Below are 72,089 nucleotides of genomic sequence, written 5' to 3'. Positions count from 1 at the left end.
GGATTTCTACCCCTAGCAATAGAGGCATATGTTATTGGAACTCAACATGCTGATTTATTTCTCTGGTATATATTTTTTAAAGATTTATTTATTTATGCATACAAGAACTGGAGTACAGACCAAAGGTGTGGGGTGGTGGTGAGAGGATCCACTAAAGACAGAGTGGGGAGCAGAACAGGCAGATATACTGAAATACACGGCTAAGGGAAGCAGCGGGTGAGACAGGGGAGGTCTGCCACGCCATGGGGTCACCTCCCTGGCTGGGGATCAAATTCTTGCTGCAGTGGCTGCGGAGAGCTTCATAGTGCTGCGTTTTAACCGCTTGCGCCACCAGAGAGGGTCCTTATTTCTCTGGTCTAAAGTCCTTTTGATCTCACTATAGGTCATCAAAAAAAAAACACAACCAAACAAAAAAAAAAGCCCAATATATTTATCAGAGAAGACTAGGGTAATTGTGTTGAATTGGGAAACCGAAAAAGAGATTTTAAGCACTGACCTTTCTTTCACCTAATGCGTTCACTTAATGTATGTTTTTAAATACCCTGTGTCACCAAGCACTGTCTACCTCATAACTACCCTGTCAGTGGGGGGTAGAAGAGACTTTTAAGGCCAGGCATAGAGAGAACTGGGTAGAGAGTGTTCTAGGCAAAAGGGACAGATTGTGCCCAAAAATATGACTATTGCTCTTTAGTTGATAGCTATGTGTAATTACGCTGACACAATCTTACTCTAACAGGAATATCAAAGTGCATTTCCATTCCTAAGAACCCATTCCCTGAGTGTTGATAAACAGATCATCTCTAGTCTTCCATGTTGAGAGAATACAGCTTTGCTACATTTCTGCTGGATCTGAACAATCATAATGGGTAAGATTGTCATGCCTATTTTGAAATGGTGTATATGGTGTCTCTGTTGGATCTGTACATTTAACTTGTTTCCTCGTAATATAGATTTAAATTATTCTTTCTTGCTGGAGTTCTAAATTGTGACTTACCTGTTCTCAGTAGAAATAGTAAATAAATCTAAGAAAACTCTAAAACCCATTTTTATTGTAATTTTTCCTACTGAATCCTAGATGTAGTTTTAAGATGATTTAGTAAGAGATGAAAGGTGAGCTGGCTGTTAAACTCAGATTGAAACAATTTAGTATTTTACAGGCAATTATATTTGATATAGAACTTTTCAGTTTATTCTAAATGGAAAAAAGTTTGAATCTTCAGAAGGAAAGAAATAGATGTCATAGCTGTTTGCACCTCATTTTTTCCTGGGGACTCCTTTTTTGTAGCAGTTCAACAGTGTTCCTCCTGGAGTGTCTTAGCTATCTTCACTGTTGAGGTCTTTGACCTTGCTGCATCCTGAAGACAAGCCTCCTATTACAATAGGACCATCCCTGAAAGTAGGGCAGTGTTTTCACAGTAAAGAGGCTCATTTTCTTATAAATCACATAATTTCTTGGTATTCATCTCTGAGCCAACTAAACTCAGCTGCAGTTCTCTTGAAGATTTATAATCCTTAAACTTAGCTTTAGAATTACCTCTCTCCTTAATAAAGGCAGTCATCACTGACTATTTTATCAGAAAATAATTTCCTTATCTTCATTAGCTGTTTCATTAGCATTGTAAATTATGTAGTCTTGTCATAGGATCTGCTAGATTTGTGCTTCTCAAATTTTACCCTGCATACAAATCATTACCTGAGAATCTTGTTAAAATGCAGATTTTTTGATTCAGTAGGTCTGGAGTGGGGCTGAGATTCTGTATTCTTAACAACCTCATAGGGAATTAATTCCAATCTGCTGGCCCTTAGTCCTTTGACTAGCAGGGGCTAAGATTATTTTCAGATTTGTGGATATGCAGCCTACGATAGAAATATCTCATATTTCACAATAGGTATTTCTAAAGACAAATGTTATTGTGGTTGTAAAATTGAAACACTTTTTAAAGATCACTATGAATTCTCTTATAAAGGAAGGTATTATCTAATTAATTTGGGGGGTATAAATTTGGAATTATATCCAAAGTATGGCCACATAATAATGTCAATAATTTAAATAAACATTAAATATCAACAGATCCATGAATTTATCATGGCAATTTTCAATTTTGTATTTGATAGGAAGATAAAATCTTTCATGTTTCTGTGGTTGGATTCTGGAGAGTAGTTTTCTTCTTATGATGACATATTCCCTTGAGTTCTCAAGGCACCATGTGTTTTATTTTTTTATCTGCCAATTTTGCTACTTTATAGTTCCCTATTTTTTTAAGTATATTTGAAGCAGTAACTTAGAGATTTGCACTTTAAAGTTTTTCAGCTAGTAGCACTGTGGTTTTACGTGATTTTAGACATGGCTTTTCCAACTTCCTACGTGCAGAGACCTGATCATGAAGCTGCTGAGTCAAGGATAGTGGAAAGGGCTGGAGGGATCCAGCCACTTCTGTGAATTTGCCGGGGGATGGAGAGACTGGCTTGTGTTTGTGGCACTGCCAATATCTCTTCTCTCTAGGGTTCCAGGTCTGTGTCTCTGCAGTCTGCATGCTGTCAGGGCACTTCATGAGGTCAGTACCAGTCCTCTGGGTATAAGGAAGAGAGAGCTCAGCCTAGCACACTCTCCTTGTTCTTTTTATTGGTCGTCTGGCCTGATGGAAGTATCCTAGTCCCTCTGCACATTTTCCCTCTACACCACTCAAGCGTCCTCCCTCCCCAGGGCCACAACCAAGCCACAGTGTCAGTTTATAAGGCGGCCTTCCTGCCCCAGACCACAGCCTCCAGGAGTTTCTCTCTACTCACCTCTTGATTGATGAAGCATGAATCTCTTCAGTGTCGCTTCCTACGCAGTTTGTGCCTCATTAGAGTTGTCCAAGAGGTATTCCAGTTTTGTCCCAAGTCTCTGGACCCTCTGGATGTAGTGCTGGTCTGGTTAACTTTCAGGTTCACTCTGACTTTGTTTTATATTTCCCTCTTCCTCTTTAAAGGATGCTTAAAATTACATTGGGTGCACCCACGGTTATCCATGATAATCTCCTTGTTTAAAGTCCCCTTTGCTATATAACCTAACACATTCACAGATTCTGTGGGTTATGGTGTAGACATTGTGGGAGTTCTATTATTCTCCCTTCCACACATGTAATTGGAATACCATAAGCAGAGGAGAAAGGAGGGTAGAAAACATATTTGAAGAAAGAGTGATTGAAAAAAATTCCAAATATGATTTAAAAAAGTGATAAAAACATTTAAAAGCATCCAGAGAGGGGAGGAGGAGAAGGAAGTGGGGACAGTAGAGAAAGGGAGTGGGGGATGGGAGGAGAGCCTGATGGCATGTGGTGAAGGACTGTGGGCGCTTGATGATGGAAATACTATGGTGACTACATGTGAGGAGAGAAATACTATATTATGAAAAAATAAGCAAGGATATTTTAAAAAGTAAAAAATTAAACTTGGGTCCCCTAGTGGCTCAGGGGTTAAAGTCTCAGCGCTATCAAGCTATCACCAGCCACTGCAGCATGAGTTCTATCCCTGGCCAGGGAGCTAACCCACTGGGCACAGCAGACCTCTCCTGACTTCCCCCACTGCTCCCCTCAGCAGTGTATTTCAGTCAGTCCACCTGTTCTGCTTCACATTCTGTCTTTGGTGAATCCTCTCACCTCCTCCCCATACCTCTAGCCTACACTCCAGTTCTATTATGCATAAATAAATTTTAAAAATCTTAAAAAAATAAAAAATTTAAAAATGTAAATCACATAAAAAGCAGACAGAAAAATAGGTCATATGGTGCACAAGTACTTAGACATATGGAAAACTTCACATTGGGAAACTATGCAAGCTGGAAGTAAGTGGAATAGAATCTTTAAAATAATGAGAAAGAAAAATTCTCAATCTACAATCCGATACTCAGTGAAAATATCTCACAAAAAATTTTTTTAGACACAAATCTGAAAGAATTCATTATCAGCTTGCCTCTAATAAGAAATACTAAAGCAAATCTTCAGGCAAAAGGAAAATGAAACCAGATGGAAGTCTGAATTTACATAAGTAATGTAAAACACTGAAATTTATGATTAAATGTAAAAATATTTTTCATTCTTCAAATTACTTTAATATGGGGCCTCCCTGGTGGTGCAAGGGGTTAAGCACCACACTATGAAGCAATCTGCAGCCTCTGCAGCATGCGTTCCATCCCTGGCCAGCCAGAGAGTAATCCACATGGGGAAGCAGACCTCTCCTGCCTCGCCCGCTGCTCCCCTCCGCAGTGTTATTTCAGTCAGTCTGCCTGTTCTGTTCCCCACTCTGTCTCTGGTGAATCCTCTCACCCCCTGCATCTCTGGCCTGTACCCCAGCTCTTGTATGCATAAATAAATCTTAAAAAAGTTACTTTGATATTCAAAGAAAAAATAATATGTAATATTATGGGGTCTATATCAAATGTAGGAATAAAATGGATAAAAACAAAAGCACTAGCAGGGAAGAAATAGTACACTGTAATGGGGTTCTTACGCCGGTGGTGGTATGAAATTTCTCAAAGGCAGATTAAGATAAATTAAGGACATATTCTAACCTTTAAAGCAACTACTAAAAAAAGAAAACAGGGAGGTATAGTTAATAAATCTACAAAAGACATTAAATGTAATCATAAAAGATGTGTAATCCAAAATAGGGCAGACAGAATGGGAAAAAATGAAACAAAGAGGGTACAAGCAAATGTAAAACTTATAGCAATATAGTAGATACAGATTGAATTATATCAATAATCATATTAAGGGCAAAATTATCTAGACTCTTCAAAGGCAGAGACAGATTAGATAAAAAAGCAATATCCTATAAGATACCTATAGGAAAAGAAATTCACTGTAAATATAAAGACACATATAGGTTAAGTTACAGGATAGAATAAAGTATACCATACCAATACCAAAAGAAACTTGGAATAGATATTAATAATACCAGGCAAAGCAGATTTCTAAATGAAAAGTATTACCAGGATTAAATATGATTATTTCATAATAATGAACTAATTTTTCAAGAAGTCAATATAATCCTAAGTATTTATCTAAACACAGAATTTTAAAATACAAAAACCAAAACCTGACAGAACAGAAAGTTGAAATACAATAGATATATCCACACAGAACCCTCCCAAAATGATAAGAAGCCATCCCCAAAAATCAATAAATTTATAGGAGATGCGAACATTACTATCAACTAATTTGATCTAATTAACATTTATAGTATATTTCACCTGAAAACAGAAATACACATACTTTTGGAGAGCATTGGGAATATTTACCAATAAAGGCCATGTGCTTGGCCATAAAACATGTCTCAGTAAAGCTAAAAGGATTTAAATCATACAAAGTATGTTCTTTGACCACAATGGAATTAAGTTAAAAACCCATAAAATGTAGAATTAAAATATATGACAACAGTAGGACCAAGGACAAGAAAAGGAAAACGGAAATGCATTGTAAGATTTTTATTCTATTAATAAAGTGGTATGATTTTATTTAAAGATATAAATCATAGAGCAACCAGAAAAAAACACACATATGCATACATACTAAGCCAACAGTAGAGATACAATGGAATCATGATAAATACTCAGTCCAAAACAAAGCAGTAAACAAAGAACAAAAAAGTTTTTTTTAAAGATTTATTTATTTATGCATACAAGAACTGGGGTACAGGTCAGAGGTGGGGGGGTAAGAGGATTCACCAGAGATAAGAGTGGGGAACAGAACATGCAGATTGACTGAAATACACTGCTGAGGGGAGCAGCAGGCGAGACAGGAGAGTTCCGCTGTACCATGTGGGTAGCTCCCTGGCCAGCCAGGGGATTGAACTTGTGCTGCTGAGGCTGTGGATAGCTTCACAGTGCTATGCTTAACCCCTTACACCACCAGGGAGGCCTGAGATAATTTTTTTAAAATGAGAAATTAGCTTTAATTCTTATTAACTCAAAGAGGTAAATATTTTACAGCTATAAGGCATTCTCTCATTGACTACAATTAAGACAATCCAAGTCATCTCTCACAAAGCTCTTCACATCTATAAAAGCTCTTTGGTGTGCCCAGCATTTCTGTACATACACATAGATGGGTACAATGCACTAACAAGTCAAAAAATACTTAACAAGAGCTCTATATACCAGTGCCGTGCTAGACAAAATACAGAAAAAGGAGAAAAAATTATGTCCTCTGACATCATGGAGCTAAAAGTCTGAAGCACACAACTTTTATTCAAAGAAATCACAGAAAAATATTGTCCTAAGTGCTATGAAAGTAACAATACAATGAGAAATAACAGAATGAATTATTAGGAATAGTTTGAGGAGAAATAGGAATTACTTGTTTCCCTAGGAGAGCTATTGACATAGTGATATTGCTTGTTTTCCTTTCAAATTTCCAGAATATTCCTGTGACTATTCATTGTTACCCACAGGTACAAGGGGATTGCCATTTTCTTCCTTTTCTAAGCATTTTAGAGACTTTTGAAACTATCATGAAGACACCAAACCACAAATTGACAATAAGTAATATGGTTTCCTAGTAAAACTAGCATGTTTGGATCCAGGTGATTTCCTTTTCATAGATATTTCTACTGTCACCTACAATGATTTTCAAAGTTATTCATCCTTCCCACTCTACTGAAAGAATGAGGATTTTTAAGAATAAAGATTTAACTAGGAATTTTTCATTACAACATAGACTTTTAATCAGAGGACTTCAGAATAAAGCTGCATGTTAGGTGTTCCATTTAAAAATGGGTGTGGGCCATTAAAAAATAGTGTAACCAATGTTGCCTACAGCAGGCAACGATAGACCCAGGTCCTCCTGCACTCATCATGAGCTGTGTTCTGGGAGAAACTGAGCCTGACCTGAACCCGAAGGAGCCTAGATCTCTGTCTCTCCTAGACCAAATCTTCAGGAGCCATTTTTGATTTTCTCTAACCAGAGTCCATAGATGGGGAATCAATAATAGGTTGCAGTTGTGTGACAACTGAGACCCAAGGGCAGGGTCCAGGACTTAACCACTTGCAAAGCAGCACATACTAAACACTTACATGTTTAAAAAAAAGAAAGTTAAAAAAAAAAGGCAGGTATTTGGCTTCAGATTGCTCACATGGGAGATGAAACTAAAGTTAGTTTTTGTTAGTTGTTGGGTTACAAACTGGAGTAGAAAAAAGACAAGAAACAATGATTTTAAAGATACTTTACAAAAGCATTGGATCATTGGTTCACAATACTATTTGTTTTAGGGGTATTGGTTCATAATTCTAGAAATGCCATCACCAAATCCCCAATAATTTTCCACCATAGTCCACTGGGCCTTCAACCTCCAACTTCCCCTTCTGCTAGCCTTAGTTCTGCAGTCAGATTTCAAAGGTTTGTTTTGCTTTGTTTTTATCTGTTCCTTTGCTTTGTTTATTTATATTCCACATTACCTCAATAAACGTAATTATATTTAAAAAAACCTTAAAAATGGTTCAAAAATAAATAAAGCAAACCAAAAGAAAGCATTGGATCATTATGGTTACATGATTGTAAAACTAACTTTAGTTTAGTCACATGTTTAAGTGGCTAGATTTTAAATATTCCCTTCATGTATTTTCATGGTACTTAGTACCTAAGCAATAGAAACATCTGATATCATTGCATAGAGCAAAGGCACTCAAACAATTCCATTTGCCTTCCTGATTTGAGTAAAGGGGAGGGCAGGAACATGCAGGGAATGATGTGGATGGCTGAGTCTGCAGCGTGTGCCTGCCTGCAATATAAATGGGCAGGCTTGTCTGGTTAACAAAATGGGAAGGATTGTTTCTGGCACAGAATAATTGTGCTTAAAAATGTTTCCTCATAAATACTTTTATTAGCATACCATAAAGTTTTTAATATTATAGGACCCACTAGATTTAGGTCTGGCATAATTCCTGAGACCATATGTGCATTAGAGTTTAGGGTATCTGGGGTAGCACAGTTGCTTCATTTCAATAATAATTGTAGCACAATACTTTTTTTTTAATATTTATTTATTTATGCATACAAGAGCTGGGGTACAGGCCAGAGGAAGAGGGGGTGAGAGGATTTACCAGAGACAAAGAGTGAGGAACAGAACAGGCAGACTGACTGAAACACCCTGCTGAGGGGAGCAGTGGGTGAGACAGGAGAGGTCTGCTGCTCCATGTGAGTAGCTCCCTGGCCAGCAGGGGATCAAACTTGTGCTGCAGAGGTGTGGATTGCTTCATAGTGCTGTGCTTAACCCCTTGGCCAGCAGGGAGGCCTCCTGCACAATACTTTTTTTTTTCTGTACAACTTTTTAATAGTGGAATTTTCATTTTTCTGGAAAGCTCATCTATTGTCATTTTGATACCCAAAGACAAATAATTTTGGCATTTCACTTTAACATTTTTGAACTGTGTTTTTACTCCAGTGATTTTCTATGTAGCCAACATATGCTATAAGAAGTAAGAAAAAGCTATATGTTAGTTTGTCAGGGAAAAAGAGGAAAAGGTTCTAGATTAGTTCTTAACTTGGAGATGGTGGCATTAGGGGATTCAAGAACCCATGGGAATTTCCTGAAAATCCGGTGAGTGTTTGCTCATCTCAGAAGAGTCTGTCGTTTTTACAAAATTTCCACAGTGGTCTTGACACAAAAGAGAATCACTCTTGTAATATGAGTGAAATAGACTAGTTACGGTGCAGGAACAAATTAACTCTAAGACCTCAGTAGCTTAAAATCACAGTTGCTTTTCACTCCTTACTTCCCCTTCCAAGTCCTGTGGGACAACAGCTATTTGCTCAGATAATGTTCTCAAAGTTTTCTAACTAGGTCCCAAGGAAGGGACTAGGTGTCCTGGACATAGCATGCCTTTTTCTCTGGGCAAGTTCCTCACATGAGACTCTTATCTTCATTGCAGACAAAAAAGAAACAGAACCCTGGTGGGGAGTAACAGCAAGATTGTGAAGATAGATTCTAGATGGGTAAGTTGGAACAAATAGTTCGAAATATTGTTGTGTGTTGGGGTGGGGGCTGGAGGTGGGCGTGGGAGGAGGTGGCAGGGAAGGGTGAAGGAGATGTCCTTTTCCTGTTAGCTTTAAAACACTATAATTTATGTTCCATGAAACATTCTAAAATACATGTTATCTTTACTTATGTCCCGGTAGAAATAGACAACTTACAGTACTAAAGCATTGTTATAGTAACTTTTTTTTTTTTTGTTAAAGATTTATTTATTTATGGGTACAAGACCTGGGGTACAGGTCAGAGATGTGGGGGAGGTGAGAGAATCCACCGGAGACAGAGTGGGGAACAGAACAGACTGAAATACACTGCTGAGGGGAGCAGCGGGCCAGTCAGGAGAGGTCTACTGCGCCATGTGGGTTGCTCCCTGGCTGGCCGGGGTTGAACTCCTGCTGCAGAGGCTGAGGATTGCTTCATAGTGTGGTGCTAAACCCCTTGTGTCACCAGGGAGGCCCTGTTACAGTAACTTTCAAAAATAAATTCAAAGAGAAAACAGAAAAGATGGTTGATTGTTGTAGGGAATAAGGATGCCAGAACAACTGAGTTAAACGAAGTTATTGAGATTTAACTTAACATTGTGCTTTCTGGTATCCAAACTAATAAGATAAACACCAATAAGAACTTTGAACAAGTGGTTGCAAAAACCATTTGGTCTAGGAAAGTGTATTAGTTTGATAGGTACTGCTAGTAAGTAGCTGAACAAGTCCAAGAATTTTCTGTCTTCTTTTCCCATATGTGATGGTAACTGCTGAATTAGACGATCTCTAAATTCCCTGTCCATAACCTCTCAGTCAATTACTAATAAGACTTCAAAGAAAAGATTTACTTTTCATCAGAATTACACACATCTTAAACAAATGTTTATCCTTTCCTGAGTATTTTTTTTAAAGATTTATTTATTTATTCGAGCACTGGGTACAGTCAGAAGCGCAGGAGGGTGAGAGAATTCACCAGAGCCAGAGCGGAGAGCAGAACAGGCAGACTGATGAAGTACACTGCTGAGGGGAGCAGCGGGCTGTAGGAGAGGTCTGCGCGCCATGTGGGACCCTTGCCCAGCAGCCAGGAATCAAACCAGCGCTGCAGAGGCTGTGTGCAGCTTCGCAACCGAACGCTCAACCACTGCACCACCAGGGAGGCCCATTCTTTCATGAGTATTCATGAGGATTTTCTTAAGTTTCCTTAAAGATATAGGTGACAAGATTACCAAATCTTGACAATTTTAAAGCTATTGCATATTTCATGTCATGTGGCTTTGACATCTTCTGCAGTCACATAGAAAGGCTATCCAAAAATACACCAGAAACAGAAAAGGTAGTTATTTAGCACAAGATGTTAACAGAAAACACAACACAGCCACAATCAAACACAATTATTGCCTTTTCAATGGAATTGAAAACAGCCTAGCCGATAATTTCATTCTCCTCCCTGTTACTCATATCTTGACAGGGACTGAATTTCTCTCTAAAAAATGGTGTGGAGTTAAAGAGGTTCTGTTTTAAATCCCAGTTATTGCTGGGAAATGTACTCTAGGTTTTATTTTTTATTTTTATTTTTTAAATGGTTTATTTATTTATGCATACAAGAACTGGGGTGTAAGCCAGTGGCACAGGAGGTGAGAGGATTCACCAAGAGACAGAGTGGGGAACGGAACAGGTGGATTGACTGAGACATAATGCTGAGGGGAGCAGCTGGTGAGACAGGAGAGGTCTGCTGTGCCATGTGGGTCAGCTCCCTGGCGGGCCAGGGATGGAACTTGTACAGTGCTGCTGTGGCTGTGGCTAGCCTCATACTGCTGCGACTTAACCCCTTGCACCACCAGGGGGGCCCCAAAATGAGAAAGCTTTTAAAACTGTATTTCAAAGCTATTGTTTAGTCCAATTTATTGAAATTTGACAGTTGATAAAAACAAGGACTAAGATACTCTGTTTCAGATGTAATTTTATTCCACCACTGATTGTGTAGGAAATTGTTTCTTAAATACCAGCATCAATGAGAACTGTTGCTGACAGAGGCATCGAGCTAGAACTGAATCAAAACCATTGCTCACCTAGGACCGACCAATATTCATATGTGCATTTTTTCGGACTTTGCGTGGGTACCTTCTCAGGCCAAACTGAGAGATGACTTACACAGTAGTTTGACGAATCAGAGCTAGGTAGACTTAAAAGGTAGTTACTATCAGTCTACTTATAGCAATTTCCCCCCTCAGTCTCAAAAGTCTTACAGATATTACTTTTGAAGATCAGTTTTATTGGTGTGGGTTAAACATGGGTTTCTCACCTGGAGTTGGAATGTCTGGTTTAGTATCTTGAATTTATCACTTTACTACTACTGTCACCTTAGGCACATCTCTCAAAGCACCAGTTTACTCATCTGTAGAGTGGGGATAGTATTAGTGTACCTCATAGACTTGTTAAGATTCAATGTGATAATGGTAAAGCACCTAAAATATTAACTTAATAAATGCTAACTATCAAATTACTCAGAATGAAAAAGTTATTTATGTAAAGAGGTTGATTCTCAGGATTTCAATAAGATAGAAATAGAAATTTTTTAACTATCAGACTCATCCCTATTATCAGTTATGCTAAGTTTCTTTTCTTTATCCCTACCTTGCTCTGTATCCCAGGAGGCTGACCTGTATTGAACACCAGTAGATTCTCCTGCTCTCTAGTCACGAGTTGCTTTCAACTAGAGGGGAGCATCAGGAGTTGGGGGGGTATTAATTTTTTCTGGCTCTCCCCCTGCAGGCTCTGGGAAGGCTAATGGGGTTTCTCACACAGAGATCATTTCCTATCAGGAAGCCCTGTCCACAGTCTGAATTCCAGTGCCACCAAACTCTCACAGCCCTCACTCCTTCAGGCTGAAGACAATGTCCAGGTCTGGATACGACACTCTTCCTTATAGTTTCAGTCCACCCTGCCCACACCTTTGTACAAATCAACGGTGCCACCTGTTTCCATCTGGCTGGAATACCATATGGAACTAAGACTTTGACTATACAGGCTGAACAAAGCTTTATAAGGGGGGCAGGGGAGGAAGGCAGAAAGAAAAAGAACAACTCAGCAAAATTTGAATAGTCAAATCATGTACGAAGTTCTTTCCTTGATCTAGCAACTGCGATGGCCAACAGTTTGGTAAAAGAGAAACAGACTCATTGGTATTTACTTTCTTTCATTTTGTGTCCGACTCAGCTTTATTTGGGGGAAACAAGTTGCTTAGGGGAACTTGGAAATTTCTCGTAATTTATGTCTTTGTCATTTTTTGACTTTAGGTTTGGATTTCCTCATGGCAAAATATGGCTCCACAAACCACAAACCACTTGACACCTTTGTTTACTGAAGCCCTGTTGGACTTAACAAAGATGCCACTGAATATCTAGTAAAGAATAAGCTGCAACACCTTTGAGACCTTTGGGCTGGCTCACCTCATTGATATCTCTGATCCTGATGACAAATACCAGCAATTTGGGTTCCCACAGGTATGCAGAAATTACCACCTTTTCTTACCATCTTAGTCATTTGAATCTCAGTTCTGTTCATCTGCTTATATTCCTTGTGATAATGCTTAGCTATGTCACAGATAAGTTTACTCCTTGACTTTCAAATCACCTTCTTTCTCAAGCCCTTGATCTTCAGCTTGATGAAATTCTTCAGCTTTTTCTTAAAAAAGTTTCTGGTAGGGAAATCTCCTTTTTCTTCTCTTCTGCACAATCCATGGTTCCATTCTAAAGCATCATGTACTTTGAAGCACAAAGGTTCTCAGGTAAACTGATGAACTTCAGTTTACCTATTGTTTCTTTTGTTGTTGCTTGTACTTTTGGGAGTCACAGTAATCGAACCCCTGCTATTGAAAATTTACTTGTTTTCTCCTAAGAGTTTTCAAATTTTACTTGTATTTAGATCTATGTTCTATTTTGTGTTATTTCTTTGTACATGGTGTTAGGTAGGAACCCAATTTTAATTTTTGGATGTGGTTATCAAGTTGATCCATTTGTTAAAAAGACGTCTTGCTCCATTGAATTTTTGACACCTTTGTTAAAAATCAATGTCCAGGGCCTCCCTGGTGGCGCAGCGGTTGAGCGCTGGGTTGCGAAGCTGCCCGCGGCCTCTGCGGCGCCAGTTCGATCCCCAGCTGCTCCCCGGCCACCGGAGGAGGGTCCCACATGGCGCGCAGACCTCTCCTGCCGCCCGCTGCTCCCCTCAGCAGTGTACTTCGGTCCTTCTGCCTGCTCTGCTCCCCGCTCTGGCTCTGGTGAATTCTCTCACCCTCCCGCGCTTCTGACTGTACCCAGTGCATGTATAAACAAAACAAACAACCCAGCAAACAAATAAATAAAGCATGCCTCTATAAAAAAAATTAAAAAAAAAAATCAATGTCCATAAATGTAGGGATTTATTTATTTATTTTTTAAAGATTTATTTATTTATGCATGCAAGAGCTGGGGCACAAGCCAGAGGTGTGGGAGGTGAGAGGACTCACCAGAGACAGAGAGGGGAACAAAACAGGTAGATACACTGAAATACACTGCTGACGAGCAGCGGGCGAGATAGGAGAGGTCTGCTGCGCCATGTGGGTTGCTCCCTGGCTGGCTGGGGATTGAACTTGTGCTGCAGAAGCTGCGGTTTGCTTCATAATGCTGCGACTTAACCCCTTGTGCCACCTGGGAGGCCCCGGGATTTATTTTTATTGGCCATTTGGGTTCCTTATAATTCTACATAGTCATGGAATGTAGGGTCAACTTATCAACTTCTACAGAGAAGTTAGCTGAGATTGGGATAGGAATTAAAAATGAAGCTATAATTCCTATAATTTAGGGAATATCCGTTTAACAAAAACATGTCTTCCACTCCATTATCATAGGGTGATTTTCCATTTTTTAGATCTTTTAGAATTTCTGCTAATGATGAGTTAGTTTTTCAGTGTACAAGTCTGGCACTTATATTTATTCCTAAGTAAGTTATGTTTTTGATATTGAGTGAAATAATTTTCATTTTCAGGTTATCTAGTATTTGGACATAGAGGTGACCTGCAACCTTGCTAAATTTGTTCCTAGTACTTTTTTATCTGTAGCTTTGTGTCCATGTACAAAATAAAAAACTCAAGTTATGTAGTAATCCTCTTAATGCTTAGAATAAAACAATTTTAATTTCATTTTATAATTGATACCCCATTTGAACCCCAGTTATTTGGGTTAAATTACTTTTTCATCCAAAATTCCTGTTTAAAACACTGCAACTTTTAATGTAAATTTAAAAACTTTTATATTTTTCCTAAAATAGTATTTTGTCTTTCTTGAAATGACACTCGATTTTGCTGTTCAGTATGGTTGGTATGTCAGATTTATATTTTATAATTACAAACGGAAGCTACAATCATGTCCATTATTTAGCCATGGCTACTTCGCTTTATACTCAGATCACTGTTAAAGAATTATAAACAATCAACATTTGTTCATTTTGAAAGGTCAAGAGTAAGAGTTGCAGAATCCCTACCTCCTGGTACTGTGAGTGGGAAACAAGTGTTTAAAGTGAATGTAGAGGATCTCCCTGGTGGCGCAGAGGGTTGGGCGCCGTGCTGTGAAGCTGTCCATGGCCTCTGCAGTGCAGGTTCGATCCTGGCCGGCCAGCGGGGATCCAACACAGTGTGGCAGACCCCTCCTGTTGTGCCCGCTGCTCCCCTCAGCAATGTATTTTTGCCATCTGCCTGTTCTGCTCCCTGCTCTGCCTCTGGTGGGTCCTCTTACCTCCTGCGCCTCTGGCCAGTACCCCAGCTCGTGTATAAAAATAAATAAATCTTAAAAAAAAAGAATATTATAAAGTGAATGTACAAAATACTGGGTTGGTTGGAAATCCTGGATTGCATGTCACTACCAGATCATCATTGGTGGCAACCCTGTCATTCACTAGTTCAAACAACTGTTTTGATGGTTTTTGGTTAGTTTCCTGATATAAAGGACTACCTTTTCATTTGGGTACTAAGGGTAAAAATTTTCTTGGCATTCAAAGATAGGCAGAAAAGACTCAGTGTTGGGGAGAAAAAGTTCTTTTCCCCAAAAGAAAACTGTCACTGAACTGGAGAATGATGCAAAAAACAAGTTAAGATACTTAACAGAGACTCAACATTTATTGTGCAATTTTATCTCCAACAGAACATGTGGCATTCTAGAGGTATATGAGGTAATAAAATCAATACTCCAATTAGAACACCTGAAATAACCAGCTCTAGTAACAAATGTTTCTTATAATTAAAAATATCGAATGTTTAAAAAACTCTTATAACATTTTAACTTCCTAAAAGAAATGTGCTAACACTTAAAAAACAATGTACTCTTCTATATAAATTGTTCACAAAAAAAATCTTGCTAGTCTATATTACACTATGCATTTATAGTTTTATTAACATATCCCTAGTGGGTATTAACTCTACACAGTACAATCAAATAGAAATTATCATAGAGAATCAACAAGACTCCAACAATAAAAATATTGGGATCAATGGATTTGTCACAGTTTCTCCACAAGTGTTCATCATAGAAAATAGAGTAAAGGCAAGTTGGCCCTAGTGTTAGGCTGCTACATGAAGTTCCAGAGAGGAGACAGAAAGGCAATGCTTTAATTGGACAGGGTCAGGCTAGACCAGTAACCTTGAAAGAGTCGGGACTCATCTCATGGTCGGGCTTGCCCAGTTCCCAAGAAACACAAGTCAGACCCTCACAGCCTTGCATGCCCTTGAACTTAAACACAGCCAAAAAGATGTTCAAGTCAAAACTACAGTAAAGAATCAACAAACTACTATACTTCCCTACCAAATCTTCAGAACATTTCTCACATTGACATCATAAATTAAAATTCTCTTTCAAACCACACTCATCAAATCTAAGGCTACAAATACAAATGCAAAAAACAAATGGAACATTGGCTAACTGATGCCCAGTGCCATGTCTAACACCTAAGAGTTCCCGAAGATACCACTTCACTGAGTTCAAACTTTTGCTTTTATCCCTGCATTTTTTTTTTACTGGGAACCTATGAAATAAAGGTGAACAAATTAGTAGTTAGTTTACTAATGACTTTAAAATTTTTTCTAGTCTTCATCATAGGATCTCACATAAGCCTTATGCATAAACCTTGGCAGTTCCCAGAGAAATAGGGTTTAAATGCTCGTACTTAAGCATCAACTTACTTTAAAGGTAGTTTTTAGTAACACAAATATCAACTTTCCCTCAATGGCATAACGATGAACAATGAACAACAGGCTTTGAGAACTTTGACTACTGGGGAAAACTGAACTAGTTATTCTGTTTACTATGCCCAAGGTGACCTGTTTATTAGCTAAGTACCTTGGGCAGCGTCCTTATCAACAAAATGGGGTAACAGTTAAGTCTCATAGGGCGGTTGTGAGGATTAAAACCAGTCTATATTAAAGTGCTTAGCAAATACCTGGCACACAAGAACTCAACGAATATTAGCTATGCAATTACTATTGTTATCCTTAGTGGTTTTGGATGGGCTGTTTTCTCCAATGTGACCAAGACCCATCTGGCCACTGGTAGTTATTCTGACAACAAGTGGGTTTTGGAATGAGTCCTTAACGATGTATTCTCATTGTAATTTGGGGAACTGGGATTCAATGCAACCTAGTTCCTTACTTTAGCTGGTTGTAGATGGTCATGTGAAAAACTAACCTGGTCACTTACTGCAAAGATTTGGGAATTTAGTGCATTCAACAGCCAAACTGACCAACCTGATTATTAGAGAGGGAAGTTCAATTTTCTCAATGTTCTCTCAGTTGAGTATAGCATGAAAGGCAAAAAGTGTTCTAAGGTCTAGCTCTATTAGTCACGGTTTTAAGTTTTACATATTAGAAGGCAAGTATTGATGGGTTATTTTTGCATTCCATATTGTCTGTAATCAATTCTTCACTCTTCTCTAAAAAAAAAAAAATCACAAATAGAAGAACCAATGCCAGGTACTGACAATGCAAATTTTGCAGAGGGGCCATCAGCTGGGTATTATGTTCCTGCATTATTCCACGCTAAGTGGTTATTTTTATCCAGTACTTGCATGACTGAAAGAAGCCATCACTGTTTACAAAAATATACCATAATGATACATACTGCTGTTTAGACACATTTACATTAGCTTTCTGACTCAAGCGTTCTACTTGATATGTTTTGCTGAGCAGTTTTGGCAAGCGTTGCCACACTAAACATACACCAGCGAGACATGCACCATATGTGCAAAATCATTTTCTATTGCATTTCTAAAAATTTTTATAGAAGAGCTGTCAAAATTTACACAGATCTGTACTGTGAAATGACACAGCACTGAATGAGAAAAGTTACATTTAAATCTTTTCTAAAAAATGAAGTTATCCAAGAATGAAACTTTTAAAAAACAACTAAAATTCAAGAAACCGAGGAGGTAGTCAATGAGTGTTAGGTTTAGGCTCCAGAGCATATACAGAATTATAGAATCTGCATGAAGAGCAATGTGTATGCTTTTCTGAAAATAGTGCATGTTTGATCTGATACTATGCTCCCACCCACTTTCTGATAGCTAGCGAAGAGAGGACAAGCCATTAAAGGTGGTAGGAAAATGCAGCAATTGTGAACCTGTAGCTCCAAAGTTTGGATTATTATGTAGATTTGGGGAGAACCTGTATTACAAAAATAGTCACTGGACTTAAAACATCCTATCAAACTCTGACATTACACAAGGATTAAATAACATAGTGTAAAAATTTCTAGCTCTTCTATTCTACTCTTGGTGAAGGAATGAATCTTTTAGATCAAAGTGATGAAGGGCTAAGAAAGATCCAGAATATAAAACCACACATTTTCTCTACAGTGATGAAGTAGCTCTGTGCATTTCTCAATTCCCCTACAAAGGAGAGAAAACAGCAATATTCGGCTCTAATATTTTCTACAAGAAAACACGAATGGTGAAAGTAACCTAAACACCTTGATGGAAATGAGGAACCTTAAGAGAGTCATGTCTGGGTTCAAGGACTAAAGTATTTTCAAGTAAAAAGGAAGGTATAATTTTAAATGTTCTTCTCCAAGGAATTTAACACCAGGGTTATTAAACCACAACATTCTGAACAGTGCATTTTCATAATTAAAGACATGTGACTTTAGTAACTTGCTGAGTACTGCTCCTATGTACAGGTTCCCCTCCTATGTCGCCCATACAGATTACTGAAAGGTTCTTCTGAACTAAGAGGAACTGTGCTTGAAGTGTCAGTTCACCGTGAAAGCGGATATGCTCTTTGTGACATGACTTTAATTTGGGAAACTGTCACTGTTGAGAGGCATGGATGCTTCTGATAGAGACCTTACCTAGTCACTGAAAAAAATGCCAAAGTGTAGTCTTTGGTGTCAGTCCAGCTCTACAACCCCCTTCTCTCACCCAGGAAGTAGAGCACAGCTGCTTTAATCTGACATGTTTTATATCAAATGGTAAGATGACTCAAGAGTTTAAAACTAACAGAAGACTAAATTTCTTGTCATGAGAGCAATTTGCCCCATGGGCAAAGAAGTAGAAAATCAAGACAATAACAGCTTCAGGTCTCCAAAGTGAGACCAACTGAAAGCAGTAAAGGTACTACAGTCCAATGCAAAAAAAAAAGAAAGGTAAGATGGAAAAACAGATGAGGTTACAATGGCATTTTTCTTCTGGCCAAAGTTTCATGTCACCAAAGAATCTTATAAGACACTGTCTTCTCGGATCTCTAAAAAGTCTTCATGTAATAGCTTTCTTAGACAGTCAAAGATATTTGTCTTATGGTTTCCACAAGCAACATCACAATTGCCCTTATCATTTCTTTTACTGTCAGATATTACTGATTTGGCTCCAAATAGGACTGATATAATAGCTCTCCTTACACCATTTAACAGATCTGACAGATTACATCTGTCAAGGGATGAAAGTTAGTACAACAGTGAATCAAGTACCTATTTCTATGGCTATACATATAGTTGGTATAACTAATTTATTGAATATAAAGGATAAATTTGACCAAAAAAATGTTAGTAACTGTCAAAAATGGCCCCCAAAAACCTTTTTATAAATGGATGCTTATAAACTTCAAACCAATTTCTAACAATAATGCTAGATGACATTAATAGCCGTCAATAACCTTCAGTGTATCCCTTTGCTCTACAAGAATCTAGAGTAGTATAATAAAGGAAGCTTCTCCTGATCTCCAAACCTAATGCTCTCAGAAATAGATTCTAGCATCTCTATAGCATGTATTGATAAGGAATGGTTCCCAAGACACTAATACTTTCACATATGGAGCCCAACAAATCAAAAAGGGGAAAATGGGTAGGAGTAGTTCAGGGTTAACATAACCAGAACTTGTATTTCTGGGGACTGTTAGGGGAAGGAAGCACACAACAGTCGAGATAAAACATTTTCAACAATAGCAATCAGAAACCTAAGTTTTATGCAAATTCTAAAGATCAGCTCGGCAAAGAAAGACCCTCAAATTTCAGAGAAATTACAGACAAGCCCATTGCATAGTTGTCAGAATGGCCTTGAAGCTGTGTGTATACAATTCCAGAACATCTGGTCAATTCAGTGAATACCGTCAGTCAACCCACTTGTTTGGTCTTTGATGTACCAAACAACTAATTGGTTGAAATTCTCATTGTTCAACCCATCACTTTGGTATTGTGTCTTACAAAGCCTGATTTAAGGCTATGGAACTGTGGATCTATGAATCTACAAAATCAAGCTTTTGAAAAACAGTTTTGGATCTTTGGATGTTTCTAGACTGGCATAATGAAAACTACTAGTGTTTGTAAACTCCAGAGTTCACTTAGTGCCTTCTTGATCACACAGAATTTTTTTTGTAAAAATAACTGAGAAAAATAACTGACTTTCAATTATTTTGAAATAATTGAAATTGTCTGTAGAGGTGGCCTGTTCTCTGGTTTCCCACTAATAACAGGCTTTGTCAATGCAGAGACAGTATATAATGTCACCTTTATGTTTTTTGCTGAGAAGTATGAATTCAAGTCTTTGGAAGACAAAATGACAACTTACTTGAGTTAGAGTAAGAGAATGCTTGTTCCTTGTCCCCTAAAATAATCCTATGTCTCTACCTTTTCCCCAGGGCAGGAACACTAAGTCAAATTCTGTGGGGCCTAGCTCTGCTCAGGAAGCAGTGCTTACTTGAAAATTTCAGACAGGTGACCAGAAGCAATAAGTTTTTTCCATCCTCACCATCAGTGTAATAATCAATTTGTGTTTTTTTCTTTTATACAATTATGAAAAGTCTTTTGTAGTCTCCATAGACTTCCCCCAAAACCCTAAAATGGATTTCTATTTGGGAACTATGGCAGTAGGTTTAAGATGTGTAAAGTGTGAAAGAATGACATGCTTTGGACTCTGGGGTGATGGTAACAAACATTCACAAATGGAACTCTTGAGAGACCTGCTGCTACAATGGAAAGATTTTGTCCACTAATCCCCAGACCCGTCCTGGGAATTTTTATTGAAGACTTCATCCTGGGAAGCCTGGTGATCGATGCCTTCATAAAACGAACCTCCGTTGTGCAGGAAAGTCCCCACTGCCCGCCCTTGCCGGGCATGACCCACAGCATCGCTGAATACTTTGTTTATTTGTTCCTCCGAAGGCATCCACCAGTCAGGGTTGGAGGTACAGTGCATCCTAATGAATTCTGTGGGAAAATATACAAAATAAAAAACAAAAGGAGAGGAAAAACAGCTGGATTTTGCAGAAGATGAAAGTCAGGCTGCTTAAACTTTAACAAGTTCTGTAAAGAGAACTTTATGGGAAATCCAATGTAATGCCATGATGATGTCACTTGTTAAACCCAATGGATCCCATACTAATTTTCTACTCTTGTGCAAAAGTAAAGATCATGTTAAGTGAGACAATGTTCTGTTTAAGGAACACGTGCTGCTGAAATGAAAGGCATATTTAAGTTGTAATATGTGGGACATACCAAGCTTGAAAAAAGTAACTGAGTACATTTCAAAACCCATATGATTACCTGCTCACATTTTCAGAATGCTATCTCCAGAAGCACAGCAATCATTGCCATGGTATTCCTTAACCAGCTACTATTTTGTAGATTAAGTGCTATAAAACACAAAACCTCAGTGAATTGAGAAACTGCTTAAGTTTTAGTATAGAACTTTCCATATTCTTAAAATATTGTATTATAGGCTCTACGTATTTTCCCAATTGTGATATCTCTACATATACTGAAATATACTTTTGAACAAGATTTCCCCTAAATATTTAATTTTACCAGAACATAATTAGCATAACTGGAAGACTGAATATATATTAATAAAACTGGTTAAGACTCCAATGGAACAAATGTGACCTTCCTTGGGTTGAGTTCAAATTAACCCTTCTTTTTTTTTTCAAGAGGTCAGGTGGGGCCCATACAGAATTGCTAAGTTGCTATTTTAATAATTTGAGCATTTATAAACCGAAGAGAGTATTTTGAAAAAAATTCTAAGTCAAACTTTTTTCTTGCACAGCTGATTAAAAAATTCAAGGTGCCTATTATTTACACACTTTTTCTTCTCTAATATGCTCCTTCTGTAAGACAATAGTTCTGATTGTCAGACTGGATTTGTCTGAAATTTCTTAGTGCAATCCCAGCCCTATTTGTCAGTAGGAGAAGCTGATGCCTTCAAGTTACTGGCACCAGAAAAATCTAATGAACTGACCTATGCCCATCTCAGCAGAGTCCAGCTCAGCAGAGAAATTACTTTTTTTGGCATCATCCTCAATTTTGTGCCAGAGCTTCCAGTCTCACTCACCTCACCTAAGTCCCAGCCCTGGCTGCCTTCCCTGCCGAAAGAACCATGTTTATTCAGCTCCACACCCTAACGAATTCCCAGGAATCCTGGGTGCAGGCCTGGGAAACACTAAGGATGATTCTAAGTCCTAGGTCATAATCATTATGATGCAGGGCAGAGAGAAAGGAAAGTATTCCGGGAGCTCTAGGAATCAAATATTTAACCTTTTCCCTAGTATTTTCCTAGTGTTCGAAGCTTTTCACAACTGTCCTCAAATCATCTACAGCTAGACTACAGCTCCAGAAGTCAAGGGTTCTGTTTTCTATTTCTTCATCTTACTCAAGTCCTCACTGTATTAAGTATCTGACAACTGTTTAAGTAGTTTTCTTATCTCTACCCAGATTCTGCACTCGCATATGAACGCTAGAAGTAATAGGTAAGGTATGAGAGCACTGCAACCCTGCAACTCTGTGACAATGGCTGTTCTGTTATCACTCCCACAACTTCTACCTCCTCTTTCAGGATCCACTGTTGATGAATATTGTATTAAAAGACAAGGTTAGAGTTCATTCTATTATACAGACAGGAAGCACCTTCACAGACCCTCTTCCTTCTCACATCAAACCACCTTTTGGAATGGGATGGTGTGGAATTTGATTTCATTCCTTTCCTTGGCCATTCTAATCTTGCACACCACAAGGACGTCCACCCAGGGAGTCACCAGTCTCTTTATGAAGGGAATCCCATTTAAGTCACAGGAAGGATTTTAGCCTATGGGACAGGCTTAAAAATGTTCTCATCAGTTGCACTCAACACAAATAATCACCATTTCTTGCCCACTATTTTCTTCTCCTAAAGGTTGGGCGGAAGCTTGTCTCATCCCCAAGTGAGGCATGAGATGGAGAATGCAGATTCTGGATAGGCAGCCTGGACTGTGTTCGTCATAGTGGGTATGCAGCATTCTGAGGGCAACAGTAAGGTGCTTTGGGATGTATTTTTAACCCCTCAGTTCCACTGAATTGCTGTTTAAAATGTAAAATATTTACTAAGAATTCCTGGAAAGGGATGTAGCTGTGAAGCCCCTAATTTTGACTCCCTTATAAATCTTATGACAACCCAATCAAGTGCACATAAAGTATTTTTAGAAGGCTCCCAAGCTCACTACTACTTCTTGGTACCGATATAGTTATTCTAAGCAATTATATCAGCTCTGATGAGTTGGGGAATAAAGGAAAACCTTTATGGCTAGCTTGCTAAGACTTGGACATTTCCAACAGGGGACGCCCTGCAGCACCTGTGCCTACTTAATACTGGGTTTTCATTCCAGGTGGTTTTCTCAAGTATGGGCTGCCTGCACAGAATCACCTAGGAGTTGTGAGGAACAATACCTAGCTCCCTCAAACCTCCTGAATCAGCAGCACAGGGTGGACTAGCTGCACTAATCTGGCAGAATCACTGTGGGCATGCCAAAGGGAGTATGAGAGTGAGGGTCTTTTTGATAACTAGGTTCTTATCAGTGATTATGTTTTCACTGTGACATCCTCTCCAGGAAATAATTTAATCACTGTCCAGTGTAATCCAGTTTTGTCTTTCCAACAAATAAAACTGTTATTGAGCCGCACAGGTAAATATGGAGCTTTCTAATATAGACTTTTCAGGTGTGAATAGTGTTTTTGATGGCACTGTAGTATTTCTACCAGTCTAAGTCTGCTGCACTTACTGAATCAACTGGTACCTCTTGATTCTTCCTCCCCACTCTGACTGGCTAACCAATAGTACAGATCATCAGTTATACTGATGAATTAGTATTACCTAAGCAGTATTTTAACATCAGAAACTTTTTTTTAACTAATAGGATAAGGTATACTTTAGACACTAAAGAAAGTTAATTCTAAATACACTTAAGGAGTTGGGAGCAAGGCCCCTGGGGAAGGCAGCTATATGAGGAGGGGGGCTGGTCTACAGGCTACAAATGGAAATGGGATATACATCATTTTGATTTTTTTTTTAAAGTTCCACATCTTCCCTTCCTCTGTGCATTTTGCATTGCTCCAGTTCTGCTGATGGTGGCCTTCTCTGGTGACAAAGAAAAATCTGAATTTAAAGCGTGAAACATGAGGTGTTACACAATGCTTATGTGCCATTAAGTGAGAACACCAAGGCTAAAGCAAACGAATAATTTTTAAGGAATTCTTGATTCCAAGTAGATGGGCCACATGAAGCCTATAAGGTCTTAGCGGGTGTGGGGAAAAAACCAAATACAGTAAAGGCTGAACACTTGCACGGGGGAGCCACAGCCAATGCGGTGAAATGAGATCACAGATGGCGACACTGAGCGGAAGGATGCAGTACCTCGGAGGCATGTTACTTTAACTGGATCCAGAGGGCGTCTTTCAGGACCTGTCTCTCCTGACTGCACTGACCTTTTCCTTTTCCCAAGGCCGCATGAGTACTTAAGCTCATCGGTTGTGAAAACAAATCTGATGAGGTATCGAAGGAGTCGTCTCCCATCTTTCTTTGAAGAATTTACAGCCTCGTCCCACTGTTTGCTTGTTATGTAGACAGGATAGTTGTTCAACAGCTGCTTGCTTCCCTGGAAAAGCGAAATATTTTTCTCATTACCTGCTTAGCCAGCCAGGCAGAAGTCGAGGCCATCTCCATTTCAAAGGCAAACATGCCTTTTAACCAAGCGGCTATGCTGACAATGAACCAGGTATTGAAGAGCACAAGTAATTGCTCACACTCAGAACGGGCACTTTTCAAATTACATTTGCATTTTCTATAACAAGAGCCAATGAGGTATAATGAACACCTTTGAAAGAGGAGCTATTTATAACTTGCATTTTAACAGGTAGGTTAAAATGTGTCAAGATCCAATGACAGGGAACACTATTTAAATATAACCTGTAACTTTCCTTTTCAATCTATTAAAATATGCAAAAATGACTTTGAAGAGCGTGATCAAATAGGTCTCTTCATCCTTTGGTTGGCGGTTAAGTACTTTCAAAATGATGCCAGTGGACTATTTTCAGAAGGTGGTACTAGTGTCTAATGTACTAACACCTGATAGCCAACGCATTACCGTGGAATCAACATTAAAAACAAATTAAAAAAGAGGGAAGCTTGGCAACTGAAAAAAATAATTGTTAGTGATAATGCAAAACAGGTTTCCTCAAATTATAGCTTCCGCAAATGTCACTATGTCAACTCAAAATTTTTCTTACTTTTCACCTTCATAATTTATGTCTGCTATAAAATTCCCAAGCTAAATAGCTGCAGAGGGACTAATTATGGGAATTTCTGTAACATTTATAAGGCATGTTTAGTCAATTGCACCTACACAACCATTACTTTAGTTCCGGTTGTCCATAAAATTCTACAGTCCAGGACAAATTAATTAACCCATGATCTCAGTTTTTAATGTACTCCTTTCCTAGTAATTAAGGTGTACAAAATAAAGACGGGAAAACTCATTCAGTTTTACAACTCTGCAAATTTACTACAGGTTATAAATTTGGCACTGTTTGGGTCTGATAGGGTTTTATTTTAAAAAATGGTCTGTTCAGTGAAGCACTGAAAAAGGAAAATGGTAGAGGTGCCAACAGGAAAGAGGCAGCTGGCCTGCCTATCCACAACAGCCACTGAGTCACATACCTGCACCATTACCTTGGATCTCCTATCTCCTGGAGCTGGCAGTATGTGACTCAGTTATGTGCTTTGAATTCAAGCTCAGTTCTAGGTCTTATCTGAAGCATTCCTTGAGCAAACTGCTTCAAATTGTTGGACTAAAGCTTTCCCTTCTGTAAAATGGGAAGAACTTTTCTCCTAAGTTTGAGATGCAAGTGCTTGGGAACATAAACCAACCCTGAGTTTTGTCTACAGATGGCAGTGGCGGAGAGGCTCCAGGGAGTCATGCACCCTCTTCAGTGAGCCTGACTGTGGGAGATGGAGAAGTCAAAATGGCTGAAGAAGTGGTGGTTTCTTCCATAAAGAAGAGGAGCGGAGAGTAAGGGCTGAGAAGAGGCACATAGGAAGAGGAGTCCATTGCCTCCAGGCACAGGGAGGGAAGGGGTCACCAGGGATCTGATGAGCTCTCCCCGAGTCCTCACAGCAATGGATGGGGTCTTGGATCGTGGGAACCCAGGGCTGGCTTCCTCAGACCATGCATGAATTGTCCCAAGTATTTTTGTAGAAGAACCTTGCTAAAAAACTGTCATATTTAATGAGTGACTGAAGAGCAGCCTGAGGCCCACCCCACTATACCCCTGGCATTACAGTCCCTCACAGCTGGTGGTACTGACGCAATGACAAGGCTGGGCTCTGGGGCAGGACCCAGGCAAGTCACTTAACTTCCCTAAACTTTAGTAAGACAAAACAGGGAAAGTCCCAGCTTACAAATTTGCAGTGAAGAGTCCTCTAATCTCTCCACCTGAAGATAAGCCAAAAAGGACTTGATTCTAATCTGCTTTGTTTAGTGCCTGACACAGAGCAGCTGCAATAAACACGTGTCACGGGATCAATCCAGTGAACACCTCTGTGGATGGTAAACTCTTACTTTTTTCTTCATCTTTTTTTTGGTCGGTTTTTTATCATCATTGTGGCATTCATTTGAAGAGCCTCCAATGACTATAAATTGACAAAGTTAAAAAACTATGGAGAGCAGACAAGGGGTATAGGGAACAGGATACTGAAAGGTTCGGCGCGGTAAAGAAAAGGAGAGCCAGGCTACATTTCTCAAAGGGAGGGAAAGTTTATTGCGCCCCGGACGGACCTCACACACCCAAGGTGGGGGTCAGTGAAGCCGCGCACGTTGTTAGGGGGAAGCAGGGTTTTATAGGGTGAGGAGAGGTCAGGTGGGTAGTTGGGCTCATAGGGCGGGAAAAGTTTGTAGGGCAGGTAGAGGTTCTTTGTCTGAGAAGACAAAGAACCTCTTTGTCTTAGAGGGAGGGGGGAGGCTCATTGTCTGAGTCCTCCAGGCAGGTATCCGCATTCCTGCCCCCCAGGTGGGCTTCCGGGTAGGCATTGCGGCCTGCTGCATGGACCTTTCAGATACCTCCAGTCCTTAAGCTGCAACTATCCTCTCAGTTAGCACACGGGTAAATCTTAGAAAAGGAGACTGCAGTTACTAGTAAAACCTTCTATTTATTAAACCTTATTCAAGTTTTAAAAGCAGCTTTCCCTCAGGGGCCTCCCCGGTGGCGCAGCGGGTTAAGCACAGCGCTGTGAAGCTGTCTGCAGCCTCTGCAGCGCGGGTTCGATTTCCACACGGCACAGCAGACCTCTCCTGCCTCGCCCACTGCTCCCCTCAGCAGTGTCTTCGGTCCGTCTGCCTGTTCTGCTCCCAGCTCTGTCTCTCATGAATTCTCTCACCCTCCCATACCTCTGGCCTGTACCATGTGTAGGGTAAAGAAAATGTCAGGCTTTTCTGCCCTTCCGCCATCAGGATAGATGATGGATCCTTGTCCTGAATGCATGCCTGATGGCGGGCACCTGGAATAGGGTGTGGGCATAGGTAGATGGGATTCAGCTGAGGTAAGACTGTGCTTTTAAGGGCGGCGTCACGGGGTGATGCCAGCAGCCCCAGCCAGCAGCAGCAGCAGCAGCAGCAGCAGCAGCAGCAGCAGCAGCAGCAGCAGCAGCAGCAGCAGCCGCCGCCGAAAGAGAAGCCGAGAAGCAGCAGAACAAACGCTAGAGAGCCCAAATAGAGTGAAGACTTGCTGGGGGCTGGGAGGCCTGCCATCCTCCCAGCCCCCCAGCCAGCACCCCTGCCTGCCATATGCCTGGTGAACCCCAAATAAAAAACCTGCAAAACTACTGAGGACTCTGACTCCTCCTTTACCCGGTCTGCATGGGATCAGAGAACCTGCACTGTGCCCGGTCCGGCCCTTACACCATGATACTTGTAAAAATAAATAAATCTTTAAAAAAAAAAAAAACAAAACAAAAACAGCTTTCCCTCAGGTGTGTGAGTTCAGCTGGCAAGGCAGGATTCCCATAGCTGTTTGGCTAAGGAGAATAAATCCTTCCCAAAGGTCAACTAAGTCAAAAGGCAGAGCTGGGAACCCTCTATCTCAATTAAGAGCGCATCCCTAAAATCAGAGTTGAGGCTATTTCACGATGGGAGGTACTTGAGGTAAGGGAGTAGACAATCCAAGGAAAGAGCTTTTTGCAAGCCCTTAAAAATTCCACTCATACAGAACAACTCATCAGCTCTTCTAAAATGTAGCAGTTCTATACAAGATGTGGAAATGCCGTTTAGAGGTAATTTTCTTCAAGAAAAAGGAACAGAAAGAAAATAATTTACAGCCCCAAACACAACTTGGAATGTTCTCTGTATTGTGGATGAGACGGGTCTTTGTTTTAGCACAGTTAATAGAAATGTGATTAATAGTGGGGCCTCCCAGGTGGAGCAAGGGGTTTAAGCACAGCACTGTGAAGCTGTCCGCAGCCTCTGCAGCATGAGTTCAATCCCAGGCCGGCCACAGAGCTACCTGCATGGCGGGGCAGACCTCTCCTGTCTCTCCCACTGCTCCCCTCAGCAGTGTGTTTCAGTCAGTCTGCCTATTCTGTTCCCTGCTCTGTCTCTGGTGAATTCTCTTACCCTCTGTACCCCACCCCGTTTCTTGTATGCATAAATAAATAAATCTTTAAAAAAAAAAGAAATGTGATAAATAGTACTAAAGTGAAAAGTTTATATGCCTGAAATGACAGAAACAGTAATGATGATGATGAAGGCTAATGAAAGTTTAAGTAGTCTTATCCAGAGGAATTTTTTTCTTTTATTCTACTTTTATATGTTTTTATAGAATTCTGACTATATATTCTCTTCAATTAGTCACTAACAGGTTAGTCAACTCTGACCTGTCATTGAGTTATTTTGAAAAAAACCAAGATGAACATTGTTTAAGGTTTTCATAAACTCACAACTGAATGGAAGGCACAGGTATAGATTAACTAATAAACAAATTCTGAATTAGCCATATAAAACCATGTGCTATGTGAGCACACAGGGGTATTGCAACCAGGGAGAGCTTCTTGGAGGAAGTAGGCTTTTCAGATGTGCTTTATGTATAGTATAAATGTCAAGGAAAGAAATGTGGACTTCATTCTAGGAATCAAAGTGTTTTAAGCATGTGACGATGACTTCAGATCTATATTTTAGAAAAGTAACTTTCCAATATACCGAGTAAAGAAAAAAGAATCTTCTAATTTGTTAAAGCATGGTAAGTAAAGACGGAGAAACAGAAGAGGGTCCTGACATGAAGTCTAAGGCAAAAGGTGAGTACAGAGAAGGTGGGGTTGAGGTCCTGGGGATGATGAGGACTAGTAACAGGGCCCCTGGACTAGATGACTGGAAAGTCACTTGCAGAGCATTCTGATAAGCTGTGAAGACAGAATCAGATTTCAGGGGGTAGAAACACAAATAGGAACTAAGAGAGTGAAGAAAATGGATATAGATTTTTCAAATGTTTAAGCAAAAACACTAAAAAATGAGGCCACCCTTTAGCAAGTGCCTTTTGGGACAGGTACTGGGGATGCTGATGGGAGTGAGACCAGGGCTTAACCCTCAAGGAGTGAGATGTGTCATGGTGGAGAAGGAAATTGCTGACAGAGGATGCTTTGGATGATGGAAGGCAAAAGGAAGGACAAAAATTGATGAAGAATCAAAGGAAAGTTTCCTTTTAGGGTGGAAAGACTCGAATGTGTTTGATACCCAAGGGAATGCTCCAAGAGCAAGGGAGAGCTCACTGCAGGGGATGAGGAGTAAGTGAGGAGCAGAGTCCTAGAAGGGGGAGGCAGCATTAGGTCACAGAACAGACATTACTAAGAGGGAGGCACAGTGCTTCTTTTGGGGTATGGGATATGCATGAAGTAATCAGTGTGTTGGGATTCAGTGGATTAAATCTGTTTTTGTCTCTTACTTTTTTTGCTGAATTCAAGAGGGTGGGCGGTGGCACTAGGATTAAGATGAGGGCTGCAGGCAAGAGCAGACCTGTGAAACAGCACTTCTGAATTACAGGGAGAGGGAGCAACTGCTAAACAAGTCTGGGGCTACACTGGTATATAAGAGAGTTTTATTCTGCACTAAACTGATGCATTTTCTATCCTCTACTCTCTTATGTGCAGAAAACTGGAAACTGTGTTCTTGGTATTTCTCCAGAGGACAGAAACAGGAAGAACATGAGTGCAGTTGGATCTACTGAATGGTAAGCACCAGGGTGGAATTTTAAGATGATTTTAAGTAGACATAGGGATGTCAACAGACCAACATCCTAATATTAACAATTTCATAGGTAAAGAAATTTTAACTAATTAAATAGTATATTATCTACGGTTATCAATCCAAAACATTGATTACTCCAGAAGGTACAGTGAAGGGTCTTCTTCCACTTGACTGAGGTTCTAAAATCATAAGTTAAAAATAACATCTGCAGACTGAACTTTGTAAATCCTGAAAAAATGTACCATGTTTTAACAGATACATCAATACCATCAAATAGACCTTTACTTGGAAGACATTAGTTTCCTCCACAGTAAAGAAGGAAATGCTCATATTTGGGGGCTCTAATGTCTGGAAACATCCATCCAAACACTTGAGTCTCACTCAGCATGGAGGAGGCCCGAAGATGGGGTACTCAGGAACACTGGTTCTGCCTGAGGGAATGACAGGTCCGTGTTTCCCGTTTTGGGTTCCTTTGTGAATTGGTGGAAGAATTTCCCACATAATTTAAAATGCTATTCCATCCCTCCCCACCTTGAGAACAGATCTATTATTTGTGAGTTAGAGCCTCACATGCTTTTACACCACAGCATATATACTCCAAACTGTATTTGCTAGTCAACTTGTTTTGGCATAGATGGATAAATCACAAAGGTGCTTCATCTTAAGGAAATTCCAAATGGAACCCACTGATCTTTAGACTAAATACCTACCTCGGTGGGCTGGTCAGCTGGCTGTGGGATCAGGAGTTGGTTGTGGTGCTGCAGCACTGTCTTCAAGTAATCTAAAACAGTCTGGCAGGGCACTGGGGGGAAGAAATGGCAAGCATTACACATTAGCTATCCTGTAACAAGAAAACAACTTTAAAGTCTAAAAAGATTTTTGATGTAAACTTCTAAAAAAAAAACCACTTATTTTCTCAAGAAAATAGAATCTTCTTTCATTTGACATCCGTAGTTATTTCAGTTTGTAAATACAGAAACAGATGCTATGGCCTGGGGAGAATTTTTAGGCTCAGCACAATTCACTAAAAACTTTCAAGTAAAACTTACTCTAAGATGAATTTGGGTCAACAATAACTATCAATGAACAACTTACAGAAGAGCTAGGTCTTTGATTCAAGTTGTCACATGAGCACCCAGTGAGGCTTTTAAAAATTAAAGTACTGGAAGATAATGTTTCATTAGTCTTTAATCAACAATATAATACTCATTTCTAAGGACAGATTCATTCCTACTTTTTCAGTAAAGCAGGAATTCCATGCAATGTAGACCTGCATTCCAACACAAATATACCTGGCCATAGTTCTTCTCTTGGGAAGCTCCACTGATTTGGCTATTAAGTGTTTCATTAATAGCTGCACTATTTTTTTTTTTTTTTGCGACCTCCTCTTATAGAATCGAGTATTTACAATAAAAATCAAACAGCTGTTAACCCAACATAGAGACAGCCATTTTTTGTACTATTGCATAAATAATTCCTACATCTTATGATTTATATTAGTGTCCTTTCAGGAGTATTAACTAATTGCTTTTAAAGGTCTTGGTAGTTTCATTCATACCTAATATATGCAAACTATTGCCACAATCTCTCTCTCTTTTTTTTTTAAGAGAAGCATTTTATTTTATTTTATTTTTTAAAGATTTATTTATTTATTTATACAAGCATTGGGTACAGTCAGAAGCGGAGGACGGTGAGAGAATTCACCAGAGCCAGAGCGGGGAGCAGAGCAGGCAAAAGGACTGAAGAACACTGCTGAGGGGAGCAGCGGGCTGCAGGAGAGGTCTGCGTGCCATGTGGGACCCTCCTCCGGTGGCCGGGAAGCAGCCGGGGATAGAACCAGCGCTCAACTGCTGCACCACCGGGGAGGCCTGCCACAATCTCTCTTAGCTGTGTATTTTCTTAAGACGTTTTTGTCACATTAGAGATAATAAAAAACATTTAAGGTAAGCCCCAATTTTAAAGTATTACCACTGAATTTTCTTCACTTTGCTTTTAGGTAAGATCATGTTATAACATAAATCAAAGACACCAACATCCATTTAAAGAATTTGAATGATAGGAAATATAAGTACATTTGGAAACTTGTTCTTGCCAAAAAAAATATTTTCTTAAACAATCATCCTTTTTGGGAGGAGAGGTGGTATTACATTCAATATATTTATTTGCCATAAATTTGGAACTTCCAAAAGTCCTGGATTAATGTTAATTTTCTAAAGAAATCCATATTTATGGAAAAACATAATTGATTTTTTCTGTATTCTCAGTTTTTATAATCCCAGAGTACTGGATCATCATCCCTATAGACCTGTGTCTTATAGACCAGTGTCACTGTTCATGAACCACAACTGTCAACCAAAAAAAGGCATGCACACATCGTTTAACATGTAAGAAAATGTGTCATGTACCCCTCATTTCAGCAATCTACTAAAAGCCTAACCCACCATACAAGTGTCTTGGTGAGTGAGGATGCATGTTCTGGCACTTGGCAGAAACTAAAGGACAGAGGACACAGGTTTACATTTGGGCTCTGGGTTTTTCCATTGTGTGGTCTTTGGGACTCTACTCAACTTCTGTGACTACGTTTCTTCTACAAAGGGCTGAGCGTGAGGCTCCCAACAGCCTCAAACTTTTATATGCCCTTTACAGTTTGTGGTTAGAATGAAATACGGCTACACATGTCACTGCTCTGCCAATGTATTATTCTGGGTTTGGTTGGGAGTTTTAGTAAAACTTGTAAATACTCATGGACAAGGATTTGAATGAATTTTTGATTCTTTATCCATACTTTATAGTCACTAGATCTTTATGGAAAAAATCTTTAAAGGAAGCATAAAAATGCTATGACAAGGGAACACACAAAACCAAATAGATCATGGACTTCCACCATGTTAAAAATTACGTGTATAGGGAAAGGACTGGAAAGAAATATAAACCAACATGTTAATAATTAGCCATCATTACATGTTATTGGCAGGACTGGGATAGTTATTACTTTTATTTTTTTAATCATTCCTAGAATAAAAAAATTTCTACATGGGCTTACATTGTAAATTAAAAGATGTTTGAGGAATGTCTATGTAACTCTTGCTGGTCCTCTTCTGCTTTCTGTCTCACCTTTTCAGTGTTGTTAGGGGAGAAATCAACTTTCCCATTCTCTGCACCCCATATTTAGGCAGCAGTATCAAGCTAGGAGCAAGGCCAGCTGATTCAAATATTTTGGAAGAAAAGGGAATTTCATGTGTTTACTAGCACTAGTGGGTTCTATTTAAGGCAAGTGGGTCCTGTATGTTGGTGACTGGGCACAAAGCTAAGGCCAGGAAGACTAAGACAGGCTCCTTTCTAGCAAACTATTAAAACTCATGTGGTCACTGCTCTGAGCTCTGAGCAACCTCCTCCTCTTCAGCCCCTGATGAACAACTAGATCTGATTCTTAGCAGGCCCCCTCCAGTCGAAGGTCAGAGTATGCCCCTGTTGGTAACATATTTGGAGCACTGCTCCTAACTGGGGGTGCTATGCCGAATTCTCTAGATTTACACAGGGAAGCTGAAACATTTTCTGTGATGGGGGAAAAAAAATCAGTCCGCCTGGAAATGGAAATAGTTGTATCTATTAAAGTGGGGATGAAAGGGAGAAGCACGGGCACTGCATTCAGAATGGTGGAAAGTCTCTGTCCTCTTGCCCATTCTGTTAACCTACAGTTAAAGTTCTATGGACATGCAGAATTCCTAAGTGAGAACATGGGATCCTCACAGATGGTGACTAAGGGGCCAGCAATAATGCATGCTTCTGTGCAGTGTAGGCCAGACGCTGCAATTGTGGCCTCCGAGGGAAGAGGGGAGATCAGGGCTTTTAGAAGAATAAAAAACAACCCACAGGATTCTTAAGGAGCCCATTATGCCCCAGAGGTATACACATGTAATTGCTTCCTCATGCAAATTATGAATTTTAAGCAATTCACTCATGCGATGGAGAAGATACCACCTCACACCCACTGGGCATGTTTCATTAATTCATTTTGCAAAAAAGTCAGATGCATCTAGTAGATTTAAAGAGAAAATAAATGAAGAACCAAAAACAGCAGAAACTTTGCAGGAAAGACATAAAAGTACCCAAAATATCCCTAGTACTTATTCTAATATTGATGGTACATATTTTCCCCTCTATGAAACATTTAAAAAAGTCTATCAGATAATCCTGGAAGGAGTAAAATACTCGGGAAGAAAAGAACAAAGTAGGAAGATCTTTTGTGCCAAAAAAGCAAACACTGAGTGGGTTACAAGTATTCCATCAGTGGCCTAAGATATCTAGATGGGTGTGCTGCTCTCAAGAGCGGATATCCTGGGGGGCCCCGTGGCTTGTGTTCTCATGGTCAGGGCAGGCTGGTTAATCTGCATAGCTGGGGCCTTCAAAACATTCTAAGATAATATGACCAGATAACTCTTAAAAATAAGACTGGGGAATTAGTCCTAGAGTAGTTCTTAGGCATTATTTTTTCCATTAATGTGTAAACTCTGGTACTTATAAATTATGTGATCCAGGCAAATTACTAAACTCCTTTAGCCTTTGCTATCTCATCCACAAAACAGGGATAATTTCCTATCGCACACAGCCATTGTGAGGATTAACTAGAATAATACATGTAAGCAGAAGGCACCCAGTAAATATTGCCCAATGTAAGCTATTGTCTTTTTTATTACTAGGAGACTTGAGAATTCCTTATAGAGGCCACTTAATTGACTGCTGACTTGGCTGTTGTCTGAGTGACTATAAGTAAGGCTCTTTCAAGGCAAACTGCTTCAAATCTCTTCTTGCCTATATTAAGGGTGCTTGGGTCTTGAGTGCCTAATTTTCAGTGCATTTAAAATCTTGATCAGAGTTTCTCTTCCAATTATTTAAGCATTATTTAACCTACCTTGTTATATACTTATTTTTAAAAGACTCAGAACATTTATCTCAAAAAACACCATATATAATTTCACAGGAAAATTGAAATTATTTACTGTCTTCCGATGACCATGCCATCTGTGTGCTTCTATGATCTTAAGTATCCTAGTCACATGGTCTCTGTGAAATAGAAGCCATTGAAATGCAAATACCTAGAAGTAATGGATGGGCTGTAAGTATTCTTTAGCCTAGTTATGGCTAAAAAAGCATGGTTAGAACTTTCGACCTATCTCTAATTTAACTGACTCATGCAGATGCTCCAACATGCCCAAAACACTGGACTGAGAATTGGAGGTACAAAGATGACTCTGACTTAAGTCTCTGTCCTTAAGGATCTTACACGGCCTGCCTGTCCTCATATTGGGACATCAGGAGAGACAGACACAGAATAACAACTTACCTTTAAGAGAAGTATGTATGATGAGCTATGGAAAGTGGTTAATTCTGCCTGAGAACTGGGGAAAGGTCTGTGGGGGAAGAGTCATATGACCTGGGTACTGAGGAGGAGTAAGAGCTTCTCTCAAGGCAAAGGAAAGTATGTTTTAAGGTCATAACGAATAGGAAGAGTGAGGGAAGATCGGGTATAAAAATATATGGCTGCTCAGGAATCGCAAATTGTCCAGTGAGGTTGAAACACCTGGTGGATAGTGGAAACCTAGGGTGGAGTTTCCAAAAATGGTTAGAAAAAGATTCAGACAGTCAAGGACCTTATGTCACAGAGGGTGCTGGACTGCTTGCACAGACAACAAGATACCTTTGGGAGGCTTTTCAGCAGGTCAGGGGCTTTTCAGTGGGGAAAAACCAGAGGCTGGCCAAGGGGGTGACTGGCTATGGCAATAGTCCACACTCTGAAATAGGCCCAAGAGACAGTAGTGGGGAGAGAGGAGGAACAGATAGACATGGAAGAGGGAGAATCCAGAGGACAGGAGACTGAAGTAGGAGAGAAAGTAAGTTTTTGATACATTGGGGTCCTCACTGATTTAACTAAATGAATGGTGACCTCTTTATAAGGCTACGAATACATTTATAATCTAAGAAAACCACTTAAGCCTTCTGCATTTCCGTCTGTTTCTTAAAGTTGCCATGTATTGAGTTCTCACGAGTAGGTAGTCTGTTGTTACTTAACACTTCCAGCGTTCCTATACTATTATTAACCTCACTTTACAGAAAAGGAAAAGTGAGGTTTAGAATGGCTAAGGGATTTGCCAAAAATCACAGTAGCAGAAATATAAACTAAGGTTTACCTTACATCTTCTGTCACCCTCAATTTCACTTATAATAACAGCAAGAATTGTAATGTCTTTTACCAAATTCTAAGTCAAAGTACGCAATTTGTACTTTCTTCGTCTCTGATTTTTTTCACTCAATGCATTTACTTCTCTTCATTTTATCTAGCACCCCCACATTAAATATGATCAATCAGTTTCTCAGGACCAGAACTACCTAAGCAAACCACAGGCACCTATGCGCATGTGGAAATTGAAGGTGGCAAGAGCACCTACAGGTATACTGACATCACTTTTACTCTAATTTTGTTTTTGCAAAATTACTGTTGTCCAAAACCTGACATTATTGATTTTTCTTTTTTAAATCTTATTTAGAAATGGCAAGTGTGGACAAATAGGACCAGAAGTGCGTTTGTAGCCTCTTGAGGTAGTATAGTTGGCCCTTATTATCTGTAGATCTCTTATTTGCAAATTTGCCTACTCACTACAATTGCTATAACTTCAGTATTTGGGGTGCTCCTGCAGTCATTTGTGTACATTTACATCATTGAAAATTTTGAGTTGCCCAATGTGCACATTTCAAGCTGAGACTGAACAAGGTAACACTGACTTCTGATTTCAGTTCTCAGGTTGTAACAGTATTCTTTAATGGTCTATTTAGTGCCAGTTTTTTTGCACTATTATGCTTTTTGTTAGTGGTGTCTCTGTTTAAGATGGACCCTACATGTGGAGTTGAAGAGCTACTGGATGATCCTAAGTGCAAGAAGCTGTGATGTGCCTCATGGAGAAAATGCATGTTAAGCTATATTCAGAAATGAGTTAATGGTGTGGCTGGCTGTGAGTTCCATGTTAATCAAACAACACTATATTAAATTAAGGTCTCTTTAAACAAAAATATACATGAACAAGCTGATGCACTGATTGGCCTATGAAAATGTTGTGACCAGAGCTCTGTATTTTCTCTAACAGTAAAGGTTCAGTATTCGTTAATTCAGTGTTCACAGCAATTTTCTAGAATACAAATACAATGATTGAGAAGAGACTGTTTTGTGGTTGGATGGGGATAATAAACCTCATCTCAAATCAAGAGGTCTGGATTATAATCCAAGAAGTGGCAACAGACTTCAGTTGTCCAAGTTTTAAATTGTCTGTAAAATGGGAATATTAATATTCCCATTAATATCTCAGTAGTAATAGTATAGCCCCACGGAATTATGAGGATAAACTGAGATGATACACAATAAATATATCTTCCTAAGTGCCTTCTTCGGCACTTAGAACATCTCAAGTTATTTTTAATGTGTCATCATTATTTAAGTTTGGGAGCTATTTCGAAACTATACTTTATGATTTGAAGATCCACATTTTCTTCCACATTTAAAAATCTCTGGGATCTTGAGCTAGATAAAATACAGTATTTTACAGACACCCTCACTTAAGAGTGCTCTTAAACTGGTGTTGACTGTAAGCTTTCTAATAAACTTTGACAACTCACTCTAACTTGACACACTCTGTTGAGGTTCCCTGTCATTTTCCTACTTTTAATAACCTCTCAACTCTCCATACTCCTAATCCAAAATATCTGTTCTTCTTGTGACTTTTAAAAACTATTTTCACTTCCTTTTAAAAAAATTAAGCTTTTGAACAGTCTAATTACTATTGTGATAATCTAATACAAAAGAAAATGTGCTAATGTCATTTCCTTGGGATAAAATATTTAATTGCCTACATCTGCAAGTATCTTTGGAAAGTGAGTACTTTCTAGAAGCTCCCGACTTGCATGTGGCTGGTAATAAGACTTTGTTGAATATTTAACAAATAACACAGGGTCCCTCAGGGGCATGGAAAACAACATACCTCTCTCTTTTTGATAAGGTCTAACACTTTCCTTTGCCCCTTTTATAGCTGCCCAAGTGAAATCATTTTTCCCTGCAGACTAAGAGGCTCATTTCTTATGAACTCTCACTTCAAGAACTGTTCTCAGACATAAGTGCTTTATTCCAGGTGAACAAGTGAAACAAGAATCTCAGCACTGCTCAAAAGCATGACTCTGGAGTGGCACAGAAGTGCCTGGGGTACACTGTCTTGGCCCTGATCTGTGGCAGATGCCCCAACTTCTTGTTAACCTTATTTCCTCTGCTAACTGCTGAATACTACTTTCTCCTTTGTAATCATCCATCCTGCTTTGCTGTAAAAAGACTGAACCTATAAGATAAGGATAGAGTCTAGGAGAAGAAATCCCTAGGTTTATCCAGGGAAATGGACTGGCCTGTAAGGACAACAGAGACCAACTGGGGCAAGCAGGAAACAGCAACTGCTTAAGGAAAATCAACTCTTTAGGGAAAATCAATAGGGGAGCTACCACTTACAAAATACTGTTACGTGCACAGCCAGTATATTATTTATTGTCCTTTTCTTTAAAGGGGTATCTAAAAACATTTCCTATCTCTCCAACACTCACAGCTAAGAGTGAAAAGTGGATTCTTGGGTGATCATTCAGTCTGATTTATTTAACCAAAAGGTGAGGGCAAGAAGATGGTAACATTTCCCTTTGGTTTAAGTTTTCATCCCCAAAGGACCCTTTCAACCTGATGCCCATTATGAAGGTGTCCTGAGAAATGAGGAGATATGATAAGTAATCACAAATAAGCTCACGGTTCCTGAACTTTGCACTGTTTTTTCTATTCACAATTGTCAACTGATTTCTACCTATACAGTTGGATTTCAATGTGGATTATTTAAAGTAATCATAACTCTCCATGTGCTGTTAGTAGTTCAAGCTCACAGATGGGGTTGTAAACAGGGCTGGCATATTTGCAGTAAGAATGGTAAACAGTAGCTTAATTTTATAGCCAGTGTTATTCAATGTCTGGGCAGCAAGAGGAGTCAAGAAATTGCAGCACTTTCGTCTTTCTGGGGAATAGAGGGCCAGTGGTGAATTATCACTGACACAGATATTTTACCTGGTACAGATTTAAGAAAACGGGAGATGGATTAAACCCCAAATTTGCTTGGTACCAAGGACAGAAGGCTGCCACGCCAAATATTTAGGATGAGGAATTAGACAACAATGCTCTGGACATCTGTGTTACTGACTTCCCTGTACAATGAAACTCTTACCCACAATCGGAAAAACTGATGTAAGTATGCATAGTTGGCTGATCTCTGTAACCAACTGCTTCCTCTCCTATGAGAGATGAGGATGGGGAATAAGATAAAATATTCCACTGGTGATAAAATTCATAGTTAATTGACCATAATGTATGGGACTGTGAAAGTTGTAAAATCCCAGTTTATTAGTTGCACCCACATTCTCAGACCTGACGAAGCCCGCAAGCACTCTGGTTCTACTGCATTCACCCAGTTCCTACCCAGGCTCTGTCCTCCAGTCAGAGCCTATTTGTTTGGGAGACACCTAGCGTTTGCCTCTTACCCCAGGGCTCCCGTGCAAAAAAAGGGGGATGGATTTACTTCACTACTTTCTTCTCCCCCATGAGATCACACTAAATCTAAATTCCAAAATATTCTGAACCAAACTCAGTTCTATTTGGGGAATTCATTTTTAAATGAAAGGATAGAAGGAAAATAAACATCTGATCTGGCAATTCTTAACATTTGTTTTTACTCTCTAAGTGCACTAATAAGTGAATAACTTCCTTCAATATTTCTTTTTTAGAACAGTTGCCAAACTGGGTGGTGCAAAAACAGTAAGAAAAGATCCTAATTTCTACTTTAAATGTGTATCAGCCTTAAAATTTTTAATTTTTCATGTATGTTTTGTTTGGGACATAATGTATTAGTATAGTACAACATGTATGTAATTGACCAATAGATAAATGCACTGATGACAACACGATCAAAAATTTTTACCAGTGGACTGGTAAAAAGTAAAAAGTTTGAAGATGTTGTTCTAGCTAATGATCTTAATACCTTTGAAAACCAGAAATGAATTCAAAGATGTCGCAAAGTCAGTACCTTTCCAAATAAAAAAAAAAATGGCTTAGCAACCCAGGGAAGATCTTGCCATAAAGATGAGTTCATTACTCTACAAATCTTGTGTCTCCAAGAGGCAGGAAATGCCTCATGTTTAGCCAGGGGCACAAATAGTTTGGAATCAGCTTAATTACTGGTCTGTCTTTGATCTATTTCTTTTTGTTTACAATTGCTTATTAACTTTAAGGAGAAGTTTGCATGCTAAAAAGAGATGATGCCTATTGAAACTTAACAAGAAAGGTGAGAAATTAATGGAATACAATAGCTACAACAGATCATTTGTTCAGCACTACTCCAGTCCTGCCTCTGAAGGTATCATTTTATTTTAATTTCTATCACTGAATAATAAAGCACATATATCAAAGTCTCTAAAAATACAAAAGCCATTTTAAAGGAACAGAATCAGTTTGGGAACACAATTCAGACTCAGAGCACTCAATCTCTTACTGCACCACATCTAGGAGTCACTTTCATATTGAAAAAGAAATTTTTTTTTTTTTTTTTTGTGGGACCCTCACCGGGGAACGAACCGGCGCTAACCAGAGCTGCAGAGGCTGTGGGCAGCCTGGCAGCCCAGCGCTCAACCGCTGCGCCACCAGGGGAGGCCCGAGAGAAATTTTTAATAGAACTTTGTTTTTTAGGCATATGCCCAAGAAGACCTAGATGCTTAAACATAGACAGTGGCTCATCCTGAAACTTCATTTTGGCACTGGTAAGCTAAGGGCATCTTGTGCATGACTGTTTTCCCCAACTTTTTTCTACAACACTGGCCCCAAACAAACATTTACTATAAATGCATGAATATGTACATGACAGAAACTTATCAAAGAAAACTTAGAATGGAAGCTTCACAAGGCCAGAAACTAGAGGTAGAAATGACTGATGATTCATTAAGCCTTCTATGGAAAATGTGTTATGGAAGGGTCACTACAAAGAAACCCAAGTCCTTAAAGATTAACCCAATCAGATTCAAAACTGATAGATTCCACAAACGAATGAATGCCCCAAGAGAATACTATATAAAGATACCCCTTGATCTGGCAAAACACAGATCTTGAATGAAGCCTGCCTGCTGTGCAGGTGTCTCTTAATAAACCTGCCCCTTTCAAATAAAGCTCTCTGCCCACCTGTGTCTATATAGGTGCCTCTTTTTTATTAATAAGCCTGCCCTCTTTATTGCAGCTTTTGCCTGTTTGTGTCTATGCAAACATCTTTTCCCATACTAAACTCATTGTGTGCTGCTAAATGAGAATCTGCCAAAACCTTTCTCAGAGGGAAACCAAGGATTCCACTCACTGAACCCCAATATCAGAACCCCATCATACACGCATACAAGATAACAGAATGAGTTATAAACTGGCTTATAAAAAACATGGCAGGTTACCTGGGACACTCTCTAATTTCCTTCTGAGCTCTTCATTTTCTTGTTGCAATGAAATAACCTCCTGCTCCAGCTCTTGGCATCGAGGACAATAGCCTTCTTCTTCCTCCTCCTCTTCTTCCTCAGGCAGTGTCGAAGAGGATGGGTGGCCGTGGGATTCAGATGTTGCTGGGGAGGTCCAGCCACCTAATGTATGAACTGGGGAGGTTGACAGAGGATCCACATCAGCCAGGTGGCCATACTCATTGACTGAAGAGGGGTTTGGTGTTGGAAAGCTCCCCGAGAGCAGGTAATTTTGTAGGGAGTCAGTGAAAACTCTCAAAAAGGCAGAAGTCTGTTGTTTCCTTTGCATATATTGCATCTCTATGTCAACATTGTCTGAGGTCTGACTGTGGACGCCTTTCCCAATGTGACACTGGTCTTGTCTTTCAGTATAACTTGAACCTTCCTGTTTTACGCAAGAAATCATGGACTGAGAATGGTTGGAGTCCAGAAGTTTTCCTCCACAGTTTAAGAGGTTAAGGACGCGGCTGCATTGTTGGGCAAAAGCATCCAAGATCATCCGACTCTCTGAAACACATGAAAAGAAACATCAGAGACTGAACGTCAAAAACAAGTAAGGTCCTCTATTTTGAGTGCAACATTCAAAAATGTTAAGACTATATATTCTTAATCTGTTACAAACCAAAGTGACATGGTGAACTTGCTTTTAATAGGATTTATAGCTTTCTATTGTTCTATGACTGCTGGGATGCCTGTTGAATGACCCCCCACCCCCACCCCCAGCCCTTTCCTCTGGGAAAGGACTGGTCTGTGACTTTGGGGACCTCATAGAGATTTCCCTCTCGATGGCAATAACTGGACTGCACAGGTCTGAACTCACACCTTTGGCTTCATTAATATCCTTACTCTAATGAATCGAGCCAGCCACAGCAGACTCAATTCCTCATTGATAGGCGGGCTTACAGCAATCATTACTTCTATTTCTGGAGTGCCCTCATGCCCTTGCTATTAATCAGCTGATACAATCCCTGCCGAGAGTGAGAGTACGTTGCTCCCAGATGCAAACTGGAGAAGAGAGATAAGTCTTTTTGAAGAGCTCACTAGACATCTAAGGTAAAACAGAGTGGGCCTGTAAGGCAAATGATGATGAACCCCAAAGCAAAACTCTGCGTTAACTAACATCTGTGTTCACTATTCTCAATTATCGGCTACTTTGGATTTCTACTCAATGTATAGGTTCATCCATGTCAGTATCATATGAAAAGCAGCAGTGCTGCTGCTTAGAGCCTCTTTAGTGGTTTTCCAAAGTTCCTAAAATGGTGATGTACTAAGAGTATCAGTCAGTTCACAGACGCAAATGCCAAAGCATATTAACTGTCAAACAGTGAAAAGCAAAAATTCACTGCAAAAACAAACCAAAAAAGGGGCCTCCCCTGGTGGCGCATTGGTTGAGCGCTGGGTTGCGAGGCTGCCCGCAGCCTCTGTAGCGCCAGTTCGATCCCCAGCCACCAGCGAGGGTCCCACAAAAAAAAAAACCACACACACAAAAAAACAACAAATCAAAAAACCCAAAATGGGATTGCAAATGGTCTAAGGGCCTTGAAAATTCACCCTAAAAGTAAACATCATAGTGCAGATTCCCTTCTTTCCTGACCACACCTAGAGTGGGCCTTGTATAAATACAGAAGTACTTTTTAGGGCTTAAGTAGTGGTATGAGGATGCCTCTCATTTCCTCTCCCCGCTACCCCCGGATAAAGACGATGAAGAAAATACTGTAGATTTTATATGTCAATAACTACTGTATTTCTCTTGGGATGGGGGAGAAACAATTTTAAAATGGAAAAAAAAAAAACCCACAAAAAAACCCCACAACCCACCAAAAAAACCCACCAAAAAAACCCTGAGATGCTCGAGGGCTTGTATGCAGACAACGAACTGGAATAGCTACAAAAATTCAACTTTTCCAGATAATTCAGGATGTATAGATAGTGCAACCTTTCTTCAGAAACCTTTATGTAGTACTTCTGTTATAGGACAGGGAGAGGGGCAGCCCAAACCCCGCAAACCTGCCTATTCTAAATGGGTTCTGCCATCCGCCGCATCAACACAAAACACATGAGACTAATGGGAAGGATCTTTAATAAAACTAGGAAACAATACAGGTAAGGCAAAGAGTCTAGTTTCTAAACGAAGCACCCAAAGTTACCCGTCCCCTCGTGGGTAAAAGTCCATCCATATGGGATCGGCCCAGAACAAGGCCCCAAAGCCTGCTACAAGTCTAAAGCATCTTCCAGTGGGGACACACAGAAAAGGGTCACAAACAACCGGACAAGCGCGGAAGAAAAAGAGCAAAATCAACATCAAGATAAAAGCTGCCATTGTCACCTCCCCACAGGTCTCACCCACATCTGTGTCACCCAGTCCACGACCAAAAGACAAGCGCAGCTTCTTCACGTGTCTGTAGGCTCCATCCTGCCTCCTTCCTCAGTCTCTTCTGCAGCTTCTCCTCTTCCTGCTCAGCTCCACCCTTCCTTGGGTGGGGCAGAGAACCTGGAACCTCCCCCTTTCCTGGGGACCACCCTGTTACACTTATTCAGTCACTGTTTTTTTTTTTAAAGATTTATTTATACAAGCACTGGGTACAGTCAGAAGCGCGGGAGGGTGAGAGAATTCACCAGAGCCAGAGCCAGAGAGGGGAGCAGAGCAGGCAGAAGGACCGAAGTACACTGCTGAGGGGAGCAGCGGGCGGCAGGAGAGGTCTGCGTGCCGTGTGGGACCCTCCTCCGGTGACCGGGGAGCAGCCGGGGATCGAACTGGCACCGCAGAGGCCGTGGGCAGCTTCGCAACCCAGCCCTCAACCGCTGCGCCACCGGGGAGGCCCCACTGTGTTGTTTTTTTTCTTCTTTCATGAAGTACTAAAGATATTGGGAAGAGGGCCCAAGTCCTGCCTTTCAAAAATTTAAAAAGAGTACATCCTTAAAGCCCGGAGCACAGTCAGGCACACACAGAAACCATCCCTCACATTGCCCAAATCTATAAAATGTTACCTTTTCTAAATCCCTCTAAAAAATCACCATTGAGAACAGAGTCACATCTCTCCAGTTCAGATTAAAGGAGGCCTCATTATATGAGGCCACTGGGTTTTAGTGCACTGGAGTTTGGGGCCAGGACAGTACCGCAAGAAATACTTGCTGAATACATATGGGGCTCTCTCTCTTTCTTTTTAAGATTTATTTATTTATGCATACAAGAGCTGGGGTACAGGCCAGAGGTGTGGGGGGTTGAGAGGATTTACCAGAGACAGAATGGGGAAAGAACAGGTGGATCTACTGAAATACATTGCTGAGGGGAGCAGCGGGCCAGACAGGAGAGGTCTGCCTCTGCGCCATGTGGGTTAGCTCCCTGGAGAGGGATCGGACTTGTGCTGCATTGGTTGCGTATAGCTTCATAGCGCAGAAATTTAATCCCTTGCACCATCAGGGAGGCCCCCATGTGGAGCACTTGCAAATAAGCAGAGAATCTTAATTTAGAGCATTTCAGATTTGCTTGGCTGAGGTGAGGTTGGCAATACAACTCTAGGCAGGCTGACAGTCCACAGGTTTATTTTCTTGGAATAGTGCTTCTTCATTCACACTTAGGGTCATGCTACGACATAGGCAGGATAGCCCCTGCCTTGACATCATCTCCTCTCCAGTCCATCTCTCCCACATTCAGGTACATAACCTCCTCTCTCCCCACAGTTAGGCACCCAAGATCCAGGAATTCCTTCCTTAAACTGCTTTCAGGGCCTGTGATGTTCTCTTTCCTGAGCCATTCTCTCCCAAAGACAGACTCTGGTGCCAGAGTTTAGAAGCTTGGATGCGGGCATTTATCTGTATGTGTGAATGTATGTGAGCTCCCTCCTGGTGGAAGACAGAGGGATGGGAAGAGAAGGTCAAGGGCTGGCTGAAAACTCTTAAGTCAGATCTGGTTATTACAAAATTATATTTGTCAGGGTGAGTGGATCAAACACACTTATTGAATACTTTATTCATACCTTTTATAATTACTTAGAGCTATAGCATACGTTTATGCTCTAGTCACAAATCCCACAATTGTCAGGCATTGGCTAATTTTTTTGCACAACTAAGTGCAAAGAAAAAAGCCAGATGCCAGGTATAGTTTCAGGCTAGAAATGATTGATGGGAAGTTGATTGAAGAAACAGCCAAAGTAAGGTCTACTTACTATCCTGGAGAAGCAGCAATATGGCTATCTTTCACACACCAAACACTGGAACTGATGAGAGCTCCGCCCTCAGCTGGGGTGGAGGGTGGGGAAGAACTGAGCTCATGATTTAATTCAAAATTTCAGAAGACCTCAAATACTAGGTCCTCATTTCTTTACAATGACCAAAACCAAATAAACAAGAAAGTAAATGGCTGAACCATACAAATGGGGGAGGGTTACATGTTACACTGTCATTTCCCTACTTCCGGGTTTTTGTTCTTTTATTAGTAAAATCAAAGGATGATATTGATTGGGAATTTTCAATTCTAGCTCACTAGCAGTTTTCATTCATTTTAATCCTATAATCCCATTCTAGACCTGAAGTTGTATTTACTGGTTGCATTTTAATCAGCATAGTCCCAATTGATTTACAGCTTGTAGTCCTTTAACATAACCTTGATGAAAGGAACAAAATATGAAAGAAAAGTCTAAAACAGAATTGTCTAGAAAGACCTGCTTGAATGTATTCATTCAATGTCCTAAAATACACTCAGTAGTGTTAATCATATTGATAAATCACATTAGAGTATAGATTTTAAGGGGGGAGGAATCTGACTTAGGGACAAGTATGATTTATTTTCTTAATTGAAGGATAAACTCATAATATGCTAAGAAAAATAATTATGCAATATACTATGTTATGAAGATAATGTATTAAAGTGCATTCAGAATATCAGAGGCTAGCTACCATCATAAAACATTGCTTGTGTGAAGTTTTTTTTTTTTTTAAATGCTTCATTTGGAATTTGTCCTCAGAATTGATACATTAAAATAACAACTCAAAGTTGAATTTCTCGCTTTTCTAGTACCTTAAAATATGTGAATAGTAATTTAACATCAATACATTGAAGAGTGTGATGAAAAATATGACTATTATACTTGGTGGAAAAAAGCAAATCTTTCCACTTAGTACATATTGCAGCCAGCAATATTTTAGCTCTTCAGACAGAATATAATTAGAAATGCAAGTACTGTGCTTTGCCCATTATCGCTATGAAATGGAGAAAAGTTCTGTTTTCATGTGAACACAATTGAATGGTCACTGATCCATGATTCTTAATTGAGCAAAGTGTGAACATGTATTTTGAAATTTTTTTAAACTGTTTTTTTTTTCTCCTAGTCACAGACTGCTCTACTCAACTGATGGCAGGGAAGTACGAAGTCGACAGTTTACAAAGGTACTTTAAAAGTGTCTACTTTTTCCTTAAACTTCTCAAAAATTGAACACCAGAAAATGTTAATAAATCACAATCACAGAGTACTCTTAAACATGCACACCTCTAATTTATTTTGCTTTATGGTGTAGTCTACTGGGAGATAACATCATGCAACAAATTGTGCCTTTTCCGATTCCAAAATCTGAACCCATGATTATTTTTTTAATTAAAAAATTCATTTCTTGAAATTCGTGTGAATTTAATCCATCCTAAATCTGATAAATGAATAGGAAAAGGGATGGGAACTCGGCAATCAAACACTGGCTCCCTACTCTAACATCCTTCTTTGTAAGTAAAGCCTTGAATGGAATTTGCCCATCACAGCATATCCCCAAGAGTATTCTGCTTCTACGAGGGAGATCACAGTAGTCGAGATTAGTGGTAACCTTTTGATTTTAGCCCAGTGAAGGGTGAAATATATTAATATTAAAAATGCAGAAGCAAAAAAAATTTTTTTCTGTGACCTACTATCATGTACCCGTATATTTTATCTACTAAGAGGATTTTCAAGTAGTTCAAAATAGATGATTTCCTCAAAACATTAATATAGCATCTTTTTAGTGAGAAGACTTCATGGCATAGAAAACAGAAGTTAGAAAATGAAAGCATCTTTGGAAGCATTACTCTTGTCTTAAATCAATGAACTATGTCTTTTAAAAAAAATGCCATCCAATTTTTTTTCATAATGGCAAACATCAACACAGCAAAACAGGATGCAATTTTTCTAAATAAATAAATCAATGATGTGTCAAAAATTAACAGATGAGTTAATATACTCGGTGCTATCAAAACCAGATGGTGCTTCCTAATATTCATCCTGCTCAGTCAATCCTTGAATATTTTCTGGACCATCGGTATATAAAATAGGATGCTGCTATTTGTGATGGCAAACAAAAGCAATCATGCCTGCCAAGCACATACTATAACAGGCAGCATTTCAGCTCTGCTAGACAGAAAGTAATTAGAATGCTTTTAATGTCCAAAAGAATGATGCTGATAGGCTGCCACAGATGTGTAGATTTATGAATATTTATATGGTGGTTTATAGCTGACACTTTTATCAGTTGAAGAAGATAAAATATCTGCCTGACTCAAAAGCTTGACAGTCAGGTTAATAAAATCTCATTAAAGAGAATGACCTATGCAATTATATAGGATTTATTGTAATTCATTTTTGATTGTACTCTGCTTAAAGATGCAATTTCCCATTTCCTGATGCCAAATTTAGGCTGCATATCAAGATCTACGTGGGTTTTAACTCTAAGCCTCCCACAGAGGAAAAATATGCTTTTAAAACCATGGTATATTACCCCTTTTAAGGAAAATTATACTCTTCATGAGATTTTATAAGAATGCTGAAAAAATCTATTTTTAATCACATATTTCTTGTCTCAATCGTTTATGGCCCTTAATGGCAAATAATGTTCACTTAAATCCTTTCATCTTTTCACTGCATTTACTCTGGACAGTTAGCTCCCTCCTATCCTTGACTCATTTCATCACATCAATGTTTTGACTATTTTCAGTTTACAAGGCAAGCTGAGACATTTCAATAACACTTTTGTGAGGGTGCAACAAGCAAATCACCACCCCCACCCAGTATGCTGAAATGGCCGGCAGCCTGTGCGCACAAGCTCATTGGTTCAAAGTGGAACCACTGGCTCCTCAATGAACCAATCAGCTCTTCAGGTGACTGTCCCTCTGATGGCCACTCACATCACTATGCCTGTTAAGAGATGGCTTTGTCCATCAATTATTAATATTATGACCACAATTCAAGGTTCTAGCTATGACCTTTTTTTCGGGGGGGTGGGATGGGGTGGGGGTAAAAGGTGGTGGACCAGGATTTTTCTCTGCTGCATGGAAGGAACCCACCATCCATTCCCATCTTTCCAACAAGCACATAGCATCCTATCCTCCGTGCTACCAAGCTTACCTCTCTATGACCTCTCTTAAATGAAAAGAATCCTTGAGAAGAAAAGGAAGTAAGCAAAACCCTTTTTTATTCCTTGAGATTCACCAACGTTGTGATTTCTACCTGAGGCAGAGACAAACTGAATAGAAGATTAGAAAGAAAAAAAAAAAAAAAACACTGAAAAAGAACATTTAGAATAAGGTAAAGAAAAAAATAAACTCCTTATGAACCAAAAACAACAGGGGTATTATCAGAGTAGAAGAGGTCATGGAAAGGGGTCAGAAGTGACTGATGCAGAAAAAAGAAAAAATACTAGAAAAGCAGCAGAAAAAAGCAAGGCAAACATGGAAATGAGAAATGACAGACTTACAGTGCCTATAGGGAAGTAAAAGATTAAAAGGCAGTCAACAAAGCCTGAGAAGAAAAAACAAGATTAGAGTGAGTGAACTGGGCAAACACAGAGAACCCCAATGAATAAGGTGGAACTCCAGCCCCGCAAAGGAGCATGCAAAATACAGAAAGTGGGAAAAGGATCCAAACTTCTGAAAAACAAGAGGAAAATAAAAAAAGACAAAGCAGAGCTGGGCAATAAACATGGGCATGAACAAGATAGAGCAAGGAAAGAAATAAGACCTCAAACCCAGAAAGAATGAAAACCTCATTTCGAAGGGAGAACATCAGAAGAAAAATGAAGTGGCAAAAGAAAAATGGAAGTAGCCTCACAATGAATATAAAGACACAATAGAACATTGGACCCAGAGCAACTACAAAAACAACAGACCCACAAACAATAAGGACACTCAAATAAGAACCCCACTCAAAACCTTCCAGCATCTCCCAACCAGCCAGGCAGGCGTGCGACAGAACGAGTCTTCACTATAACCTGCAATTAGATTTTCTTTCTGAAAACCAATCCTTCATGTGTCAAAATATTGACAAACAACCGAACATTAGCGTAGGCATCTAGAACTCATTTGGAGACAATGCTCTTATTCTGATTAGGAAAAAAGCCTTGGGTTCTGTTCACTGACATATAGAATTCGGGGGGCTCCAGAGTGCCAGGGAAGACCTGAAAAGGAACTTTTAGCTTTGACGTGCGGGCTCGCGTGTGCTCAGGGCGCGGGGAGGGCCCCGAGGTGCAGGCCCGGGGGTCTCCACGGCCCACCTCCCTCCCTGCCGCCGGGCAGACGACGTGCCTTTTCTTTCCGGGTCTCCAAGGTACCCCCGGGTGGTAACTCCCCAGAGACCCTTCTGCAGGGCCCGGGCCCAGCAGCTCGGTCGGCTCGGGACCCGGCGGTGCAGCAGGGTCTTCCCAGCTGGGGTGGGCATGGGCGGTGGGTCCCACGCCACGCTGCGCTCTGGGGTGCGGGGAGCTGGGGGCTGGTGAGGTCTCCTTCCCTGAAGACGGCCGCAGGGGCGAGACCCAGACACCGCCCGCGCGGCCGGGCAGAGAAGCCCGGTGTCTGCTCCCCACGAGCTGGGACTCTGGGGTGCGAGGGGCAGGGCGGGCAGAGAGAAAGCCGCAGAGACAGAGCGCGCAGGAGAAACGCCAGCGACAGAAAAAGCAAACAGAGCCCGAGAGCCAGACGCGTGCGGCGCGAGCGGGCGCGAGTGCACCAGAGAGGGGCGAGACGACAGGCGCGGAGAGCAAGTAGCGGGAAGCCAGACAAATGGAGGCAACCGGGCGATGGCGAGAAGTGGAAGGAAAAAGTGAAGCCGGAGAGGGCCAAGGGGACCCCTTGGCCCTCTCCGGCTTCACTTTTTCCTTCCACTTCTCGGGGGTGTCCCCGAGAGCCGCCAGAGCGCAGCCCCGCCAGGCGCCTCGGGGCGCAGCCCCACTAGGGCGTGCGTGTCCCCCACCCCCGCGCACCGGCTGCCCCCCAGCTCCGGGCCGCACCCCCGGGGCCCGCGCGCCGGAGCCACCTGTTAGGCGGCGCGCGCCGTCGGAAGCCCGGCCGCGGCGGGGCGGCGCCGCCCGGAGAAGTTGCCGGCGGCGCGCGAAGGCCTCGGGGGTGCGCCCCGACGCCCCCTCAGCCGCCCGCCCCTCTCCCCGAGGCGCGCGCGCGCCCGCCCGCCCGCGCCGGCGCCTCCCGCCCGGGCCCCCCGCGCGCCCCGGCCGCGGCGGGCAGGAAAGTTGCGCCCGAGTTGGTACCTGCGCTGAGCTCCACGCCGGCGCCGTCGCCGCCGGCGCTGCTGCTCCCCGCGGCCGCCGCCGGGCCCGGGCCGTACCTCACGACGGCGGCGAAAGACGAGGACGACGACGCGGCGGGGCCCGCGGGCGGCGGCGCCGGGGTCCTCAGGGGGCCCGGGGGCGCGGCGGGCGCGCACGACGGTGACGAGGAGGACGCGGCGGCCCGGCCGGGCCCGGGGGGGTAGGAGCTCGGCGCCGGGAGCGGCGGCGGCTCGCTGCTGCTGATGGGGCCGGCGGCGAGCGGCGCGAAGGGCGGCGGGGGCGGCCGGACGTGCGGCAGCTCCACCAGGGTGGGTCTGTCGTAGCGCTTGGCCAGCGCGGGGCGCTTGCCGGGGAACGTCTTGAGGACGCTGTAGGGGCTGCGCTGCTTGTAGATTTTGGGGACGCTGGGCCCCTCCTCCGCGGGCTGCATCTCCTCCTCCATCCTGCGCCCCGCGGCCCGGGCCCGCGCCCGCTCGCGCGCCCCCGCCCCGCCGGGCGCCGGGCTCCGAGGGGGCCGCGGCCGCCCGCCCGCCGGCTGTGCCCCCGAGCGCGCCGCCGGGAGCGCGAGAGCCCGAGCCGCGGCCGCCGCCAACGCCGCCACTGCCGCCTGTCGCCGAGGCTGGCATCGCCGAGCCCCCGCGCGGGGGGCTGCCGCCCGAGCGCTGATTGACAGGCCGCCGCGCCAATGCCTGGAGGGAGAAAGGAGGTAAAGAGCAAGTGTTTAGGGTAATAGCTGCTAATGATAATGGGGGCGGGGGCGGGGCCTGGGCCGCCACCGCCCGCCGGGGCGCCGGTCGGGGTGCGCGCCTCCGACGGGGACGGGGACGGGGGCGCGGTGGGGGGGTTGGGGTTTGGGGCTCGGGGTGGGCAGGGGGCTTGGGGTCGGGGCCGGGGAGGGGGGACGGAGAAGGGGAGAGCCAGACCTGGACGGCGCCCTGGTTACAGGTGGAAGAGGGGGGACCCCAGCTGCGGCCGGGACGAGACTTCGGAGCACCCGACGAGGAGTTGAGGCTCGGGTTGCTGGGGGCGGAGCCCAGAAATGTGCTCCCGGCGCCCCCTGACTGACCTCAAACTCTCGAGGCTGCGCGGAGCGGCGGGGCAGGGTGGCCGGAGGGCGGCTGTGCCCGGGGAGGTGTCGCCGGTTCCTCTGGTGATCGGGAATGGCGCACCCAGTTTTCTGAGGAGATTTTCTCGAGGGTCTTGACTCAGGCCGCTGAGCCGCATTTGCGCGCCCGAGGGGCCCAACTCTCGCCCACCTCGTGGCTTGGAGCTTGTGTTGGACGTAAGAGCGCGCACCGCGTCGGGATTTCAAATTACTTGGTTAGTTCCCCCTAGGGGCGCTTAGAGGGCAAGGCAGCCATTCCCCCATTCGGCGGATTAGAAAAACCGAGGCTGGGTCTCCCTGGTGGCGCAGGAGGTTGAGCACCGCACTGTGAAGCAACCAGCAGCCTCTGCAGCACGAGTTCGAGCCCCGGCTGGCCAGGGAGCAACCCACATGGCGCAGCAGACCTCTCCTGTCTCACCTGCTGCTCCCCTCAGCAGTGTATTTCAGTCAATCTGCCTCTTCTGCTCCCCACTCTGTCTCTGGTGAATCCTCTCACCTCCCACACCCCTGGCCTGTACCCCAGTTCTTGTATGTATAAGTGAATAAATTTAAAAAAACGAAACAGAACGAGGCTTCTGGTAGAAATTCTCAAAGGCAGACACACTCAGGGATGTAACCGAGTTGAGAGAATTCCGTGTAATTTGAAATCAAATCCTACATCTTCTCAGAGCCAGGAGACTTTCTGTGCCATTGAGAAAAAAAAAAAAACTATGACCTGGTGTCCCTTTGGGATGATTAAGTACTTTCAACAGTGTCATTTCACATATATTCAATATGTATATGCGCTTGTAGGACTGAAGCGTCTGAGAGCTCTCAGTCTCTGCATGCCTAGGCAGCTTCTTGATGCATTTGGGGCTACCTGACTGGAAGATACGCAGAGTCTCTGGTTTGGAGAAGAGTCTCCATCGGATAGCAATATCTTCCAGTCTAAAGAAGTGGCCTAGATTCTCCCAGCCATGCTGAACAAGTCACCCCAGCCCTAGGGCATCTCCAATACCAGCATTCTCCCTTCCAGTTTGGTTTCCAGCCTTTAATCTTTATTCTCCGGGGTGGGATTATAGGTGCTTCTCCTTAATGTATCCGTGAGAGTCCTTTCTGAGAGATTTCCTGTTAGTCTTAGGAGCGTAACCCATTTTCTTCTAGGGGTTCAGGTTCTTGGGCTTCATTTCCCAGATCCCACTACCTTACAGACTTTGGTTCAGCTTCTGTGTGCCTCTACCCTAGATCATCTCCCCCTCTCCTGCAGCATCCTCATATCTACTGTGGTCCCCCCTCCATTTATTAGAGATGAAATAAATAATGCCATAAATAAAAGTATTTGGGAGTCCAGGAACTGTCAGGGCTGATTAGGGCATAGAGGACATTTTCTTTCTCATTATGCAAAAGCATTTCATGGGGAAATAAAAGAGGTTTCATTGTAACTCATGCATGTCATATTTCAAGGAATTCAAGATATTAATCATATTTAACATTATTTGCAACGTTTCTCCCTGGCTTCTGAAAACTGCTAAATGAGGACACGTGGATCACTAGGAAAAAAGGAGACAGGCATGAGAGGGACAGTTAAGAAATAATGAAATGCTGGTGAAAGACAGGGAGAGAGAATGAGATGCCAGGGAGATGTTTCTTAGGCACATAAGTGAGAAATGGGGGTGCTTCTTCTGAGAGTGAGACAGCTGAAATTGAATGATATACTGGAGGAAATAAATGATAACAAACCTCCCCACACTTTTCTTTCTATAAAGCAGTTCTGAATTTTGCATTGAAATGTTTCCCTCCCACTTTACTCCCAGATAATTTGCCAATAACTCCTGGCTTTGGAAAAGAAATTAGGGTGGTGGGAGAGAGAGAGAGAGAGAGAGAGAGAGAGAGAGAGAGAGAAAGAGAGAGAGAGAGAGAGAGTGTGTGTGTGTGTGTGTGTGTATAGAAGTTCTTCAGTTTTTTGTTCTGAAGAAATGGTTTCCTATACCTGGAGCTTTCTCTTCTGCTTATGTATTTTTAATTTATATCTTTATCCCTTAAACACCTTAAGAAACTAGGAACAGGAACAGTACTTGTGTGGTTATATTTTACCAACTAAAAGTACCTGCCATCCTGTACATCAGAAATTGGTCATTTCTATAGAATTGAATGGTAAAGTTAGTGGCATAGTTTTTTAAAAAGGGCCCCTAGAGGAAAAATACTAGAAATTTTAAAATGATCAGCTTTCAGATCCCTACGCTATCAGTTGCCTATATCTGAGTCCATAGAAAAATCAAGTGCGTGATAATCATGCTTTAGAAAATAAAAAATTGAAACTGACCACTTCTTTCTGCCTGAGACTCTGGTTAGCTGAGTGCTGTACATGAATGCAATATATTGAAGTGTTTGTAAAATCACTGGTTGCACTTTGTAAACATCTTGCTGTAAATTATACTCTAAATTATCAGATAGTGTCTTTGCTGATATCTTCTTTTTAGGATCTCATAGGGGCTGATGGGATAGTAATTACACCCATGCTTTAAATCTTTTTAGATATTTACTCTTATCTCGAAACACACACACACATACACACAAACCCCACCAAAAAAAGCAGATAGCGAACTTTTAAAAGGCAAGTGGCTATTTATGGACAGGGTGATTTTTTTGATTGGCAGCATGTCAATTCCTTGAGCCATCCAGAATATAGCTTTTAAATAATAACTCAGCCATGGGAAATGCTTTTTATTGCACCAATTTCAATGATATTTAATGAGCTTCTGATTGACTGTTTGATCTCCCAATGTTTTGTGCTACTTTTAATTCATTTCGTATAATAGAAAAAAAAAGTAATTGGAATAAAATTTTGTGACAAGATAATGACCTTCCACTTTGAAATTAAATGTCTGATTAGCTTCAACATTTTAATGCTGAGATGATATTGCAGCAGAAACAGGGGTGTGCATACTATCACTTAGTGGAAAATGACTAAGGAATACTCCTTTGCTTTTCCTATTGCATGGCAGAAAGGGCAGGTGGTTAGAGAATCAGATTCATCATCCTAGAAGGGACACAAATGGCTTATTCTTGTGACTGAGACTATGCTCAGCTTTTCTATGACACTGTCAAATGGTTGTAAAAAAAAAAATGCTTAAATACCTCCACTGATGGGGACCTTGCTACCTCTGGAAGCATCATCCACCCAGGGATTTATTCAATAAATATTTATTGAGTACTTGCAATGTGCTTGGTCCCATTCTAAGCACTGAGGGACAAAAGAGGGAAACAGATTACAAATCCTACTATTATGGAATTGGGGTGGGCAGATAATAAATAAATTAGTAACTTGACTTAGAAATAATCAAACTGTAATATAATCAAGAAAATGATTATTAGTTAGGATTTGGGTTTATAAACTAGGGGCAGTCCCAAGGTGAACTCCACCAGGGTCAAGGAATAAGGGAGTTTTAAAGGCTGAAGCATTGAACTAGTCTAAGTTTAGATTATTTGAAACTTTGGAATTGATGGACTGGATTCTGCTGCCAAAAAAAATACAGCATGGGGTCTTTATAACACTTAGCACATGACCTTCCTTTTCTTTGCTAATCACTGATAAGGAGGTTGTTGCTGCTGTTTCATAGCCCTCATTATGGAGAAATCAGAGAGTGGGTCTTCTTTTATGGAATTGAGTCAGTCTGGTTGCTTTTTTTTTTTTTTAAAGATTTATTTATGCATACAAGAGCTGGGGCGTAGCCAGAGGTGCAGGGGGGTGATAGGATTCACCAGAGAAAGAGTGGGGAGCAGTACAGCCAGATTGACTGAAATACACTGCTTGAGGAGAGCAGCGGGCAAGTCAGGAGAGGTCTGCTGCGCCACGTGGGTAGTCCCTGGCCGGCTGGGGCTCGAACTTGTGTTGCAGAGTCTGCGGACAGCTTCATAGCACTGTGCTTAACCCCTTGCGCCACCAGGGCGGCCCCAGCCTATTTACTTTTTACCTAGAAGTCTCAATATGGTAGCTCAGAGACAAGATGGAGTCTGATTCAAAATAGCTTCCACAACTAACTAACAACTGAACATTGTTGATATGTTTATATAACATATAATATGTGTATATAACATTGAAATTCATACAATACACTAATAAAACATACTAAATTTATATAATAACTATTCTATTTTGCATTATTTCAGATAGTAAGTATGATTGAAAAATAAGGTGGCTGTGTTATTTTTGAGAGAGTGGTTTGAGAAGACCTCTCTGAAGTGGAACAGTTGTTCTGAGGTAGAGTAAGAGCGTTTACTTGTGAAAAAGTCCTCGAAGAGCCGTCCAGGGCGGGGGGCAACAGGTGCCAGCGCCATTAGGCTGGCAAAACTTGGGGTTCTTGGAGCTGAAGTAGGGTGAATAGGTGGAGTGTGCTGGGAAGGCATAGATAGAGATGAGGCCGGAGAGTCATCCTGGGCCCAGGCTGTGCAGTGTCTTGTTTACCTGAGGAAATGTTTGGAAATTTTTCTAAACACAATAGGAAACTTGGAAGCAGTTAAACTGGGGGAGTGACATGACCAGATTTATGTTCTGAAAAGATAATTTTCAGAAAAGGTAAAATCATGACTCTCATCAAGACATAAAAATGAACAGATGCTAAAGACTTTATTTTACTTGCTTAACGCCCTCATAGTGTTTAAAGGGGAAACCCCCCCCCCAAACCTACTATTTGATATGGGAAAAAGGAATGTTGAATTATTGATAAATGTGTGAGTGGTGTTTGGGGGGGCAGCGATCTGTCTAGAGGGGGAGGACAATTTGGATGATTATCACTTATTTGAATTTGGATGATTGTCTCTTATTTAAAGTTTCAAAGTTGTGAACATAGTTCAGATAATGAAACAGAAACAGATAACTCAGAAGGTGTGTGACATGTAGACAATTCATAGTTTTCCCCTGAAATACAGTTTCTTTTTTACAGTGCTTTTTAAAAAAGCTTTTTATTTTGAAATAATTTCAAACTCAAAAGTTCCAAAGGTTGTACAGAGGGTTCCAGATACGCTTCTTCCATTTCCTGCAGTGGGTACTTTAATGTAACAATAGTTATGTAAATTAAGTCATGCAAGTTGTGATCTTTTGAGTTTTCCTCTTAGTTTTATGCACTTCAGATCCATGTGTGTAATCAGTGGCTTGTTCTTTTTTTGCTAAGTAGTATTTCACAGTATGGATGTGCCATAGTTTGTGTAACTTTCACCTGTTGTCAGCATTCTGGTTGTTTTCAGTTTGGGGTGATTACAACTCAGACTTCTCTGAACAGGCACAGGTTTCTGTATGGATATATGTTTTATTTCTCTGGGAGAAACTGTCCAAGAGTGCATTCCTGGATGGTTCTATGGTATTTTTAAAGATTCCTTCAGCTTTGTGAATAGTGGATTGTAGAAGATCAGATTGGCAGCAGGAAGACGATTTTTTAAACAGGGGCTGGGTGATTTTATAACCTTCCTTTCTTCCTTCCTCCTTCTCCTTCCTTCCCTGGAAGAGGATTTGTTAGCACATTTCCAGAGCAGGGACTCAGGGGCTGTGCTGCCTTCAGGCTTCTCACATTCTGAGGGATGAAAAGGCAGCTGTGAGACCCACCTGGCTGCCTTCAGTGCTTCTGACTACACAGCTCTGTTCTCACAAACAGCCGCCTGTCCTAAGACTGAGGGGTCAGGGGGTTGCTGAAGCCAACAGGAGAGAGTGCAAATGGATTGGCTTCACTCTCAGCTTTGCAGGCAGAGTTTGGCTTGGGACCCAGGGCCTTTCCTTAGGTCTAGAAGGAACTGGCTGTGGGGCCCAATGAGCCATTGTGAAGGTCTGCTCACCAACCCCATAGCATGGGCTGCTACCAGTCCTTGACGCTTCCTGGTGATTTTTCTTGATTTATAAAGACAAAAATCCACGTGGCATTAATTTGGGGGGAACAAAAAAGATTTAAAAAACAAAACACAACAACACCATGGAAAGCCAGGACAAGGAGTTGGTGAGCCTCTAGAAGAGGAAGAAAAGCCAGTATTCCACCAGGTGTGAATGTTGCTTAAGCATCTCTACAGCCAGGAAGCCCTTCCTTCCTGCTGCTGGAGGGTAGCCTGTCAGAGGGGAGGGGACACTGTATGACCTTAGGACTTTAGGAAGAAACCGGGAGACCTGTCTGGCCACCTGTCTCCCCACAGATGTGGGGAGAGTTATGCATTTACCACAATTGACAGCCCACTTTGCCTGTCACCCAAGTGGGAAAGCTTTTAACTCCTGCATGAAGTCCTTTGAGAATTTCTTCACTCTCAGGAGGTCATCTGTGTTCAAGGTGGGCTAGGTGGTGGCCTAGGACATGAGCATGCAGTCCACGTACTCTGTCACCAGGGACATCCTTCCAAGTCATCTCTATAGCCTCGGTGCCCCTGTGAGCATCTGGGGTCAGAGGATCATTGATCATATCACTAGGCTTGGGGTGGGAAGGGCCTCAGACTTCCCTGAAGTATGTTGCTGACTGTGCTTTTCTGCTGGGCTGCGTGAGGGAATCTGTAGGATGCTCCTGCTGTCTGTGCTGGAGGAGCTGCCCCTCTTCCCTGCCAGCTCATGGATGTTTTTGTCTTTATGGTTGTGAGGAGAGCTCTCTAGAATCAACTGGAACATCTGGGCACAGGATGTCACTCCACTTTTTGAACTTCCTTCTAATGGCTGAATCCAATACCCACGGGATGTTTGTGGCACCAAGAATCAGAGTCACCTCTGTTCCCCACTCGCCATCTGGACCAAGAACTCCATTTTAATAATTCTGGCAGCCTTGTTCTCGTTTTCATTTTGGGACCCACAGAGAGAAATTCCCACCCCATTGATGAAGGGGAGAAGAGAGTGTGCTGCCTGGCCAAATCAACAGCTTCTCACTCTCCCTCAGCCCATCAGTTCTGAGGAGGGCACAGAGAAGACAGTGGAGTTGTCACCATGGCTCTGGCCAGGTAGGATTTCCCTGTGCCAGAGGGTCCAAACGAGCAGGATTCCTCCCCCAGGGGTGTGCTTGCCTGTGGACAGGTGTGGGAATTTAATTGGAGAAATGAAAGCTTTGTAGAGGGCCTCTTTGGCCCCCTCCAGCTCCACCACATCATTTTACCTAATATTGGGCTTCTCCATCATCAGCCTCTGCCCCCCATCAGTGGTTCTTGAAATTTCTTTTTCCCTGGATTATCTCTTTCACTGTCACTGTCACCTTGCTCTCAGTCTGGTTCTTTTTCCCTGGCTTCTTGCTGGGCCTCTCTTTATTTGGTAAATAATCCTTCAGCTTCTCTTCCCAATCTGCTGCATGCACGTGATTCAAATGCTCTCTTGGCCTTGCTGCTGTCAATATGTGTACCTCATATTTATTTGATCTCATGTAGGAAATCCTCTATGGCATGCTGATAGAGCCAGGGCAGGTCCTTGTAATTCTTAGCCTCTGTGGCTTTCACTACCAGTTTTTTTTTCCCCCTTCTTATATTCCTATTTCTAGTATTTTTCTGGAATGGATACATACTTATAAAGAGTAGAAAAGGCTAGTCATCTTTGATCTAATTATTATTTTTCTCACAAATAGGATTCCATATTCACTAGGAATCTTTTAGTAGCAAGTAGCAGAAACTCAACTCAACTCTTTATGGATTAAGCATAAAGATGCTTATGAATCACACATCACTGAGGACTAGAAGTATACCTGGTGAACAGCAGATAGGTGTTCATATGGTGTTAATGGGACACTACCTCTCTATTTCTCACTTGTGATTTTCTTTGTATTGATTTATTCTCTGGCAGACTCTTCCTTTGGGGTGTTCCTCTGACCCCCAGCAGTGGTTTCCTCTGTGGAAAGACAACTCCTCTATCCTATTGGCTCCTGCAAACGTACAGAATTGACCGTTGTTGTCTAATTGGGTCTTGATAATGGATTAGTTTATTTGTTCACTTACCCTTCCAATATTAGGATGTTGGAGCGGTTTCTTTTAAAGTGAAGAGAACTTAAGAACAAAGACTTGAAGAAATTTCCCTGAAGTAATAAATGAAACTTGTTGAAAAATTTAACTCAAGTCAAGAGTTTCTATTTAATCAAAGTAGCAAATATACCCCTGTTAAGCTTAGTAAATTTAGTCTTTTATTATCTATTCTTTACTTTCCTCACTCCATTTTGTAAGAGAACATTCCTCCCAAAGCTTAGGAGAAAGTATGATTGAGATGTGTTTGAGAATAAAGTTGGGTATTAAAACTGGGAGGGAAATAGGAAAATGTCATTTAGAGAAAGTTGAGGAGATATGATATAACAGCAAGTCAAAGTGCGGGTGATTCACTAAAAAGAGATCTACCATGTGTTCCGGCAATTCCGCTCCTAGGAATTTTCCCAAAGGACACAAAAACACTAATTTGAAAGGAAAACCTGCACTTCTATGTTTATTGCAGTGCTTTTTACAGTATCCAAGATATGGAAACAACTGAAATATCCCAAAATAGATGACTGGATCAAAAAATTATGATATATTTATTCAATGGGAATATTACTTAGTGATCAAAAAAGACAAACTCATGCCATTTGCATGGATGGAGCCGAAAGGGATTCTACTTGCTGAAATTAGTCAGAAGGAAAAAGATAAATACTGGATGGTCTCACTTCTTTGTGGCATATAGAGAAACTAAACAAAAGGTCAAAAAAAGTCAAAACTAGCAAGCTGACCATATAACTGAGGCATACAGCAAAGAAGGGTGAGAAAGTGGGAAACAAAACAGGGGAAGGGTGAACACAAGGGGACATGATGATGGTTCACAGGTGATATGGTGGCAGGAGATATGGGGACTAAAATGATGCAAGAAAAAAATTTTAATAATAACTAAGTGTAGGTGATTCGGTTTCTAAGATTAGTTTGCATTCTCTATCAGAAAACATATTTGTTTCAGGTATACACCATATATATTGTGATCACCACTGAAAGTCTAATTTCCATCAGACAATTGACTCCCTTTATCTGTTTCACCCCCACTCTCTCAAGCCTCCTTCCCCTTTGGTAACCACCAATCCGTTCCCTGTATCTAAGAGTTTGTTTTCATTTTGTTTGTTCATTTGCTCTGTTTCTTTATATTCCACATGAGTGAAATCATACAGTGTTTGTCTTTCTCTACCTGACTTATTTCATTTAGCATGATACCCTCAAGGTTTATCCACCTTGCAAATGGCACAATTTCATCTGTATTTAAATAGCTGAGTTGTAGCCTATTGTGTATATATATATATACCGCTTCTCCATTATATATTCATCTGTCATTATCTATCCTCTCTTAATTTCTTTAGATAAGTATTGTATTTCAACAGGAACCATTCATTTCATAGAGTTAATTAGTGTTTAAATCCTTATTTTATTCCATAATACCACCAAAGGAGCCAGCTTCCATGGAGAAGGTTCTGAAATGAGTCAGTAAAATACAGTCTTAAATATTGGCAACTTGAGGTTTTGTTACATCACACATTATACATTACTAGATTATTATTATTATTATTATTTTACAAATTAATCCATGCCTTATGTTCTCAACCAAGAAAGCAACTGGATTTCTTTGGTGACCCTGTTACCTGAGTATTTCATGGTTCACTAACAAAAAGCTCCTGCCTATATGAAGCCACTTTTGAAAATCAGTAAAAATTAATTTTTGTTGCAAAAGTTTTCTAACTATAAATGCCCAGTCAACTGCGATTTTTGGATTAGTTTTCTAGACTAGGAAAGAGGAAGGCTTTTTTTTTTTTTTTTTTCAGTTATTTTGTCTTTAAAAAGAAGCTGATAGGGCCTCCCCAGTGGCGCAGCGGTTGAGTGCTGGGCTGTGAGGCTGCCCGCAGCCTCTGCAGCGCCGGTTCGATCCCCAGCCGCCGGGTGAGGGTCCCACATGGCGCACAGACCTCTCCTGCCACGCCTCAGCAGTGTACTTCGGTCCTTCTGCCTGTTCTGTTCCCCGCTCTGGCTCTGGTGAATTCTCTCACCCTCCCGCACTTCTGACTGTACCCAGTGCTTGTATAAATAAATAAATAAATAAATCTTTAAAAAAATAAATAAATAAAAAGAAGCTGATAATAGGCTTCATCTGTTGTGTAAAGATCAATAATAACTCCTTAATGTATTGTTTTTAGGTAATTCAAACTTTTGGGTCTTATACCTTATAGAATGTTTATAGAATGATTATAGAATCACAGACTTTTTTTTTCTATAAGATACTGTGTTAGTTTCCTAGGGCTGTCAAAGCAAAGACATATAAACTGGGTGTCTTAAATCACAGAAATTTTTAGTTTCACTGCTCTGGAGCCTCCATGGCCTGAGCTCAAGTTTTGGGCAGCATTGGTACTGGGTCCTTCCAAGGGCTATGAGGAAGGATCTGTTCCATGACCCTCTTCTAGCTTCTGGTAGTTGGTTTGCTAGCAACCTCTGGTAGTCCTTGTCTGGTAGAAGCTTTACCCCGATCTTTGCCTTCATGTTCTCATGCATTCTCCCTGTGTGCCAAGCTCTGTGTTCAGCTTTCTCTTTGTGGTACTTTCTTACCACAGCCTTAGAAACTAATACCATGCATGTAGTTTATATCATAATCTCGGTTAGAATGAGTTAATTTAGAAAGGGCAAATGTTTGATTTTTTTTTTTTTAAAACAAGTCTACTAGATTTAATATAGAGACTTAAATGCGCACAACAGATATTTACTCTTGGGTGAAAATAGTGGGTTCCCACAGGCCATAGGCCACAGACCACAGGGCCACTGTGTATGTGACTTTAAGAATAGAGACCTCTGAATCATTCCAGTGTGCTGTAATGAATTCAAGAATAGCCTGGAAAATGCTGAATGAGAGTTACACAGGGCTAACCCCTTCATACTTTCTCCAACCCCATTCTCAGAAGCATGGTCAGAAAGCAAGTTGTTTTAGTTAAATCAAATTATAAGAATTATTAAAGGCACATATAATATAATCATATTTTTTAGTCAGCCAATTTTAACCTTAGCTATTTAACATTACCTGAGAGAATTTTGAGAAATACTGAAGCTCAGGCCCCTCTGCACACCAGGGAAAACAGAATCTTTGGAGTGAGACCTTGGCATTGTTGTAAAAACTGTTTGGCTGATCTGAATATACAGCTATCTTGAGAACCACTGCTTGAGGTAGTGGCAGTGTCACCAGAACAAAGGCATCATGGGGTCAAGGCCTCCACGCGAAAGACCAGTACACTCTGAGATGCCTGAGCACTGCTGTTTATGAGCACACTGGGTAGTCTTCCCAGGGACAGACGGAGGAGTGGCTGCAGTAAGGTCATATCACATCCACCTGCGGTCTGGGCCCAGTGGGGAGTGAAAAAAATGGAAATGGCTTAAATGCAGAAGAAAACGGAGAGTGGCAAGACAACAAGTTTATTTGGTATAATAAACACTGAGTCCTTTATAAGATGGGGAAATACAGTCAGCTGAGACATTTACCTTCTATGAGAGGCTAAGGAAGTGATTGAAACTTAGTCTTTTCTATTGTGAGTCTAATGATTTCAAGAGACAGAAATCCAACCCAAACCAGATAAAACCCAAAGGGAAATTTATTGGTTTGTTCAACTCAAAAGGAACTAAGGTATCTCACAGGCTGTGGGTGTTGTGGCCTCAAAATTGGAAAAAGGGACTCACTGAATCCAGAATTTTATCTCTCCTCACCTAACTCTGGTCTCCCCGTGTTGCAGGAAAGATGGCCTCCAACAGATATAAAGTGTCACCTTCCTCATTAAAGTCCACGATTATCACCTGCATGCTTGGGCAAGTCTATATTGCTTGGGAGAGAGGGTGCTGCCATTGGCTCAACCTGGGTTCCAGGGCAGCCAGAAGAACTGCACATGGGGACTTGGCTCCCTAAGGAAGGGCTGCTGAACAGACCGACCCTACTGCCCTCTACTGCATCTTGAGAGTGAATGAAACAACACCTCTTTCGACCTTTAATAAAAGCAATTTCTGTGGGATAAAATGTTCCTTAAGTCAAGGAAAAAGTCTTCTTTGGAATTCTAAGGGAAAAATGAAAGACATGAAAGACCGTCTTGAAGGTCAAAAGCAAAAGTCAGTTGGACTTAATGCTTTGCATTCTCATTTCTAGTTGGTGAAATTTGGAGGATTGATCTGGACTTGTTTGTTCAGGACAGATAGACCCGTGCAATTTGTTCAGGACAGATACACCCATGCAAACAGTGGCTTCATTTGCTCTGGACATGCTGCTTTGCAGAGAAGTATTTTCTGTATTTTGCATGGCAAAAGCTGTTACTTAAGTTACTTTTCCTTTAATGAAAGATTTTTTTTTTCCCCTTCCAAGTCAGACTCCATGCTTCCCAAGAAAAATTACCCATGAATTGAGAAGGTGAGCCCATTGGTGTGAGCTCTGCCTTAGGGAGCCCCCATCTTGAACCTGGGGACACTTGTGTTTTCAGCTTGTTGAAATTATCATAGGAGTAGAATTTCCAAGAACACAGATATGGTTTAAAGTATAGATTTGATTTTCTATGAAGATCTTATTTTTTTTTTTCTAGAAACATGTGAGCGTTCCATGTCCCGAGGGTCTCAGTTTTTGCCAACAGAAGGGTAGCCTGCACGTTGTCTGAATAGACGTTTAGGTGGCAACGTGTAGAATCATGAAGTGTGGCTAATCTAACCATCCATCGCTCATGTGTCCGGGAAGGAGGGGAGCGTAGACACTGGGTGTGAGCTCCCAAGCTGTCACTTGGGTTCCATGTTGCCTTTTTCCCACCTGTGTGGCCTTTTACCTCTTCCTTAGCCTCATGCGCGATGGCTTGCCCATCTATAAAATGGGAGTAATAGTAGTGCTCAGTCGGCAGCATTGTTCTGAGGTTTCAAAGTTTCAAGGAATTTATATACAAACATGTGGTATGTAAATGGAGCCTGGCATATGGAAAACAATAAACCTTAGCCCTTATCGTCTTCATCATTGTTAGATATGGTCAAATTAAATCCTTTCTGTACATCTTATCCTCACGAACAACATTGCACTTGAGAGCAATCTTTGAAGCTTAGCCCCATCTGCTGCCTCTCTCTCAGCTTGTGAAGAGCACAAACCTTGGACCCAAATGCAAGCTCTCCATTTACTGGCTCTGAGATGTCAGGCAAGTCATGTGACCCTGGTGCATTAGGCAGGCCTTTGAGCCTCATTTTCCTCATAGTGAAACCAGGATAATCACTCAACTCACTCTTCTGCTGGGTGGGCAGATCAAGGAGAGGTGTTTGCCGGAGGCCTGAGGTCTGTGGCTAGGCCTCAGGGAACAGCCACTGCCTCAGATGTACTCCACTCTTTCCTTCACCCACTGATAATAATTCAGTAAGTAGAAGACACCCTACAATGCTCCGTGACTTGTTCTTATCAGTCTCTACTTTCATCTGTCTTGCTTTTAAGTTTTTGCTATTCTGGATTTCAGAAAACAGTTCAGTTGCCATAATTGGTTGAATGAGCTACTTTTGAAATTAGTCAAGTGATACAGAGTATTGCTTTGCAGAGAGGTTCTAACAATTCCCCTTCACAGAGCCATCCTGTGAGAGTGTTTTGATAAAAGGGGAGGATTTATAAAACTTACATCCCTAGAACTTCTCTTCCAATCTACTCCCAGGAAAATCCCTGTCATAGAAACCTTCCTAAATCAGAGCTTCAAGATATAAATATAGACATGGATCATCACCAAGTAATCTTACATGGAAGTATCCAAAGGTAAGATCTTACAATTTACTATATTACAGAAACACGCGTTCCTTCTTGGGCTACTGGTTTAGTCCTGTCTGGATGACCTCAGGTTTTAACTTCAGTGGTTTAATTTAAACTAGGTATGTGACTCATGTTTATAGATAAATGAACAAAACAATAGAGATCAAAAGCAAAACATAAAATTACTATGGAATTCAATATTTCAGGAGCCGGAGCTGGGTGAATGTTAGTGAGGTGTGGGGTTCTGAACGAAAGGACGCACTTATGATAATGCGCCTAACAAGGAAACGAGATTGACACAGCAATTCTCTGTTTTTGTTGTCCCCTGAGGTTAGAGATTATGCAGTGCATGTTTCTGTTTTTAGCTGCTTTGGTAATTCCTATGGTGAGAGACTACACTCTGCATATTTGTCAAGGTTGCACTCCTGTTAGGTGCTGGGCCTTTGGGGTAACGCAGGAAACGCTGTTCTCATCTGAGCCTCGAGCTCCATCTCTCCCCACCTTAGTCACCCTGCCTGCAATGCTCAGGGCCCCCTTCCCATGGCTGATTTCTTTATTTGTGTTCAGTTGCCAGGGAATTCCACAGAGGAAGTATAAAACTACCTTAACAACAATTGTTGCCGTGAGAAATGTTGAAATGGGTGGCCAGATGACAAAATGTTTACATTCTTTATTTGACGTCTCATTGTAATCCTGAGGGCTTTTAACACCAATTGAAGGTAAACTAAGAACAGGAAACTATGGAAGATCACATGAATTTGAATGAAAAACTAGTTAGACATCTTTTATGACAGAGAAACAGAGGATCCATGCCTCTGTTTTTTTCTTTAAATTGTATTGAAGGGGCCTCCCCGGTGGCGCAGCGGTTGAGCGCTGGGTTGCGAGGCTGCCCGCGGCCTCTGCGGCGCCGGTTCGATCCCTGGCTGCTCCCCGGCCACCGGAGGAGGGTCCCACATGGCACGCAGACCTCTCCTGCCGCCCGCTGCTCCCCTCAGCAGTGTACTTCGGTCCTTCTGCCTGCTCTGCTCCCTGCTCTGGCTCTGGTGAATTCTCTCACCCTCCCGCGCTTCTGACTGTACCCAGTGCATGTATAAACAAACCATCAAACAAACAAACAAATAAATAAATAAAACATGCCTCTATAAAAAAATAATAAAAAAAAATAAATTGTATTGAATTTAACATTGGTTTATAACTTTCTGTAAGTTTAGGGTATGCATTATTATACTTAGCCTTTGGTGCATACTACATTATGATCACCACTGATAGTCTAGTTTCCATCCACCAGCAGACAGTCAATTCCTTTAACCAAGTTCACCGCCCCACCCCCCACCCCAAAGTCTTTCCCTACTGGTAACCAAACTGTTCTCTGTATCTGTACTGCATATCTATACTGTATCTATAACAAATACTGAATCTGTATTTGTTTTATTTTGCTTTCTTTCTTCATTTGCTTTGTTTCTTTATATTCCACATCTGAGTGAAGTCAATAGGGTTTTTGTCTCTGTCTGACTTATTTCACTCAGCATGATAGCACGATACCCTCAAGGTCCATCGATGTGGTCAAAAATGGCAAGATTTCATCTTTTAAAATAGCATTCCATTGTGTATATATACACCATTTATACCATATCTTCTTTATCCATTCATCCATCAATGGGCACTTAGGTTGCTTCCCTATCTTTACCCAATACCTCTTTGGTAATCGACCACTGAATCCTTGGGTACAAGTACCATCAATAAATCCGGCTCAGATCAGCTAAAGGAACAAAGGGCTGCATTGACTGCTGTAGCTGGAATGCATAAAGGGTGACAGACTCCACACAGCAGTCAAGGCTGCAGCAACTGGAACCAAGGACTCAGTGCTGGCAGGACACCTTCCTTCCCCACTTACTCCTCATTCTTGCTTGTCTTGGTATGATCTGCATTCTCTTCTACAGAAGATCCACCTGTCCACCTGTCAGAGTTTACAGCCACCCTCAGCTTCAGCTTGGTGTCCTGTGCAGTGCTTGTATATAAATTCCAGGGAAGGACACTGATTCGTTCTATGCTGGACACCTGCCTACCCCAAGGATCAATTAATATCTATTTCAAAGGATGGCTATTATGATTGATTGACATCGGTTTGATGCTTACTGTTATAGACAGGAACAGAGAATATGTTCTCAGGGGAAAGGGATAATAGTTGTCATTGGAGTTCAGGAAAGCCCATCCCTTGGCTGCCTGAAATATATATCATGCAATCACAGGAATTCATTCATTTGTCATAACTGTCCTGTGTTCAGTCAGAACATGCTCATGGACATGCACTTACTACATCTAGTTTGTGTCACATACACTTACTACATCTAGCTCCAAAGGGAATGTATTACTGGCAATGCTTTTTTCTCTTGGTCAAATTCAAGGGTGGCTTTTTATGGTCTGGCAACCATGACTATCTCCAAAATACCCAGTATATAATGGAAGTCAAAGAGAATAAATGCAATAAAAAGTCCCACTAGAAAAAAGGAAAAGTGGAAAGTGATGGAAGCTTGGAGTAGAAAATTTAGGGTAGAATCTTCACAAGGCCAGAAACTAGAGGTGGGGGTAGAAATGATTAACAAGTCTTTAAACCTGCTGTGGAAGATCTGTGGGCACAGACTGGAGGTGAAGATATGGAGGATTGTTGGTCTTTACAAAGAAACACCAGTCCTTACAGATAAACCTAAGCAGACCTTAGAAGTAGTAGGTTCCACAATAGATAAAATTCCACAAAGGAATGAATCCATCACCCCCCTCCCCACCCCGCCCAAGAACACTTTAAAGATACCCGTTGCTCTGGCAAAAGGCAGATCTTGTCCCAAGACTGCCCACCTGTGTCTATGCAAGTGTCTCTTAATAAACCTGTCCTTTTCAATGCAGCTCTCTGCCCGCCTGTGTCTATGCAGGCGCCTCCTTTTTCCTAATAAAACCTACTCTTTTATATGCAGCCTTTGCCTGTTTGTGTCTATGCAAAAGTCTTTTTCCTTAGTAACCTCACTGTGTGCTGCTGAATGGGAATGTCTGCTGAAACCTTTCTTAGAGGGAACCCAAGGGCCCCCTTCATTAAACCGCATCATCTGAACTCCATCACCAACACTGTGCATGTCCTGAACATTTCATTTGCCCACCTCCTTACCACTCCCAAGAGCTGGTTCCCTCTGAGAGAATTTGACTTTCTCCAGTCTTCCCTTCTCTTTTTCTCTACGTAACAGAGGCCCCTGATATTCTGTTTGCAACTTTGTGGGGCATTCTTCAGAAACCTCTTAATGATTTACAGGGCCAGAGAGATACTATCAATATATGTGAAATCATGACTGTGTTGGAATCGCTAGGGCCAAAGGTTACCATGGTCACTGTCAACATCAAAGTGCTTGGGTCCTGGCACATAGGGAGTCCCTGCTTCTTTCATCAAGACTGACTTCTAGGATTTGTGTCAGGTGCAGTTCTGCATCTCCTTTCATGTTACCCCTTGGCCACTGTAACGCCAAACATCTGAATTGACCAAAACTGAGTTCTGAGTGTGATTCAGAAGCTGTAGACCTGGGCCCTTGCATAACCTGACTCAGTGTAGTGGGGAAAAGCTTCCTTTCTGTACCCACAAACAGATATACACACACCACGTCATCATTAATGGTTTAAAGAGTAAGTTGAGTTATGTCACTTCTCAGCTCAGATCCACAGTTACTTCCCTTCTCACTCAAGCCAAAGCCCACACAGTACTGCACAGACCCTTATCTGTCTCTCTTGCCCCTACTCTCATCCTCCTGTGCTCTGTGCCATCCAGGCTAAGCTTGCTGCTTCTGGGGCACTTGAGGAGCAGTCCTGTTACAGGATCTCTGTGCCTATTTATTCCTCTGCCTGGATCTCTCTTTCCCCCAGACCCACACTGCTTGCTCCTTCAGCTGCTTCCAGTCTTTTCTTTTTTTTTCTTTTTTTTTTAGCAAAACAGCCAGGTTTGCTGAATTACACTGTCTAGGGGAGCAGCGGGGGAGACAGGAGAGCTTTGCTGCACCATATGTGGCTTAGCTTCCTGGGGGTGTGTGGGGGGATCGAGCTCAGGTTGCAGGGGTGATAGTGCTGAGACTTAACCTCTAAGCCACCGGGGAGGTCCAGCTTCTTTGAGTCTTTGATCAAATTCTGAGTATGAGTCAGCACACCCTGAGTGAGAGACTAGAAATCTCACCACCTCAGTGAGACTGCTCCTGCTCTGCCCCACAGTCACTTATGTCTCTGCTTTCTCTTGAAGTCTTTATAACCAGAACTCTTTTTTTTTTTGCTTGCCTCCTTCCTTTATGGCCCACCTCTCCTCACTAGAATGTAAACCCCATAGAGGCAGAGAATTGTATTCCCTGTGGCGCCCCCAGCATCTAGAATACTGCCTGGTTCAATATTTGTTGAATGAATTATTTGAGGGCAGTTTCCTCACAGGATGAATGATGGTTGTCTGTGACCCCCTCTTTTTATAAATACAGTTGTCCATTTATTAGTGGAATAGATATCTTCTGGTAAATTGACTATAAAATTAACTTGCTTCTTCATTTTCATTATGAAATTAAAGATGTATTTCAATGGAAAAAGTATCTCCCAGGAGATTAAACAAGGATTAGGAAAAGTTCCAAAGCTATAATATTCTGGGCATCCTTGTGAAGCTGGTTTGCTTGCTGCCTTGGCATTCACCTCTCAGCTCCTGCTCCTTTGGAACACTTGACACCCGTAGTGGTAATTCTGTGTTTGTACTCTCTCTCTTTCCATGGCGGAGATTTTTTTCTTTTTTCTTTTATATCAGTATCTCTTTGCTCTGTCTGTTGCAGACTTTCCTCTTTTCCTTCTACCTGTGCCTAATGTGTAATGGTATTAGCCAAAGGTAGCCAAGCACACCATTTACAGATAAAAATAAAGTCACAACAGCATCATTTTAGATTTCCTATTCTTAGCTTCCCTTGCACTTTAGTCTCTTGCATTGAAAACACCTCACCCAACAAATATTTCTTGGAGTTCTCAAAGAAAACTGCAACTTGGATGTTATGGATTCCATTTGGTATCTGCTATGTTCTTATCCTTTTGATTAGTTGGTCTTAGTTGATAGTCAGTCAATGCTAAAGGCACCGCTTGGAGGATTCTCATCATCAGTGGAGGTAGTGTCCACTGGAACAGCTCCCTCCTGGTGCTGCCAAGATTGCCAGTTCTCCTGGTTCTCAGGAAGTGCACACCTCTGAGAAATAGCAGAATGACAAGTGCCAATAGTATTGCTACATTTGGTCCTCTGAGATTGAAAAGCACTGCTAAGGCTTTTATTTTTTGTTGCTTTTCATTTATTGTCTGTTTGAAACTTTGGAATGACAGTTGACCTGACTTCTTCCATTCCTATAATATAGTTCCAAAGTCTTAAATGTTAGATTTTAATCAGAACCCAAGACAAAGATTCCATGAGCTTCCTGACCCTGTAGGTGTTCCTGAAGAATTTGAATGATCCCATGAGGGTGTTTTGGGAATGGGATCCTTGAAAAAATGACCCATATGTTTTTTCAAGGATCACTGTTTTTTTCTTGTGTGGAGGAACCTGTTACCCTAATAAAAATGGACTGCTAACACATCCATGAGCATGTGAATGCATAGTTCAGATTGTGTTCATTCATTCATTTCTTTATTCCCCAGATTGACAGAGCTCTTATTCCATGCTAGATGTTGGGGATTCAGTAGTGAGCAGTACAGACATGGCTTATGCCCACCTGTAGTCTAGTAAGGGAGATAGATAATAAACAGGTAAATGTACATGGATTGCACATAAGGTAAGAGTGAAAGAAAAGTCTGGGTTTTCAGAGATTGTATGGGTAGCAATGGCCTCCTGGGGTGTGGGAGAAGGGTTAGGGACAGGCTTCTTGAGCTGTCAGAGAGAAACTTAGACCTGAAACATGGGTAGGAGTGATTTAGGAGTAAAGAGAAGAATGTTCTAGGTAGAGGGGGAAAAAAACAAACCAACTGTTGTGATCCAAATTTGAGGGATCTTTAAATATATAAAATGTCAGTTTATCAACAGCAACATGGTCAACTGTAGCATGTTATCTTAAATCTGGGCATGGTTAAAGAAATGTCCAAAATAATAACCAATCTTATGCTCAG

At 41.4% G+C, this 72,089-nt stretch overlaps 1 protein-coding gene across 1 annotated transcript; it reads right to left on the bottom strand.

Moving 5' to 3' along the window:
• Positions 1-20,486: 20,486 nt before the first annotated feature.
• On the bottom strand, positions 20,487-51,589 carry BEND4 (BEN domain containing 4; the record flags this gene model as incomplete). Its single annotated transcript, XM_084233196.1, has 5 exons — positions 20,487-20,704; positions 24,156-24,396; positions 30,738-30,829; positions 41,575-42,141; positions 51,127-51,589. The coding sequence occupies 5 exons, from the start codon at positions 51,587-51,589 to the stop codon at positions 20,487-20,489; spliced, it is 1,581 nt and encodes a 526-aa protein (XP_084089322.1).
• Between the last annotated feature and the right edge of the window lie 20,500 nt (positions 51,590-72,089).

This window comes from Talpa europaea, assembly GCF_964194135.1.
Source record: "Talpa europaea genome assembly, chromosome: 5".
Taxonomy (NCBI): domain Eukaryota; kingdom Metazoa; phylum Chordata; class Mammalia; order Eulipotyphla; family Talpidae; genus Talpa; species Talpa europaea.
The sequence above is the reverse complement of the archived record's forward strand: the minus strand, read 5'-3'. Positions and strand labels throughout refer to the sequence as shown.